This window comes from Gossypium raimondii, chromosome 5, assembly GCF_025698545.1.
Source record: "Gossypium raimondii isolate GPD5lz chromosome 5, ASM2569854v1, whole genome shotgun sequence".
Taxonomy (NCBI): Eukaryota; Viridiplantae; Streptophyta; class Magnoliopsida; order Malvales; family Malvaceae; genus Gossypium; species Gossypium raimondii.
In genome coordinates this window covers 17547200-17619288 of record NC_068569.1, presented here as the reverse complement: position 1 = coordinate 17619288, position 72089 = coordinate 17547200, and the positions used below count along the sequence as shown (strand labels likewise).

Genomic DNA, 72089 nt, shown 5'->3' with positions numbered 1-72089 from the left:
TTTTATTTTGTGGAAGCTCACTGTTAATTTTATTAAAGCTGCAAGCTTGACACATTTAGTTTTAAAATCTCTGAAAGGCATGTTTCTCTTTACTTTTTTAACATTATTACTTACCCTTAGATCTCACCCATATCCACGGGTTCTTTTTGCTCTCGAAGCGTCATCTAATTATTTGTGTTCGGTATCTTCTTATGTTTTGGTGGTTTTCATTTTAACGTGGTTCCGATTTGTATTTTGTTGGCTTTTAGTGTGTTGTGGATCTATAGTATTCTTTTGGGTTTAACATGCTTGCTTATTTTGCAATTGTGCTTGTCACCTTGCTCTTGTTTTAATTTATGTTACTTAGTTCTATTTTGTCCATTTGGTTTTTTGTCATGGAATTGGAAACTATTTCGAAAGAATTGGGGAAAAGAAGCCTAATCGATTGAATTTAAGAGGAAATTAGGGATTTGGTGGAATTAAGGGAAGGAGACTTTCAGTCAACGGACGAGAAGGAAAGGCCAACACCGGGCGATGTGTCTATTGACGGTGGGCCCGTTGAAAGGGTTGCAAACAAGAAGACCAATCCAAGGTGGACTCCGGAAATGGAATGCTGATGGTTAATGGGCCGAGATGACACAAGCCCAATGCTTAGATCCAACACTAGTCGTTTTATTTTCTATTATGCCAGCAGTGTGTAAAAACATAAGCCTCTTGTACAGTTTGTTACAACAGGTACGTCAATGTCTTTAACAACGATTCAAATTTTGAAATCAATTCAGCAATTTCTTCTCTATAATTTCTTCTTCTTCTCCTAAGTTTGTCCAGTAACTATGAATTCTAGTTAGCTACTTGCTGAATAGTATACTTCGACAATTCATCATTAAAGATTAATTAAACTAACAATTAGAAGGACTAAATTGTAAAACAATCAAAAGTACAAAATATCATTTCAAAAAGTTAAAAGTGGTCAGTTGACTTCTATGCTCCTAGTCACTCCTTGGATTAGGGGTCTAAATGGTTCAAACTCCTAATTAGTTTAATTTTACATTTTGTTCTCTATTTCACTAAATTAGGCGATTTAGTTTGGTTTATCTTTCGATCTCACTAAATTAAATTGGGACAATCGAATTGGTTCTCAACGTGTTCTCTTCTCTGTCTCACATATCTAATTGTTCACCTAGAGGCGCCAATTTTAGGTTTTGAAGTCTATTCGATTTAGTGTAACTTTTACAATTTAATTCCTAACCCAAAAACTAACCATGCAACGCTTCCATCATCTAACTACCAAAAAATTTATTTATTACCCATCATCAACACACATTAATCAAATATATGTTCAAATGATTCATTAAAGAAAGTATAAAAAGCAAGGTTAAGAAAATCTTAGGGACTCTTGATGGAGCTTTTATAGAAGATGACAACAGCAACAATGAAGAAGAAAGTATGACTAAAGCTAAGATTTTTACACTTTTAAGAGTTAACAAAGTTTAAATGTATTAAAGGTTTTAATAGAAATCAAAATACAAAATAATATTTTTGCATCTAAGTGTAAAGAAATAAAATCTATAGGAAAAACCCTAGAAAACTACCAAGCTGAGAAAGGTAAAGAACTAAAACCTAAAAATGTAGAAGAGAATAAAAACTAAGCTAGAATGATGATAAAAGATGGCTCTTTTAAGTTTGACAACAAAAGCATTTTTAATACAACCAAGATTCAAGGTTGTGGGTACTAAAGGGTGACGATTCAAAGTGATTGCTTGGAGGTGGTCAAGGTTCTCCAAGACACTTTATCGGCAGCATCGAGTTCTTCTTTGATCAGGTGTATCTAACAACTTCTGAATCATGTTGGGCACTGACGTTTACGACAAGTCTCAAAGGAGGATAACCAAACTGCTGACCATATAGCTAAAATGGCCTCAGGTGAGAAAGAGGGCTTATAGGTATTCGTTGATCCTCCTAGGGAGATGCTAGTAATCCTTTATCTGATAAAGCAAGTGGTGTTTTTTCTTAGTTTAATATAATGTAATTCAATTGTTTTGTTTCTTTTCACCAAAAAAGAAATTGAACACTAAATTTTGACAAAAATGCCCTTAAAGTGTATGGGTTTACTTGTGTTTGTGTTGGACATAAAACTACCCTTGTAATAGTTTTCATCCTGTCAAACATCGATGTCACGACACCTAAGATTTGGCGCAATACCCTCGACAGTGGCACAATCTTGGCTTCAGAGGGTCTTGATGTCACAACATTGAGTAGTTGGTGTCATGAAATCTTCAGCAGTGGCCCTAACTCCTTCACTTCAACAAGCAGCAATGATATTGCTACCTTGGAGACTTGGTGTCATGACACAGCACCCTTGGTCTCGCAATATCCTCAGCAGATTACTCCAGGTTGGTTCTCGTTGAAGTATTGCTTCCTTAAGGTGATGAAGGCTTAGTGTCTCAACATCCTAGCATCAATGCCGTAACACCGATGTCAAGTGCAATTCTCCTCAATGTTTGGTCGTAATCATCTTCCGACACAAACTCAAACTCAAACACACCATTAGATTTCCAATGGCACCATTTTATCAATTTGGATCTCAAAAGGACTAAAACTAAATAAAAACGATCATTAATACTAAAAAATAAAAATCAACGAAAAGCATAGAAAATACTCATAAATTGCTTGAGAACAAACTCATCAAGTGTTCTAGAGAGCCTAATTTGATGTATCAAATTACAACAAATCATCATTAATAATTTCTAAAACAAATAGCAAATAATATATGGTTACAAAAATCTTTTCTTATAAAAGTATTTTTTTTAGTTATTATAACATTGTCACATTTAAAAGGAACTTTCACTCCAACTTTTCCTAGTAATCCAACAAAAACCAATTTGGTTCTAACTTTAGAAATATGAAGCATCTCACTTAGGCTAAAGTCTTTCTAAACGTAAAGTTGAACAAAATATTGCCTTTTCTAAGCAGATTTGTAGTTTCCAAAGTATCTAAGATAGACAACATCTTCTCATTTTTCACTTGAGAGTAGGACGTAAAGGTATTTTAATTGCCACAAATGTGTCTAGTGGCACCACTGTCTAGTACCTACTCTTTCATATTAATCACGATATTGACACGAGAAATGAAAATAAAAAATTATATCATTTAGTTCAACTAAATTGACAATTGGCTTAACAATATTATCGTTTCTTCATTCTTCGTTTTTGCACAAAGTTATATAATGTCCCAATTTATCATCACAATTGGATACTGGAATAATGAGCATAGTTGATGAATAAAAATCAAACAGGTTCCGAAAAAGGAAAGGTGATGTACATGACTCTCTTAAGTATCGAGTTTTTCCTAGCTAGAACTGTTTCTAGACCTATACTTTCATGCTATCACACTTATTCCCAACAATCAATTTGAGATTGTGACCAATGCAAAAAATATATACTTGTCATAAATCATGTTTAACATAAATTCAAAGTATTTTTTAAAATAAATAAACTAAACTTAGATATTCATTCAAATTGGATAACATGGTATATAAGAAATTTTCATCATAGTTGCAATTTAATCCAATTTCAACAATTGAGTCAAATTATTAAACAAAGTTCATGTTAAACCCAATGTTCAATTTAATAATTTATTATTAAAAATTTAGTCTTTTTAAGTGGGTTTGATCCAACTCATATTAAAAGTAAAATTAATATTAACTAAGTTTTGCATTTTGTCGCAAGCTGGTCCTTACAAAAATGAGAGCTTTTAGGCACAATTTACAAGTACACCCTTTCAACTTAATTCTTATTAACCAATGAAGCATAATGACTTACAAAAAAGGGTCTCAAAATTTTCTTAAGGAATGTGGGATTTGATTCTTTTGAAATATCTCAAATTTTCCAACATTTTCTAAAAGCAGTTTAAGATTATTGAGAAGCTTATGTCGAGGCTGTGTAAAGGAACGGATAAGGGTTGTTCAAAGATTGTACTCAAGATTGTTATCAACTAAAATTTTGAATATAGATCTTTTGCCACTCTTCCATCTCAATGGATAACAGTATTATTGATCTAATGAAGATTTTAACACCGATCTTAAGAACCCAAATTCGTATGTGGTATGATCAGAGAATACCACACTTGTATTCTTCCTTAATGTAGTACGAATTTTAGACATTTTGGAGCCTCTTGATGATCTCAATTCACAGTGTTGTTGGAATTAGTTCTTGTTGATACTGGGAATCAGTAAAGAGGAAGGCTAGCGGCGGTGAAGAGAGCTTTTCCTTATATGTTCTCTTTCTATAGAATAAGAGCTTTTATATGAAAGGTTTGGGATACCACATGTAGGCATCTTACTTGTGTATGGATCACCTTCTTGTCCCCTAGTGAGGGTGGTGATGTAACCTTATAGGTTAGCAGTGTCATATCGTAGTTCGACTTGACAAGTGATCATCGTTTCATCATAATTGAAGGGCTCTATGAAAGATGTTGAGTGTCAACTAATCTTGCTTGATTTGTAGTAGTTCCATCGGACTATCTCTTGAGAGAAAAAGATGGTAACTTTTGCCTTGTATTGAAGTAGCTTACAGTTTGGGTAATTGAGTTATGAGGTTTAATTAAACAGCAAAACAAGCGTAGCATATTGGTGTATAAAATCACACACATGAGATATAAATTTAGTGGACACCAGCAATGAAGTCCACCAATTTGAAGACGTTCTTTTGTTTGCTTTGTGTTTTTGTCTTCTTTCGCAGCACGTTTTACTTAATTATGGGGTAAAGTGAGATGAGAGGATTTGAATCATTGTTTTTGTAACTGTAAAGCACTATTTGAGCAGCTAAATTCAACTTTATTATGAAAATGACAATACAAGAGTTGAATTTTTGGCTTAAGCCATTATGGGACCAAAAATCATGCAGTTAAATGCACTAAGATCAAATCATGGATTGGCAGTGATGGTGGCCTGCTTTCTTTATGATTTCTGCCCCTCGATAGTTGGAGATGTTTTGTGGCCCTAACTCTGTCAGGGTTGAACTTCACAATCCTTTTATATTTGAAGACAACCATAATTTATATATTTGTAATTTCATTATCATGTATGTATTTATTAAAAGGGAAATTATATTTTACCATTTCTTTTACTTTATTTTGATAAAAATATGTTTTCATTTGTCATTGATAAAGTTTTGAAGTTTTTCTTTTCAATAATATTTTTAAAATAAATTTTCAAGTAAAATAATTATTAATAACTTTCATACAGAGTTAATTGCATTAAACATCTTGGGACTATGACCTTTATTTTAAATTGGTCCTTAAATTTAAATTATTCTAATTATATCTTCAAACTATTGAGGTTATATCAATTAGGTCCTTCCGTTACTAAAATCATTAATTTAATTGTTAAATAACACACAGATCTTATCTCACATAATTTAAAATGAAAATTTTAAGAAAAATGAATCTTGCTAAACTGGATGTTTTAAAATCTTAGTTTTGAAGTTTTGGGACCAATTTAAAATGAAGGTTATAGTTTAAGAGACGTCTAGCACAATTAACTCTATTTTTGTAAAATAATTTTATAGATAATATTTTAAAATTATTTTACTATTTTAAATATAAAATATTTAATTTTTTAATCATAAAAATATAAAATTAAATCCATTCGAATTTAATTTCATATTTTATTTATAATAATTCAAACATCTCGATTCGAATCTAATAAAAAATATTCCCACTCAGCGGTAGCAAACCAAAAGGTCAAGTTTGCTAAAGGCAAGGGAACTATATATGGTGGAAAATGATACAAGCTTTGATAAGCAGCTTTGTCACACCACACCTTTCCATCAATATCTTTGCAATCATATTCAACAAAAAATGGAAAGGAAATTTCATAAATCAACATCCTTGTCCTTTTTTTTAGTAAATAAATGAAAGAGGCCACGGTTTTGTTACTTGAGGTAAAAGAAAAGGTTGCAAATCTACATCTAGCTAAGATTAATTGTTTGATTCAAATGAGTTATGTTTTGGGTTTATTGATGACAAATTAGGTTAAAATATGTCGCTAATTTATGCACTTAGATAAAGTTTTAGATTCAATCTCTATTTAAAAATATAGAATTTTTAAAAAAAAAATTAGCCCAACTATTAAAATACTTAATGTTTTCTATCAAAATTGTCATCATGGCATATCAATTATGTTTGCTTCATATGATGTAGCATATCATTGAAAGAAACTTGTTATATCATCTCCGCATAATACATCTGTGCCCTGCCTCCCTAGGATTCCTCCACCATACCATCAACTACTTTCACTAGTAAACCCCTTTAATCATGACAAGACAACTATCATATGCCTAAGCACTTTATGTTGTCATTTTGCTACTTTCATCAAGAGACAAGAAATGACTCGTTCATAATTGTGGTGTCTCTACGTAACACTTCCTTCCGTAGTTGGGGTGCCTCCACTAACACCCCGAGATACTCATATAAAAGCCCTATTGTCTAATTAAAGAGCGCAAGACTTTCTTCTCATATCCTACTCTCCCTTATCTCTTTTCTTTTCTCTTTGATATCCAACTTGAACGGTTCTCGCCCTTAAGGTTGAACCATTCTTTATCTTCACAGGCTTCTTTCTCCTTTGAAAACTCTGGAAATTTTTAACCAAAAAAAACACTAAAATGTTAAGGGTGTTAGCAAAACTAAGCATGTCAAGTTTAAATTTTTTTTATAAAATATACTAATAGTGTCAATTGTCATGCTAAGATTTTCAAATTGAATAAGCAAGAAAGACTTTTAACTTTTTAAGTCTAAGGGCTAAATCTCAAACTTTATTTAAGTACAATGATTGGTTGCATATTTAACCAATTTTATCAAGTGATATACAAAAATACAAGAGTTGTTACATTAAAATAATCAACTTAGTTTTGATTTGCTCATTGATAAACATCAAAATTTCAACCTAATCCACTTTGTTTATATCTTATTTTTTAGTCAATACCTAACATATATCCATGTTTGCTTTCTCTTATACAATAGATAAGATGTTCAAGTTTTCCCAATAAAGTACAAAAGTACAATTAAAAATTTATTTGTTGTAATAACTAATAAGGGAATAGGAAAATTGAAAACATTCTATCCAACAATCCAACTACTTCTAAACTTGTGTTTCAATAATTCTTTTTCTCAACTTGGAACTTTTAATTTGAAACCTTATACATAAAAAAAAAAAAAAAGTCTTTAAGAAGCTGTAAAAAAAACAATTAAGTCACTGTCTTAATTTTAAATTTAATTAAGCTCCTAATGTTAATTAAAATCATTGATTAAACCTCTCGTTAACAGTTTTCGTCATTAACCACGTTGGCCGTTAAAATAAATTAACAAATCAGCCAGATGGTGACACGTGACATTTTCTGGTTTAATCTAATATTTTTTGACTTATATGTCAAAAAACCCCTTAAGAAAATGTAAAAAATAATTAAGCCCTTGTATTAAATTTGCACCCCGTTAAACTCCTGTAGTTAACTAAAATAATCAATTTAGCCCCTCCATTAACGATTTTCATCATTGACAACGTTGACCATTAAAATAAATTGATAGTCCAATCAAATGATGATACGTTGCGACTTCTAGTTTAATCTAATATTTTCCCATAAAAATCATAAAAATATTAAAAATAAAAATTTAGATAAAGTATAAAAATAAAAATTATTTAAATTGATATAAACTTATTAAAATTATAAAAAATTTATAAAAACTTATATATATTATAAAAACAAAAATCTAATAAATTATAAAATTAATAAAACTTGTTTAAATATTTAAAATTAAAAAAACGTTTTAGAATTCTAAAAAATAATAAAAATTGTAAAAAAAATATAAAAATATTAAAATTGATATAAACTTTTAAAAATTAAAAAAAATCATAAAATCTTCAACTGGACCAGTTAGCTCAAAATCGGCAAGGGTACAAGTATAGGGAAAGCCATTAGATCGGTTGACCAAGAATCGGGTAGTTGAACCAATTTTTTTAAATATTTTTATCAAACCAAAATTTTATTATCCAACTATTAGCATACGTCAAAATGAAATATTTTAACCAAGATTTTCAAAACCGAATCGATGGTCAAATTGATCATGTCATTAGTTTGTCAGTTCAACTGATCTATCCAGTTCAATTAAATAAAACATTAAAAAATAGAAAAAAAAATTGGTTCAACTGGACGTTTATTTGATCAACTGGTTTAATGGCTTTCACTGAACCAATACCTTTGTCAATTTCAGTTTAATCGGTCCAACTGACTAATTCGATCCAGTTCAAGTTTTTATGATTTTTTAATATTTTTTATATGTTTATATAAATTTCAATACTTTTAATACTTTTTATAATAGTTATGATTTTTATAGAAGTTTAATATGTTTTTACAAAAGTTTAAATATTTTAATTTTATAATTTTTTATAATTTATTAGAATTTTATAATTTATAATATTTATAAATTTATATCAATTTTCATATATTTTTATATTTTATAGTTTTATAATTTTTTACTTTCTGGTTTTTAAATTTTTTATGGTTTTTCTTATTTTTATGATTTTTCAGTTTTATAATTTTATAATATTTTATGAAAAAAATATTAGATTAAACCGAAGTTACCACGTGTCATCATTTGATTGGTCTATTAATATATTTTAACAATCAACGTGGTTAATAAAAAAATCGCTAATGGAAGGACTTGATTATTTTAATTAACAGTGGTGAATTAATATAAAAGTTTAATTGATTTTTTTTTTTTTTTGTTTTGCATTTTCTTAATTTTTGTTTTTTACATATAAGCCTAGTTTTAAACTATTTGACATTTTACCCAGAGAAACATAGTGAAAGCCTGGCGTGTCTTTTTTATCCATAACACGTGGCACCCTTATTCGTATCACTCTCATTACATGAGAAGAAAGAGAAAAAAAAGTGAAATATATTTTGAAAATCTGAAAATAAAAGTTTTAAATTTTAAAAATATAATTTAAAAACTAAAATTAAAAATAATATTTTAAATATTAAATTTTCAAAAATATATAAGATATTAAGAAAATGCTGAAAAAATAAACTAAGAAATTATAGCTTTTAGAAACTATGAAATTTAAAATTTTAAGAATCTAGAAAAATAAAAATTGAAAATATTCTAAAATCTGAAAAAAAAACTAAAAAATTCGAAGAAAAACAAACGCATATTTGAGGTTTCTCATCCATCAATCCTGTTTCGACCAGGATTATATTTAAATAATATTCTCTCAATAATAATGAATCTAGAATTTGATCTTGGCTTAAATATTTGAGGAAAAGTTCCTTTCACCCCTTCCAACTATTTGTTGGTAAAAGTTCAAATTTTTAATAAACATAAAAATAAATAATTTTATAAAGTTAAAATTTTGGAGAAGGAAAATTTACAAATTTTAAAATTCAGATAGTTTTATATTATATATTTTAAAAATTAATTTTAATTTGACATTTTAAAATTTTAAAATAAAAATAGGTTTTTGAAAATTTTATTTGTTCATATTTTTAAAATATCTTATTTTGTGAGATTGTAAATTTATAAAACATGTAAAAATTCTATTTATTTTGAAAAGTTAAACTCAAATTCAATCTTTAATCTTTTAAGAATTTCCAGATTTTCTTAAAATTATTTACATTTTGTGATTTGCATATCTGTAAAAAAATATAATCTTTTTGCAGTGTTATTTAAATTTTCTAAAAAAAGTATTTCACATGCAACAAAAGTAGTAATATGTTAGCACTTTATCAGATTTATTTCATGTATCATACTTTCGTTAAGTTTAGAGTAATGTTTCTAACAACTTTTTGATTTAGTGGCAAGAATATCGTTAGAATTTGAGCTCAGTTCCTAACAATTCTACCTTACTTTTAATTATAAAAAGTATAGGATAATTTGTTAAATGGTTTAATATTAATGTACTTATCAATTGATATTTTTTTTGGTATTGGTTATGCCTATTTTGCGATTTATATTCGGGGTTTGTGACGGCTTCTTTTAAGAATATTGTCTCCAAAGTTTGAATACGCGTCTCCCCTTGAAAGTGGAATGTGCTTTGCCACTACAACCAACACTTATTGGCAAACTTTATTAATTAATATGCTCATACTTGTTATAATTCAAATGTTTTTTTTTGGAATAATTTCATTATAGATTTTGATCATATCTGTTCTTTTTGACACAATGCCTAAAACTACCGATAGCCCCTCCCCAACTTATAAATAGGAGGATAATGCGCTTCATGCACTCGAATCCATATCCTCATGCATCGGCAATATTATTTATGCCAATCAAATTAAGACTTAATCGGCTAATTCAAAAGTTAAATTACATATTTATCTAAATTTAAATATATTTTGCCCAGGCCCGAACCAGGATAACAAGCCAAAAAATAAAAATTATAGTCCATTACAAATGGCCCAACTGACCCAAAAAAAACAAGGCCCAGATGGCCCAAAATTAAAACAATTTCAGCAAAATCAGAAACCTAGAAACCCTAGTGCGCCGCATCTTGCTACCCATGTGCCTCCAGCGTACTCGTCGCCCGAGGTCTGCCACCGCCAGCCACCTTTGCACCAAAACGGCAAATCTTTGCCTCTGTTGACCGCAACACCTGCAAAATAGAAACCAAACACGCAAAGCAGGAGAAGAACAACAAAATAGTAATAAACATATATAAAAAATGTATTAAAAAAAAGGCTATAAAAAGCCATTCAAGTGACTGTAATGGGGGTTCGGCCCTTTTGAAAAGAAAAAAGGAAATAAAAAAGGTGACTCTTTTGGTGTCCGAATCTCTTCTCTTTTTATTTTATTTTATTTTGTTTATTTTTTATCTTCTACACTAAATAACAAACGAAAAACCAAAAAAACCTTACCTGCGCCGCGCCGGAGGAGAGAAGACGAGCGGTTTCCACTCGTTCTTCGGGTCTTCGACTCCTTTTTCGGGGATTTGGCCCTAGATCCGTACCCTAGGGACGCTAGGCTTCAAAAAGGGACCGAAAAGATCAGATTTTGGACCTCCGGCCGCCACACACGGTGGCTCCACGGCAGAGACTCGCCGGAAGCCTTGGCCGGGCCATCTCCAAAATCGGAGCCTGAGAAAAGGAAAAAAGAGAGAGTTTTCTCTCTGTTTTTCAACAAAATGATGAATAGTTTTATTTTTAGCCCTTTTTTTATATTTATATTAAACACAAAACGGCGCCGTTTTGGAGAGGGGATCCGCGCGTCGACCGACCCGACCCCGAGGATCCGCGTGTTTTTAGTTTTTGGGCTATTTGCGCGCGCAGTCCCCATGATTTTGTATCGTGTTACAATTTGATCCTTTTTCGTTATTTTCTCTTATTTTTAATTTAGCCCCTGCAATTTTATTTTTGTTTCGACTTGGCCCGTTTCAACGCTGCGTTTGGGTCCGTGGTTTATTTGTTGTTTCGGTCCTTCCATTTTACGCGTTGCAATAATATCCTTTTCGTTTTCCTTTATTTGAATTGGTCTTATATGTTTTATTTCATTTCGATTTAATCCTTTTTTAGTATCTGTTATTATTTAGTCAATTTTGTTAACTTTATTATTTTAATGTTATTATTATTATTATTATTATTATTATTATTATTATTATTATATTTTCATTAATAATTATTATGTAATATTAAATATATGTGCCATGTTATATTATCATTATTATATAAGTGTTTATACATTACATATATTTTATCTAATATATAAATATTTTTATATATATGCATATTTACGTACGTATACCTATATACCTTTTTTCCTCATGAATATATGTATACATACTTATATATGTATTTTACTTAATAATTTTAAAATACACATATGTACATACATTTTTATATGTTATAATTTTCATATAATTTTTTATTTTATGTTCATTTATGTATTTGTTTATATGTTCATTTTATGCTTTAGTTTATTTATTTATTTATTTATTTGCTATGGAATGTATGATTGATTTATTATTCTTTTGTTCGTTTTTTTATTTACATAATCATGTTTATTATTCCATCATGCACATAAATACCATATTTCAAAAAAGGAAAATATTTCAAAATAAGGCAATGTTTTGCGTCTGGGAATTCGAGAAAATATGTCCTAATGTGCTGGGTGTCGATTTTTCTCGTTCAACCAAATAGCTAAATATCCCTCCAAAAATTTCAAAATAAGGCAATGTTTTGCGTTTGGAAATTCGAGGAACGTGCCCTAAGGTGCTGGGTTTCGATGTCTCGTTTAACCAAATTGCCAAATATCCTCTTGAATTTTAATCCCTCCCATTCGAAGTTTCTTTTAAGGATCGTATTTTGAAATTCTTTAAAGTTTTCAGTTTTTCGACACTAAGACATTAAATAATCAACTAGGTACCAATTTTGGGCGTATCGAGGGTGCTAATCCTTCCTCGTGCGTAACCGACTCCCGAACCCGTTTTTCTGAATTTCGTGGACCAAACTTGTTGTTTTAATAAAATCAAATCGTTTATTAAAAACAACCACTTTTCGAGGTGATCCGATCACACCTCATAAAAAAGGATCGGTGGCGACTCCCATTTTCGTTTTCATTTTCCAAAACCCAAGTCGACCCCGTTTTCCATCCAAAAAATGGTGTCAACAGTAATGATACTAAAATATCTTATGAAATTTTTTTTGTTTTAAAATAAGAATCAAGGTTTTTTCAGTTTTTAATTATTAGGATTTTCTCTCCATAACTCTATTATGTTGGAATATTATGCAACTTGTAGCAGAGAACAATACATGAGATTTAACACTCAATTGGCTCCACTAGAAGTTGTGGCCAAAGAAAGAGCACAACATACAATGCCATCCTTCAATGTACCTTTCTAGAGATCATGGGAAAAGGAAATGTCCTAAAGAAATCAACAAATAAAAACAAATCTTGATTTGTAGTGCAAAAACACAACAATCGCTGAATCATTTCGAATAATTAAAAAAAAAAAACTATTGAAAAAATCGAAGAAATGATTCTAAGTTGAGCCAATAAATTTAGTTACATCCAATGTTTTTAAGGTTTAATGATATATTTGGTCACTAACTTTTACATGTTTTGTCAAAATGGTCCTAGTTGTGTTTTTGAGTTTTTTTTAGCCATCAACCTTTATTCTTTTTCAAATTGTTTTTTTTAAAACAGATTTGATGAAAGTACCGTTAAAAAGTTAATGGAATAATGTGGAATATTTTTAATGAGATGCAATTTATTGTTTAGATAAACCAATAAAATAATTACATGTGAAAATACTAAAATAAATGATTCATGAAGTTAAAAGTAACTCTTAATTTAAAGAAAATAAACATAATTATCTAAAAAATGTTTCAAAATACATGCACACATTCGGTGTTTTCGGTTTAATTTATTAATTATCTTTTGAAACCTCTCAGTCAACAAACATATGCATTCATTTTGAAACATTTTTAGATAATTACATTTATTTTCTTTAAATTAAGAGTTATTTTTTGACGGTACTTTCATCATTACAATTTGAAAATATTAGTTTTTATGTATTAGAATGAAAAATAATCGTTTCTCTTATTTTCTTTCCTCTCACTTTTCTTCATTATTAAGTACACTTAATTTTTGTTTTCTTTTCACTTTTTCATTCCCTCCTTTCATCCTTCCACTTTTTCACCCAACCAAACACACTCTTAGTATGACTCTCCCCCAATCACATTTCCTATGAAGGTACAATAAATTATTCAAAGGTGAAAAATACAAAGTACATAAAATATTCCTTACAACTAACAATTGTTAGGTGTAGTAGTAAGGCATATATTGCATTCTCAATGGAAAAACACGAGTTCGAACTTTAAACCAATATTATTGGGAAAGGTAACTAAAAACCCTAAGGTAATTATCACCTAAGATAATTATCACAATATACCCTTATTATTCTCAACTGCTTGCTTATTTGATTTATGAAGTACAAAAAGCTTTTCTTTTAATTTATCTGAATAATATCTAAATAAAAACGAAGTATATTTGTAATAAAAAATTGTCAATCATATACAATACAATATGTCTGAAGGTGCAGTAAAAGAAATGCCAACATTAGTTCCAACACATTATGCTACACCGCAGGTTGTGTACCAACAATCCCTCCCTTTTGTGGCAGCAAAACACGTAGTAACAATACTTGTATGCAAGGCACCATAATTTTATAATTCAAATAAGTAAATCATAACCAAGTGTCAAGCACATAAAATAAATCGCAAATCCCCCCTCAACATATCTACCTCTAACAAGCTCCATACAACAAGTAAAACTCCCCCTGTAACATGGGCAGCTGCAACACATATGATCCCTCACAAAAATCTAAAGGGAGCAACACATAGATACATTGCTTTAAATAATTTACCGATCCATCAACAAGAGCAGCAAACATCATGATGTTAGTTTCAAACTGTCATGATGAATGAACAATAAGAAGAGGTGAATTGGTGTTTAAAAAATTTAAAACAATAAGATTAAGAAAAATGACACAAAAGATTCAGAGTAGTTTGACTTAATTACCTGTGTTCGCTGCTTTAGCTTACTACACTAAGGATTTTCCATGTTCACTAATTTGAAACCTTTTAAGGACAAGATTTAACCTTTACAACACTATGTTTTCAATTAGATAAGATAGAGCCACTTACCCTTAAGACTTCTACTTAAAACCTCAAGTAATCTCTCACAACTTTGAAAAGTACAATGGAGAATGAATAAGCACGTCTAGAAGGTAGGTGTAGAATGATAAAACTATTGCAGTTACAAAACAACACTTGAAAGAATAAATAGTAGTTAAACCCACAAGTGTTTACAAGCGAAAATAAGAATAACAATGTGAAATGATTGAATTTTTGTCTTTATTTGAGTGTCATTGATCCATATTTATATATTTTTATTGATTTTGGGTCATTTGGAGTCGTTGAAGGGAATTTCTAACCATTGGGAGCATTAACTTTTCGTATTTAATGTAGTCTGTAAGTCTTTGTCTCGAGATATAGGAAAGATATTTGGAAACATTGAGGTAAAAATATAATTATTAGAGCATAATATCTCGAGACACAGCATGAATGGTACAATCCACTTGAAAAAATAGTAAAAGATATGACTGAAAAAAAAATTTATTTGATATATTGTTAGTGAAAATTTTTAGACATTACAAGTGGATTGAAGGTTTGACAAGTGTATTATAGCATATAGTAAAAAAATTAATTATATAAATAAATATGACATTTGTCACATCCACAACTTACTTGTAGAGTCTAAACAACTTGACAATAAGTTAAATAATAAAAATCAAACTGCCTTGTGAAATATTTACGAAAAATACAAGACAAGCACTGACAAGAAGTAAGAGTTTGATTAAAAGAAGGAAACACAAAATCATGTAAAATATTTAGCAAGGATAAAATACATGATTTAAGTGGTCCTCCATATTGTTATTATTATAGGATATTAGCTTTTAATAAGGAGACATTTTATAGTGCTAGGAGAAGCATCCATCAATTTCGGTTTTGAAGGTTTTTGCCTTCACTTTCCTTTATAATTGTGAATTGGATCAATGAATCAATATTTGTTCCTTTTTGTGCCAAACTCCTTTATGATGACAATTCAACTTTTATTACATGTGATTTTTCTAGAAATAACATCCCACTTAGGCTTTCTTTTTTTCTTTTTTTCTTTAAAATGATTTGAAGATCTAATGTCCAAATTTGTATATATAATTGTAAAAAGAAGATGGGTTTGCAGGGCTCTTTTAGAAAATATGTTACTGTTTAGTGAAATAATTTTTAATATTACTATTCGACTCTTAAAATTATTAAATATTATTTTTAATGAGGATTGCATAAAATGCTTACATTAAACTCGAGTTAATAAAAAACATGTGATGATTGAACCTTAATTCATTTGGCACTTATTGTAACAACTAGAAAAATGTTGGTTGAAGCATGCTCAAGAACTTTTTTTTTTTCTATTTAAGAATTTAAAGGGATTATGAGCATGAGCGAAGCTAAAATTATTGATAAGCGGGCGAATATTTATATAAAATATACATGCGGATCTACTTTGAATGACGTATTTTAAAATTTGGGTAATTTTATCACTAAAATTTTAAAAAATAAAATAAGTGAAATGCTCAATTTGTATTAGATATTATAATTATTTAAAATTATTTTACTTAATTAAAATTTAAATACTATTTAGATTTAGATATTGGAATTATTAAATTTTATTTTATCAAATTAATATTTAAATGCTACGTATTACTTTACCCAAACTAAACAAAAATTATTACTAAATTTATCATTAAAATTTATAAAATAAATCAAATTAAAAATTTTGAAAAACTTTGAGGGAAAACATAAATATATCCTGTTTTTAACATTAATTATAATTTATCCATGATTTTAATACATACATTATCATCATTTATGTGTGTAGTTTTTTATTAATTTATGAATTGATTATAAATTAAAATAATGTAAATGAATCTAGATTAAGCCTTGGAAATAAATAATAATAATTCAATATAAATTTATGTTCTAAAAATAAAAAAACTAAAATAATATTAATGAAATAGAATCGCAAATAATTAAAATATTGAACTCATGAGTCTTTGTGTTTGTATGATAATGGCCATCTCATTTTCTTAACAGAAATACAATAAAATAAATGATTAATTCATTTAAAATGTTAGAATAATACTCCTAATTAAATATTATATAATTATATTTTAATTTAATTGCAATTTTACCATCTCTATGTATAATTGATATTTTAAAAAATAATAGTAATGATTATCCCAACAGAAGATGATAAGATCTCCCCCACCGAGACTTAAACATATCAGAGATGTAGCTTTATTAATGAATAAAGGTTCAATAGCCAATGCTTATGTTTGTGTGAACTTCTTCTAACCCAAATGAAATTTGGCTTGAATGGCATTGATTCCACTTCCACCACTTTGATTACAACTTTTTCATGCATAGAAAAAAGCAAAGTCATTCATCAATTTCGTTGAAATTGGAGAATTTGCAACAAACCTTTTTTAAATATTGATTATTTATAATTATACTCTAAATATTAAACATAATTTAAGATTTACTAAAAATTAAATACAAGTATCAATATTCAAGATTTTATTAACAATTTTAAAAATGCATTTAATAATTTTTAAAACAAACTATTTATTCATAAATCTAGACAATTTTGAAAGAACATTCAAGATTAAAATTTTTAAATCAAATAAAATTTAAAAAACATATATATTATTGTAACTAATCCATTCAAATTTAATTTGATTTCGTCTATTCTAGTTCATGAATATCTTTATTTAAATAAAAAAATTCTAAATATTGTATTATTTTGAATCGAGAATGAAGTTAGTTTAAGTTCACATGATTATAATTTGATAACAGGAAAAAATGGAAAATGTTTTGAGCACAGAAGAAAAAGAGGAACTACTCTAGAGCACTAGGAAAGTGAATAAGTTCGAGATTATAAGGTCCATTGTGGGTGACGGTTCTAGTAGAAAGTTGGTCTCTTATAAGGACACACTGTTGGGAGAAACCATTGATAAACATGACTCGCAACTTTTAGAAGATGAAGAGGAATTTATTGAAATGGATTCTAAAGGGAATGAACCCATACCAAATAATGACATAGCTGATGAAGAAGGTGTAATTCATATCATTTGTTCCAAAGAGGAATGGAAACTCATCCGCAGTCGGTGGAGAAATACGCTAATTGTTAAAATGTTTGGGAAAACCACCGGGTACCAATACCTTATATTCAAGTTGAGACAATTATAGAAGCCTAAATGGGATCTAGAGTTGATTGATTTGGGCTATGATTTTTTCCTTGCTAAACTTGTGAATGATTAGGATTACAAACAAGTTATCAATGGATGTCTTTGGGTCATCGAATAAAGACTCCTTGCTATGCGAAAATGGGCTCCAAACTTTAGAGCCTCAGAGGTGTCGTTTGACTTTGTTGCAAAGTGGATGAGGGTACCTGAACTTCTCATTGAATACTATGATCCAAATATTCTCACAAAGATCGGTAGGAGTTTGGGGGGTCTATTGTGGATCGACAACTTTACCATGTCAAGTGAGAGGGGTAAGATCACTATATTATGCATGCAAGTTAATATGAACAAACCATTGAGAAAATCATTCATGATGGAAGGAAGGAAGCAATACATCACTTACGAGGGAATTGATGCGTTGTGTTTTCGATGTGGCTTGGTAGGTCACAAATTGGATACTTGTACACAAAAGCTTCAAACCTTAAAAGAGAAAAAAGTTGTCAAAGCTAAGTCAAAAAGTAAAAGAAAAATTCAATGCATACTGACACATGATGAAAAAAGCCACACTCTGCCCTAGGTTCGGACACTTAAAAGAATAATGAGAAATTGAGTTCAAAAAGAGAAAAAGACATCGACTAAAAAAGTCAATGTTAGTCATAAGAATTTGGGGAAAAAGAACTGACCCCTTGGTTTTGCTTCTACAACAAATCTTTCCTCTAATATGAAAATTTTGGCAAATGGTAAAAGTGAGCATAAATAGAAAGACATTGATGTTCATCTTTCTTGGAATTCGGACGCTACTATTTTGAAAAACCCTCTGTTTGAGACTAATAAAAATTTTCTTGCAGTAGAAAAGACCTTGTTGATTGGAAACGAGAAAAGCAACAGAGAGATTTTCAAAGAAAAATTATTGAAAAATCCTAAAGATAAGGAAGGGTCATCAGAGAAGGAGAGGTCGAATGATCCTTTGGAGGGAAAACGGTGGTTCAAGGGACATGTTTCGAGCAAGACAAAACGAGATGTCGAAGAGTCGACGGGGGAGAAAAGTGTGTAACACCCCATACTTGACCCGATCGTCTGGTTCAAACTATAATGTGTCACATTCGTTGCTGGAGCAACTATGATCAAATCACAATTCGATTGACAATATTAAACATTTAATTATAAGTAAAACAAGTATATAAATGATACATAATCATTTTTGGGTATTATACGAGCTTACAAAAGCTCTTTTGCTAACCCGAGTTAAAAAAATGACTAAATTGTAAAGATTTTAAAATTTTTTGTTGGCATCGCGACGTAGGAGGTTTCTCATTGCGACACAACTCTCTATCTTGCGCTTGTCATGACCTCAAATGAACGTCGTCATGACATGATTCTTTGGTTACACCTCATCGCAATGTTAAGAGTACATCGTTGTAATGTGACTCACTATTTCCGAAAATGATCAGTTTGAACCAAGTTTAAAATACCTATAATAACGTATAACATCACATTCACAACCAAAAAAACAATATTTCAACAGTATATGAGGCAAAACATACCAAATTGATACTTCAAAGTGACGTTAAGTAACTAAGTTCTAAATTTGACCATTTTCGATACAAAACCGACTTAAACCATATGTACAAGACATTTACAATCGAAATGGTACTTTACAAAATTTGTTGAGTTAGAAACAATAGTTTGCATGCTAACTTCGAGTCCTTGGGCTTCAAAAAATATCTGAATCTGTATACGGAGAAAAAAAATCGTACGCTGAGTAATAAATCTTAGTGGTATTTCCATGATTCAATTTAAATTAATATAAATTTCAAATCAAATGCATACAATCAATTCCAATTCAATACAAACTAATTCACATATAACTTATGTCATTCTTCAATACATATAACACTATACATATGCTACAAGATACATTATTTATGCCAAAAGAACCAACTAAATATACTACATCAATTAACACTAATTAACATATCATACCAATGTACTTAACATTCACATTACTTTTCACTCTATTACATTCAATCAAGTATGTATATCATTTTGGAACTAAATTCAAATCTACCATTATTATTCCATATCAGCCCTAAGAATTGTTCAAGTGGTTCGCATGATCTTTCACATGCTATCAATAAATATATATCGCAAATATGTACTTGTAATACAATTTTATAATGTCGAATTCATTTTCAAATATTAATTAACTAATTTAAAATGTATATTCCTCATTAACATGACTCGAATTTCAAGTCCAATACATGGAATAGACAACCTGGATTTTAATCTGGCACCATAGTGCCTCATCAGATATACCAAAAAAAAAGCTATTGGCACACATTGTGCATTATCGAGCAAGCCAAAGCAATTATACTGACACATAAGGTGTATCATTGGACAAACCAGAGTAATTATACTGACACACATAGTGCATCATCAGATAAATCGAAGCAATTATATTGACACATAAGGTGCATTCTTGGACAAATCGAAACAATTATATTAGCTCGCATAGTGCATCATTGGATAAACCGAAACAATTGGTTGATTTGGCAATTTGATCTAGTGGAAATTATATTAGAAGGACTCAAACACAATTAGTATTCAATGTGGCATTTGGTTGCTTTGGCGATTCGATCTAGTGACAAAATGATGAGTTGTGTAACACAAAATAAGATATTCATACTCTTGTTAATGTACAACCTTTTAACACAATTTGGTTACTTTAAGCTATTTATCGAAACCCTAAATTTAGATTTAGACGTTTGTTTTGGAAGAACTTGAAAATGGTTGCTCAAAATCATCATTTTCCATGGCTAATGGCGGGTGATTTTAATGAAGTTTTATCGAGTAACGGTAAGAAAGGTGGGCGATCGTTTCCTACCTCTATATCAAAGAGTTTCATGATTACCTTAACTATTGTGACATGATGGACTTAATTTTTAAAGGGCATCAATTCACTTGGTCAAATATCATATCTGCTAGTCAACTAATTCAAGAGCAGATTGACCTCGTCTTCGCTAACACAACTTAGAGATTACTATATAAGGATGTTACGACCCTCCATACTACTAGAACAAAATTAGACCATAGGTCGATTATGTTATATTTATTCCTTGAATCTTCAAGATCTAGTAGCAAACCTTTCAGATTTCAAAAAATGTGGCTTGACTATCCTGATTTTGATCATATTGTTAACTCAGTCTACAATTGTTCTAATGATCTGTTTCTTATAGTTATTCATGCTCTTGCTAATGCCTTTAATAGTTGGAACCGCTCTACTATTGGAAATGTGTTTAAGAAAAAAAAAGAGTTGATTGCAAGGTTAAGAGGGATTAAGAGGGCACTCAAGAGGGACCTCAATGATTTTCTCATAAATATCCACCGGATTCTTACCAACGAGTGCTAAGATGTTTTGAAGAAATAAAAGAACTTATGGGTGATGAAATCTCATGTGAATTAGATTATCGAAGGGGATAGAAACACAATTTTTCACCTTACAACCATGAAAAGAAGAAGCTATAATTGTCTTAAGGGTTATAAATAATAACTAAGGGAAGTGGGTTACTAGATGAATAACCCTTGAACCTATTGTTAAAGAATTCTTCAAGGACTTCTTCTCGAATTCTAGAGTTATGATATAAAGAATAGTCGACCCTATTCCCTTGCATTAGAGTTCTTTATCTGAAGAGGAAAATAGAGGTTTAACCTTCTTCTACTTGAGGAGGAAATCACGAAGACTATGTTCTATTTTAACCATTTTGAAGCTCTCGACCTTAATGGTTTTCATCCAATTTTGTTCCAAAAATGTTGGGATTCTATGAAATAGAGTGTGTGAGCTAATCATGGAGGCTTTCAAATCTGGTAAGGTCCCTCATCAGATCAATGACACACTAATAGCATTAATCCCTAAATCGAGTGCCCCCATCAGCATTCAACACTATCATCGTATAAGTATTTGCAGCACCTCTTATAAGACAATTACCAAGATCCTTGTCCAAAGGTTAAGACCGTTCATGGATAAGATGGTTTTTTCCATTCAAATAAGCTTTATTAAAGGTAGAAAAATGTCTGACAATGCGATTTTTGTTTAAGAGGTGGCAAATTGTTTCCAACGACTGAAAGGAAAAGTGGGTTCCATGATTGTTAAATTGGTTATGGAGAAGGTATATGATAGGCTGGAATGGGACTTTATCAAGAAGGTATTGATATCCTTTAATTTCCCTGAGAAATGGATTAAGCTGATTTTCAGTTGCGTTTCCACTTCTTTGATGATGGTCCTTGTTAATGAAGGTAAGTTGGAAAGATTTGAACCCTCTAGATGGACCAAACAAAGAGACCTTCTATCTTCGTATATTTTCATCCTCTGCATGCAATACCTTAATCTTCGTATTAACTATGCTATAGAAGCTAAAAAATGGAAATGAGTTAATACTTTAAGACAGGGTCCAAAAGTTACACATATTTTCTTTGTAGATGATGTAATTTTGTTTGCCAAACTGTGAAAAGTACCATAGATGCTATAAAATAAGTAATTGAGGACTTTTCCCAAGAATAGGGCCAAAAAGTAAGTCTCTTAAAATCTAAAATGTTGGTTTCGAAAAAACACAAATGAGAGATAATAGAAGAGAACCATTGATGGTATGGGCTTCAAAAAAACAAATGATTTAGAAAAGTACCTGGGTTTCCCAATTCTCAATTGTAGAATTAAACGAACTGATTACAACTTCATTGTTGAACATGTCAATAACAAGCTCGATACTTGGAAAAGCAATTGCCTATTGAGAATTGGTAGACTCATTTTAGCCCAATCTACTATTATAGCTATTCCAAGTTATTACATTCAATGTCGTGCCTTACCTACTAGTGCTTGTAATGCTCTTGATAAAGTTAGTAGGGACTTTTTGTGGGCTGACTCTGAAACAAAAAAAAAAGTCGATCTCCTTCAAGGGGAAAAGTGACACAACCAAAGGAAGTTAGTGGACTTGAGTTGCCTAACACTAAAAAATAAAGCAGGCTCATTTGATTAAACTGGATTGGTGGATCATTAAGGAACCCAATAATCTTTGGGCTCGTATGTTACTCTCTAAGTATCTTGATGGAAGAGACCCTTGTAAGCCTCCATGTAATATGTCATTAACGTGGAAGGCTCTTAGAAAAATTAGTCTCTTTTCTTGAGAAATGTCTGATATGACAAGTTGGTAATGGCAACAATATTAATGTTTGGACTAACAATTAGACAGGTGAGGGACCCCTTCGACAACTCTTTGATGGTCCCTTGAGTAAGGAGGATGAAAGGCTGACATTCAGGAAACTCAAACAAAGATGGGAAGAGAGTGGGTCCATAATTATCTCTATGGATCTTCCAAATGAATATATTGGAAAAATCATCAGTACACCTATCACTTGTTGCACGTGTAACAAGGATTCTATATGCTAGAATTTTTCCAATGATGTTGAGTTCTTAACCCTACAAACATTAAAAAGGTCTTAACCCTACAAACATTAAAAAAAAGGTGATTGGAAGTGCTTGGAAACTTAATGTCCCAACTAAATCGAGCTATTTTTTTAGGAGTGCATGCATGGTATTGTGTCTACTAGAAGTTTCTTAAGTAGGATAGGTATGTGTATTGTTGACACCATTTTTTGGATGGAAAACAGGGTCGACTTGGGTTTTGGAAAATGAAAACGAAAATGGGAGTCGCCACCGATCCTTTTTTATGAGGTGTGATCGGATCACCTCGAAAAGTGGTTGTTTTTAATAAACGATTTGATTTTATTAAAACAACAAGTTTGGTCCACGAAATTCAGAAAAACGGGTTCGGGAGTCGGTTACGCACGAGGAAGGATTAGCACCCTCGATACGCCCAAAATTGGTACCTAGTTGATTATTTAATGTCTTAGTGTCGAAAAACTGAAAACTTTAAAGAATTTCAAAATATAATCCTTAAAAGAAACTTCGAATGGGAGGGATTAAAATTCAAGAGGATATTTGGCAATTTGGTTAAACGAGACATCGAAACCCAGCACCTTAGGGCACGTTCCTCGAATTTCCAAACGTAAAACATTGCCTTATTTTGAAATTTTTGGAGGGATATTTAACTATTTGGTTGAACGAGAAAAATCGACACCCAACACATTAGGACATGTTTTCTCGAATTCCCAAACGCAAAACATTGCCTTATTTTGAAATATTTTCCTTTTTTGAAATATGGTATTTATGTGCATGATGGAATAATAAACATGATTATGTAAATAAAAAAACGAACAAAAGAATAATAAATCAATCATACATTCCATAGCAAATAAATAAATAAATAAACTAAAGCATAAAATGAACATATAAACAAATACATAAATGAACATAAAAATAAAAAAAATTATATGAAAATTATAACATATAAAAATGTAAGTACATATGTGTATTTTAAAATTATTAAGTAAAATACATATATAAGTATGTATACATATATTCATGAGGAAAAAGGTATATAGGTATACGTACGTAAATATGCATATATATAAAAATATTTATATATTAGATAAAATATATGTAATGTATAAACACTTATATAATAATGATAATATAACATGGCACATATATTTAATATTACATAATAATTATTAATGAAAATATTATAATAATAATAATAATAATAATAAATAATAACATTAAAATAATAAAGTTAACAAAAATTGACTAAATAATAACAGATACTAAAAAAAGGATTAAATCGAAATGAAATAAAACATATAAGACCAATTCGAAATAAAGGAAAACGAAAAGGATATTATTGCAACGTGCGTAAAAATGGAAGGACCGAAACAGCAAATAAACCACAGACCCAAAACGCAGCGTTGAAACGGGCCAAGTCGAAACAAAAATAAAATTGCAGGGGCTAAATTAAAAATAAGAGAAAATAACGAAAAAGGATCAAATTGTAACACGATACAAAATCATGGGGACTACACGCGCAAATAGCCCAAAAACTAAAAACACGCGGATCCTCGGGGTCGGGTCGGGTCGACGCGCGGATCCCCTCTCCAAAACGGCGCCGTTTTGTGTTTAATATAAATATAAAAAAAGGGCTAAAAATAAAACTGTTCATCATTTTGTTGAAAAACAAAGAGAAAACTCTCTCTTTTTTCCTTTTCTCAGTTCGATTTGGAGATGGCTTACCAAGGCTTCAATGAGTCTCCGCCGTAGAGCCACCGTGTGTGGCGGCCGGAGGTCCAAAATTCGATCTTTTCGGTCCCTTTTTAAAGCCTAGCGTCCCTAGGGTACGGATCTAGGGCCAAATCCTCGAAAAAGGAGTCGAAGACCCGAAGAACAAGTGGAAACCGCTCGTCTTCTCTTCTCCGGCGCGGCGCAGGTAAGGTTTTTTTGGTTTTTCGTTTGTTATTTAGTGTAGAAGATAAAAAATAAACAAAATAAAATAAAATAAAAAGAGAAGAGATTCGGACACCAAAAGAGTCACCTTTTTATTTCCTTTTTCTTTTCAAAAGGCCGAACCCCATTCTGATCACTTGAATGGCTTTTTATAGCCTTTTTTAATACATTTTTATATATGTTTATTACTATTTTGTTGTTCTTCTCCCGCTTGCGTGTTTGGTTTCTATTTTGCGGTGTTGTGGTCAACAGAGGCAAAGATTTGCCGTTTTGGTGCAAAGGTGGTGGCGGTGGCGGACCTCGCATTTGCAATCTGTTGGAGGCACATGGGTAGCAAAATGCGCGCACTAGGGTTTCTAGGTTTCTGATTTTGCTGAAATTATTTTAATTTTGGGCCATCTGGGCCTTGTTTTTTTTGGGTCAGTTGGGCCATTTGTAATGGACTATAATTTTTATTTTTTGGCTTGTTATCCTGGTTCGGGCCCGGGCAAAATATGTGCTTTACAGCTGCCCCTCTTTACTCGTTATCGTGTAACGAGAACAGAGCAAAGACTAAGAAAGACCAATTTTGCCCGGTCTCACCGAGTCTTGACTTCTTGGTGCTTCTCTTCTTCAAATAACTTTGTTCCAGTCCACTGTGTCTTGTTACTTCGATCCACTCCACTGCACTTCAGAGAGTTCTAACTTGTAGCTTCAATCTTCTTTGTAGCAACTTCAAGGGGACGATGTTTGTGTTTTTTCTGTCTACTCCGCTACTGCTTAGGGAGATAAGACTTGATGTGATCTGCTTCACTACTGCTTAGGGAGATAGGACTGGTAGCTTAAATCTGCTTCACTACTGTTTAGGAAGATAAGATTCGCCATTTTCGATCTGCCCCACTACTGCTTAGGGAGATAGGATCTACCATCTTTGACCTGCTCCACTGTAACCTCAGGGAGATAAGATCTGAAATTCTTCGGTTTACTCCACTGTAACCTCAGGGAGATAAGACTGATGCGATCTACTCTCTGTAATTTCGAGAGATGAGATCCTTTATTCTAATCCGCTCCATCTGTAACTCGGGAGATAGGATTACTAGCTCCAATCTGCTCCATCTGTAACCTCGGGAGATAAGATTTGAAATTCTTGATCTACTCCATCTGTAACCTCGTGGAGATAAAACTTGCATATTCAACCCGCCCCACTGTAACTTCGTGGAGATAAGGTTTGTGGCTTCGATCGCTCTTCAGTAATCTCGGGAGATAAGGTTTGTGGCTTCAATCGCTTCTTCAGTAATCTCGGGAGATAAGATCTGAAATTCTTCGGTCTACTCCACTGTAACCTCAGGGAGATAAGACTTGCATATTCAACCCGCCTCTACTGTAACTTCAGGGAGATAAGGTTTGTGGCTTCGATCTGCTCCTCTGTAATCTCAGGGAGATAAGATCTGAAATTCTTCGGTCTACTCCACTGTAACCTCAGGGAGATAAGACTTGCATATTCAACCTGCCCCACTGTAACTTCAGGGAGATAAGGTTTGTGGCTTCGATCTACTCCTCTGTAATCTCAGGGAGATAAGATCTGAAATTCTTCGGTCTACTTCACTGTAACCTCAGGGAGATAAGACTTGCATATTCAACCTGCCCCACTGTAACTTCAGGGAGATAAGGGTTTATGTGACCTGCTCTGCTGTAACTTCAGAGAGATAGGATCCTTTATTTTAATCCGCTCCACTATAACTTCAGGGAGATAGGATAGTGTCTTCGATCTGCTCCGCTGTAATCTCAGGGAAATAAGATCTCTGGTGTCAATCTGCTCCATTGTAACCTCAGGGAGATAAGATCTTTTATTTTAATCCGCTCCACTGTAACTTCAGAGAGATAGGATAGTGTCTTCGATCTGCTCCGCTGTAATCTCAGGGAGATAAGATCTCTGGCTTCAATCTACTCCACTGTAACCTCAGGGAGATAAGACTTGCATATTCTACCTGCCCCACTGTAACTTCAGGGAGATAAAGTTTGTGGCTTCGATCTGCTCCTCTGTAATCTCAGGGAGATAAGATTTGAAATTCTTCGGTCTACTCCACTGTAACCTCAGGGAGATAAGACTTGCATATTCAACCTGCCCCACTGTAACTTCAGGGAGATAAGGTTTGTGGCTTCGATCTGCTCCTCTGTAATCTCAGAGAGATAAGATCTGAAATTCTTCGGTCTACTCCACTGTAACCTCAGGGAGATAAGACTAGCATATTCAACCTGCCCCACTGTAACTTCAGGGAGATAAGGCTTTATGTGACCTGCTCTGCTGTAACTTCAGAGAGATAGGATCCTTTATTTTAATCCGCTCCACTATAACTTCAGGGAGATAGGATAGTGTCTTCGATCTGCTCCGCTGTAATCTCAGGGAGATAAGATCTCTGGCGTCAATCTGCTCCACTGCAACCTCAGGGAGATAAGATCTGAAATATTCACTGATATGTTCTCTGGGGAACATGACCTGTATAATGAACCTAATTATGCCTAATGATTAGGATGACATGATCAAAATGAATCAAATACTCCTAACCAGACATGTGTGAATGGTGTTTGCATGAATGCAGAATTTTATTTATTATTATTATTTTTTTAGAATGATCCCGCTTAGGTTTTCATTACTCGAAGTTTATTAAAGCTTTGCGACTGACGTGCTATAACACCTTCTCGCCGACTGGCTTTTCTGGAGAAACAATTAGCCAGGTTGCCCCCACTGTAAACCTCAAAGTTCAATCCATTGGGACGCACAATTTGTACCATCATCTCCCACTACAATCCAAGGGTAGAAATATGTGGCTTTTATCTCAATCCTATCTTATCACAAATCGAGGATACATGACCTAAATCGTTCTGGTTTCTTACACCATTCTCAGGGTGTCATACCAAAGACTTATGCGCAGATGAAGGGTCTCTTCTCCGAGGTAACCTCTTCCTACTGCCTGATGATTATTGCTTGCTTGTTCATTCCAGCTTTGCCGTTAAGCCGTCATCTTATCATTTTGTTCAATCAACGCATTTGACAACGAAATCTAAAGAGAAAGTCCAAATTTAGACTCTTCCTTCTCAAACTTCCAACCTTTACTTGGTGTGTTCTAAACAATCATCCTGTTTCAGGTTCCTGTGATATTTAGAAACTTTCCAGAGTAATATGCAAAACTTCCTTTGTGAAAGTTTTATTAGTCTATTAATCATTATTCCAATGCAATATGTTTGCAAAAAGGTCATAACAATGGATAAGAATAAAGTTGGTTCTGAGCATAGCTCGAAAGAACAAATTATCGAAAATAATAAAGAAGGATGACAAAGAAATTAATTGGGAATGTATATCTTGGAAAGGAAAAAAGTATTCCAAGAACAACAAATAATATGAGAATTGGGTGCACCGGATATCGCAGCTTGAACTTCTCTATACAAACTTTCTGAAGACCATTTTGAGTTGGACATGTGTTTAGGAGATCTACAGTGCTCTGTCGATGCGCCAAGATGTCGCCTATCCTTTTCAGCTGATTCAGGCATAGCAAGATCACCATATACCTAATTTGGTCAAGATTCGAGTTGCTTTGATTATGTCATGCCCCGCTTTAATCAATATTTGAGCCGCTCTTTTCGAGTTTTCAACTCAAATCACCTTTGGCTTAAGGTGCCCCTTGCGGGTTTTCCCTTTAGCCTCTCCATTTTTTATCTTTCATTTTTCATTTTCCTTTTTCCTTTTTAATTCTCATTTTTCATTTTTTTTCAGAGTGTCCTTTGCGGGTGTTCACCTTGGTCCTTTCTCCTTCTTTAAACGAAGTATTTATTGACTGGATCCGAGTTTATAGGACTAGCAATCTCACTCAGGATCAGTGCTCTTCTAAAAAATGTCTTCTTTACAACGTAGGGACATTCCTGGTTTGGCATTCATTTCCCCTTGGAATCTTTTTGGAGAGGAATGATCTTTTTCGACATCCAACCCTCTCGTGGAATTCTCTAAGATGACACTGTTCATTATGGGCTAGTATCATTTATTTCTGGTACATCCGACCCTGAAGAATAGCTTTTAACCCCTTTTTTAGGTTCAACTGATCGCATTACGATTGGATCCATTCTGCTTCATCCAATTCTAGCTCAACTAATACTCAAAGAGAAAGGATTTCGATAGGTAAAAGTACCTAAACCCCGCAAACCAACGAGAAATGTATTGCCCCGGTACAGATGTTCGACAAGCAGGGAAGGCAAATAGTAATTTCTCATGCCAATCCTTGTAAGTCTCAGTCATTTTCCTTCAATTTTCGATGTTCAACTCTAGGTAATTCAGTGACGAATCGTGGTGTCCACTTCTGAGTTAATTTGAGACCTCAGCGATCGTGCCATTGTTTAAGCTCAATGCATTCTCCAATACCCTCTTCTCTGAAATTCTGTATCGGTATACGATGACTTTGGCTCATGAAGTAGCCTCTCAAAATGAAGCAATGCCCATTAGAAGTCTTCGATAATGGTGATGTCCATGCCTCATTGTGCTCGAAATTTGAGTCGCCCTTTTCGGGTTTTCAACTCAAAACCTCATTTGGTCACAAAGCGCCCTTTGCGGGTTTCACTTTGGCCTCTCATTTTATTTTTCTTTTTCTTTTTCATTCTGATTTTTTTCATCTAGATTTCTCTTTTTCATTCTTCTTTCTTTTTCTCAGTTTCATTTTCATTTTGATTTTGATTTTGATTTTGATTTTTTTCCTTCTTTCTTCTTTTTGTTTTTTTGTTTTTTTATTTTTTTCATTTTCATTTTCATTTTGACTTTGATTTTGATTTTTCTTTTTTCTTCACTTTTTTGATCTGAGCCTTTTGGGATGCAACTTTGACAAAAACTTTGGATCTTCCTCTTAATCAGGAAACTCGACTTCAAATGGGCGGAGCTATGCTGATTCAACGAGAGAGGCATTGCCCTGGCAAAGAATTACATCGTCAGACCGCAAATTTCGACATCGTCTTTGTCATGCAGGTGTTTCATTATAGGAATCGAAGCATACCCTGGTATGATCATACAAAGACATCTTTGAATTCTAGAGGTAACTCAACAAGGTTTTGCTTCGTCTTTGCAGTCAGGTCAGTTCTAATCTTCACCAAGCTCTCAATTTCTAATGGTTCCTTGTGAAGTATGATCCGTCTATCCTCCTGCTCAACCCTCCTCAATAAGTCCGGAGACAAGCTACGATCTATGTCATTTCCAAAGCCATGAGATCCGTCTAAACACATGCCACACTCAAGAGGAAAATCTGAGTCTGTAGCAGCGTCATTCATGTAATTGATATCCGAAGACCCGTAATAAGTACCGAAGAATATACAAAAGAATGTATAAATTTACAAATGATTATTTATACAATATGATTATGAATGAATGAATAACAATTTAGAAGTAAATTCAAAAGAATGAAAGAATCTGGAATTGTTTGTAAAGAATGAAAATATTGGCTCAGTAATAATTGCAAAGATGTACTTCATTAAAATAACAACGTTCAGATATAAGCCTATTTCACAAAGGAATTTCTATCATTTCTAGGCTAAAAACAACAAAATGTTCTGAACATTACTCTAGAAAAGCTCTAAAAACTATAGGGATCTCTTCCACAAGCTAATTGCTTAAAACACTCTAGATTTAAAAGGACAGGTATCCAACAAGGTCCATTTTCATTTGCTTTTCGTCGATGTGAACACCTCCCACTCTTCTCCGTGCATTACATTGGCTCCATTATCAATTATGATTGGGTAACGGATTTTTCGCACTAGAGTCATCAAACTTGACAACACCCATGTTGATGAATTTTTCAACCAGTTTCTTGAAAGCAATGCAATTCTCTATGGAATGCCCCGTATTTCCCGCATGGTATTCGCATTGTGCATTCGCATCGTGCCATTTGGGGTACGGAGGCTGTGGGGGTTTTGAGTAGAAAGGGGAAACAATGTGCGCATCGAATAACTTTTGATATAGTTCCTTATACGTCATCGAGATTGGCGTAAACTGGAGGTTCTCCGTACCTTGTTTCACACAAAGTCCTTGCTTTAAAGGGCTCTGATGGCTGGTGGTCTCCGTCTTTGGCCTGCCCATAGTGATTGGTTTTGAGTGGCCCTTGTTATATCCGCCTGCGTTATCCTTTTTATTCCCTTTCTTTCCTTGGGGCATTTATAGTATCTGGGTACTCTACCCTCATCTGCTTTATTTCGGCTAGATTAGCAACATGATTAACTAAATCGTTCTTCAAATTGGATCCTAAGCCTGTCAGGCAATTCACTGGTGTCGATGTACCAGTCTGATAATATTGGGATCCGATAGTAAAGAGTGCCCCTTGTGGGCGCCCATCTGGCTGGACCTGGGCACTTGTCGGGTACAATCTAAGGAATAGACAAGATCCTCATTATTAACCCTAAAGTAAACCACCGGGTCTTGCACTTCTTTTGACTTTCCAGCTAGCAATCGGTTGAACTGGTTTATCATAGTTCTCCGTAATTCTAGCATCTGATCTCTCATCTCCTGTTGAAATTTAGTCAATTGCTCCTGCATCAGGATCTGTATTCGCTCTAATTTTTCCAACCTTTGTTCTATTTCTCTAGTCTTTGCTTGGATACCGTAAGGGTGTTTGGTTGGTTGGTTTTCCCGGTTAGCTGAAATAGATTTACTCGTTTAGACTCTTTCAATGGATTTTAATGCATGTAATGCAATGTAATGCAAATGCATGAAATGAATACCTAAAGAGACGTTGATTCTGATTCAACTACATTTAGGAAACTTTTCTAGAAAGTAAATTCCCTTACATAAAACGGATACATGTACGGCCTCACCCTCATATTCCAAGAAACAACATCGGTCTTTTTCTTCATCCGCATGTTTGAGGTAATCTCGCCAATAGATGCCATTGCTAGCTCATTCTCTAAGGGAGTGGAATGTTGAAGGCTCTTAGACAATTGCCTTGAATCCTCAGGTCATGAAGCAGGGTCACGAACTCTTCCATTGCCATTCTTGTGTTTCTCAGAATATATTCAGGAAGTCGTATTGTTTTCCACTTTATCAAGGAATCCGTATTCCATGACAAGCTTTCTAATTTAGTAATTGAACTTGAATCAATATCTCTTTCCTAAGATGCAAATGCAATGTAATGCAATCATAATCAAAACACAACAAGAAGGGTTAGAACAAAACATAAGCAAGCACGGAAAACAAAAAGTACTAATTAGGTAAATACTAGGGATTTGGAGTGGCTCTACCTAGGTTAAGTTCCTAAGTCCACTATATGAAGGTTGGTTCTAAAGATAAGGTACCCGAACTAGCAGATTCCTCGATCTTCACCCATTATAGGCTCATACAGACCGAGTTTGGTTCAGGGGAATACATTTCCCTATGGCTGCACGGAGACAAAAATCTCACGAAGACATAGGTACGGATGTATCCCGAAAGTGATTCACTATCCTGCACGGAGGTGAAAACCTCACAAAGGACTAGTATCTCACTCCCACTTAAAGGGTGTGACCAACGGTCATGCAATGCTATGTAGAAGGATACAAAAATTTAAACCAACACAGCAATTATAAAGCACAATGATGACAATTGTAATAAAGACGAATGAAATGCAATGAAAGGATCATATATTTAAACCAAGTTTTTGATTTTCGACAAAAAGACAAAAAGTAATCAACTCGTGGCTTGACTCTCTTATTTTAAAAAAAGTCCCTAGCGGAGTCGCCAAGCTGTTGACACCATTTTTTGGATGGAAAACGGGGTCGACTTAGGTTTTGGAAAATGAAAACGAAAATGGGAGTCGCCACCGATCCTTTTTTATGAGGTGTGATCGGATCACCTCGAAAAGTGGTTGTTTTTAATAAACGATTTGATTTTATTAAAACAACAAGTTTGGTCCACGAAATTCAGAAAAACGGGTTCAGGAGTAGGTTACGCACGAGGAAGGATTAGCACCCTCGATACGCCCAAAATTAGTACCTAGTTGATTATTTAATGTCTTAGTGTCGAAAAACTGAAAACTTTAAAGAATTTCAAAATACGATCCTTAAAAGAAACTTCGAATGGGAGGGATTAAAATTCAAGAGGATATTTGGCAATTTGGTTAAACGAGACATCGAAACCCAGCACCTTAGGGCACGTTCCTCGAATTTCCAAACGCAAAACATTGCCTTATTTTGAAATTTTTGAACGGATATTTAGCTATTTGGTTGAACGAGAAAAATCGACACCCAGCACATTAGGACATGTTTTCTCGAATTCCCAAACGCAAAACATTGCCTTATTTTGAAATATTTTCCTTTTTTGAAATATGGTATTTATGTGCATGATGGAATAATAAACATGATTATGTAAATAAAAAAACGAACAAAAGAATAATAAATCAATCATACATTCCATAGCAAATAAATAAATAAATAAACTAAAGCATAAAATAAACATATAAACAAATACATAAATGAACATAAAAATAAAAAAATTATATGAAAATTATAACATATAAAAATGTATGTACATATGTGTATTTTAAAATTATTAAGTAAAATACATATATAAGTATGTATACATATATTCATGAGGAAAAAGGTATATAGGTATACGTACGTAAATATGCATATATATAAAAATATTTATATATTAGATAAAATATATGTAATGTATAAACACTTATATAATAATGATAATATAACATGGCACATATATTTAATATTACATAATAATTATTAATGAAAATATAATAATAATAATAATAATAATAATAATAATAATAATAAATAATAACATTAAAATAATAAAGTTAACAAAATTGACTAAATAATAACAGATACTAAAAAAGGATGAAATCGAAATGAAATAAAACATATAAGACCAATTCAAATAAAGGAAAACGAAAAGGATATTATTGCAACGCAGCGAAAATGGAAGGACCGAAACAACAAATAAACCACGGACCCAAAACGCAGCGTTGAAACGGGCCAAGTCGAAACAAAATAAAATTGCAGGGCTAAATTAAAATAAGAGAAAATAACGAAAAAGGATCAAATTGTAACACGATACAAAATCATGGGGATCAGGCAAAATAGCCCAAAAACTAAAAACACGCGGATCCTCTGGGTCGGGTCAGTCGACGCTACGGATCCCTCTCCAAAACAAGCGTGTTTTGTGTTTAATATAAATATAAAAAAAGGGCTAAAATAAACTGTTCATCATTTTGTTGAAAAACAGAGAAAACTCTCTTTTTCCTTTTCTCAGTTCGATTTGAGATGGCCTTACCAAGGCTTCCATGAGTCTCCGCCAGTAGAGCCACCGTGTGTGGCCGGAGGTCCAAAATCGATCTTTTCGATCCCTTTTGAAGCCTAGCGTCCCTAGGGTACGGATCTAGGCCAAATCCTCAAAAGGAGTCGAAGACCAAGAACAGTGGAAACCGCCGTCTTCTCTCCTCCGTGCCCAGCAGTAAGGTTTTTTGGTTTTCGTTTGTTATTTAGTGTAGAAGATAAAAATAAACAAAATAAAATAAAATAAAAGAGAAGAGATTCGGACACCAAAAGAGTCACCTTTTTATTTCCTTTTTCTTTTCAAAAGGGTGAACCCCATTACTGACCACTTGAATGGCTTTTTATAGCCTTTTTTAATACATTTTTATATATGTTTATTACTATTTTGTTGTTCTTCTCCGCTTATGTGTTTGGTTTCTATTTTGCGTGTGTTGTTGTCAACAGAGGCAAAGATTTGTCGTTTGGTGCAAAGGTGGTGGCGGTGGCGGCACCTCTGGCGACAATCTGTTGGAGGCACATGGGTAGCAAGATGCGGCGCACTAGAGTTTCTAGGTTTCTGATTTTGCTGAAATTGTTTTAATTTTGGGCCATCTGGGCCTTGTTTTTTTTGGGTCAGTTGGGCCATTTGTAATGGACTATAATTTTTATTTTTTGGCTTGTTATCCTGGTTCGGGCCCGGGCAAAATATGGGCTTTACATGTTTTATTCAAGAGTGCCCTTTGTGTAGTCGATAGCTTGAAACCATTGATCATCATTTTAGGTCATGTCATATAAGCAATGAAATATGGCATATTTTATTCCGTAAGAGTCATTTACAATCTCAAGCGAACCTCCCTTGGATGCAATGGTTGAGGGAGAGCGCAAACATGAAGGAAATTTCATATTAATTATCGTGTCTTAATAAGTACCATATTTTTCTTTTCATTCGGGGAGTGTGGTTGTAAGGCCCAATTTTATGCCCAGGCCCGAATATTAAAACAAGATAAACAACAGTCTAATTACAAAGGAAAATAACAAGCCCAATGTAGCCCATGGCCCAAAACAAAAATTAAAAACCCAGCCCAGACAACATTAACATTTTCGGCAGAAAGATGCCCCCCAAACCCTAGCGCCGCATGCCTCGCGTGGCCTCCTCGTCACACACACGCCCACTGCACGCTCTGCCACCACTTGCCGCCACGGGCACTGCAAGGAGAAGAAGACACGCGGACTAAAAAGAAAACAACAAAAGAAGAGATAGACAAAAAAGAAACGACAGAGAATAGAACGGAAAGATTTTGTATTTTGGCTATAAAGGCCGAATGTTTTCTTGTATCTTTTTTTTCTTCGATTTCCCTGGTAAAAAACGCACATTAGAAATCAAAAACAAAAAAGTAGAAGTTCAAAAAGGTTAAGCCTTTACCGGTTTCTATTCATTTTCATTTTATTTTTTTTATCTTTTTCTTTTTACAACTTCATTTTAATAAGGAAAATAAATATAAAAAAAAAGGAAGAGGGAGTGCACCTGAATCGGCCCTTAGACCGGCCGGCGATGGTCCTTCGCCGTCGTCGGATTCGGGCTCGAGAGGGGGCCAAAGATCTTGTTTTCTCATCGATTCCCCTTTCCAAGGCTCGGACCTTTAAAGGTGCTTCAACGTGCGGATCGGGAGCCCCCTTTGCGCGACGCCGGCCACCGGCCGTGGCGGCGAATCGGAACGGCCGAGGAAGGGGAGTTGAGAGGATTTGAAATCCTCAGTTTTTTTTTAAAAAAAAGGGGAAATGGAGGCTGATGCTTTTTTAGGGCTTTATCTTTTTCTATTTATACAAGATTCTAAACTGCGTCGTTTAAGGGAGGAAAGTCTGCACATTATTGCCATAATGGGTATTTTTCACCTTTGGTCCCTCCATTTTCAAGCACATTCAATACAGCTTTTGTTTTACTCAAACAGGGAATATTATAATCGGTCCCCCATGTCCTCGGCGCCTTTTATTTCAGTCCCTTTACCACATATTTCATATATTTACAGTTTGGACCCCCGGATTTTGGTTTGATTTTAATTTTCATCCTTTAGTTCATTTAAGTTATTATTATTTTTTTGTTTTAAAAAAAAGAACAGGGGAGTTTCCTTTATTATTTATTTTAAGTTATATATATGTGTATATTTTATTTACCTAATATTTTTCTTATTATTTGTATTACTTGATTTAAATCATTATATACATACATGCATCTTTTGTAATACATATATACACGTACATATTTTTCTATAATTTATATATATATATACTCATATACATTTCTTACCATATCTTGTAATTTATATATATATATATATATGTACACATCCTTTATTTATTTTAAATATATATTTTTTATATTTCATGTTTTCTACATGCATATATATACTTATATATTTACATGTTTTAATTCACATACCTATACATGTATATACATACTTACATATATTTTTATATTTAATAATCTTACAATATGTATGCATACATGGATTTTCATATTTTCATAATTTTGTGTACATTCATGTATATATGTTTTTTTTTTACATCTATTCGTTATTTATTTATTTATTTACACTTTCATTATTATTTAGAAAGAATGATTCAATTTCATTTGTCTATGTATTTGTCACTTTGTATGTTATTGATTGGTCCTTTTATTATCTTATTTTCGTTGCTATTACTCGTGTTATTCTTACGCCATCATATTCATTATTGTTTTGTTATACATATTTTACCATACATCAAAAGGAAAATTTTTCTAAATAAGGCAATATTTCGCACTTGAAAAATCGAGAAAACGTGCCCTAACGTGCTGGGTTTCGATTTCTCGCTCAACCAAATGGCCAAATATCCTTTTAAACTTTCAAAATAATAAAGGCAATATTCGTATTTGGAAATTAGAAGTTGTGCCCTAACTACTGGGTTTCGATTTTCTCGCGTTAAACCTAAATAATCGAATATCCTTTTTGAAATAAATGAGGTTTAAATAAAAAATAAAAGGCAAGCTTACTCTCAAAAATACGAGGTGCCGTATCCTAACTTACTGGATGTGACATCTTGTTAATTCGAGATAAGAAGGCATTTTTCATTTTGATTTATTCGAGTAATTTTTAAAATAACACACATAAAGAAGGATCATATTTTTAAATTCTTTAAAGTTCTCAATTTTCGACACCAAGACATTAAGTAATCAACTAGGTAACAATTTTGGGCGATCAAGGGTGCTAATCCTTCCTCGTATGTGAATCGACTCTCGAACCCGCTTTTTCAATTTCAGAGACCAAAATCGTTATTTTAATAAAAATTAAATCGTTTATTAAAAACAACCACTTTTCGAAGTGACCCGATCACACCTCATAAAAAAAGGATTGGTGGCGACTCCCGTTTTCGTTTTTGTTTTCAAACCCAAGTTGACCCCGTTTTTATCCAAAAAATGGTGTCAACAGTGGTTACTTAGAAATTCTATAATTTTCGAAGGTAGAAATTATAGCAGTGAGGTGCCTAGGATGGTTCTTACTCGAGCTGGTGAGTTTTTTGAGTTGCAAGGAAAACTTAAACAGATACCCTTATCTAGCTTCATACATGTTTTTGGAAGCCACTCGAAAACGATTGGTCTAAATTAGATACAAATGAATCTTTAGTTGAAAAATCTGATAAAGGTGGTGCAAATGGGTGGTTGGTTCCTATGGATTTATTCCTAATGCGACTAGTGTAGGTGTTGAAGTATGGACACTTAAAAGATGGTTTGAATATGACTTTGTAATTAAAATTGAATAAGAGATTGATTCTCAAATTGTTATCAACTGTATGACTAATTTTGACATAAATATTTATTTTCCTGGAACTCTTATAGTTGATTGCAGGTTACTTGGACCAGTTCAACTTCAGCATATTTAGAGGGAGGGGAATTGCATTGCTGACATGTTGGCTAGATTAGGAAGTAATGTTTGGAGTGGTGAATTTAGTAAAAATTGTAACAACAATGATATTTTGTGTTTTTGCTCTTCCCTACCGGACTATATCATTCCCATTTTACATGATATGTTATTATTCTTCCCACAAATAATCCAAAAACTATGGTGTCTATCACCAAAAATTCGCCACGTCATAAGCCACCATTCCCTTGGAAAACACATACCCCAACGTGCGGAAATGGAGCACCGTCATCAGGCGTAGCGTGACCGTGGGATCAAAATAATTGAAGTCAAAGACAAATCAAAGGCGCCCACAGCCTAAGCCTAAAAGCAAGCGAAACATCTGATCCAGTCTCTTCCTTCCGTCCAAATACGCTTATTTATTGACGCGTTTTCCATCTCCAAACCCTCTTCTCTTCCTCTCCTCCTCCCACCCTTTTTTTTTCTTTATATATTAAAACGTTTTTTTGTTCATTCGCCCTTTCGCTGTTTTATTTGGTTTTTGTTTAATAGCTTAACTGACTCTCTGAAATATCGCGGATCTTTGGTTTTCTACACGCATTTTCGCTTTTAATTATAGCCTGATTTTACTCGGAAGATGAGGCTGGAGGAAGAGTTCTCTCATTGCGACAACTACGACGAAGAGGAGGAACCCAAAACGATGTCGCAATGTTCCATCGGAGCTTTACAACAACAACAACAGCAGCAAAAGTTTGTCGTTGTCGGTTATGCCCTTACCTCTAAGAAAATCAAGAGCTTTTTACAACCAAAGTTCGAAGGTTTAGCCAGGTGAATCTTGGGTCTTTTTTTTTGGGGGGGGTTCGGTTGATCGTTTTGGAATCTAATGTTTGTGATCCCAAAATTGAGAATATCGTCCCATTTGACGTCGTTGTCGTTTTGGTTGTGCGGAATGAAATAATTTATGTGAACGACATTACATCAAACACTTGAACTCCAATAAGCCAAAGTTTTTTGATATTTTTATTTTTTGTGACCCTCGTTTATTTTGGTGATTATAATTTGTCATTTCCTCAATTTATTTCGAATTAATAAGTGGAGATATTTATCATTACTTACTACATGGATCTGTGGCAAGTTTCTTTTCTTTTCAGTACCTGGACCATGATTTGCTTCTAATATTAAAATATGAGTTCTTTTTCCGTTTTGCTTTTTTAAATTTGTTCAAGTTGTGTACCCTGATAAGAGAAAAAGCTTGTCTTTTGAGGTTAGCATAAAGGGTCTGTTGCTGTTGCTGTTTTGTTCCTTTCTTTCATGTTAGTAACAGAGTAAAATGTTGAAAATGGTGCAGGAATAAGGGGATATTATTTGTTGCAATTGATCAAAATAGACCTCTCTCAGACCAGGGTCCTTTTGATATTGTATTGCACAAGGTTAGTAGATATTTCTCTGTATATGTTTTAACTGTCTTTCATTTACCTGTTCTTAAATTTTATTATGAAGCGATGCATACTCAACATGACCCATTTTTGTATCTGATGCAGTTGACAGGAAAAGAATGGCGCCAGATTCTTGAGGTTGGTCCAAATTCTAGAACCTATCATTTTTGTTTACTTTTTAAGTGATGGATGTTGTGGAATGATTTGAATGTGAATCCACTTCTGTTTGATATATTATGTTGTGGTTTTGATGTGTTGTACATGTGAGGAACCGAATAACCCAGAGACTGGTGTCAGAAAATTGTTGTTTAAATCTCATTAGTGGCTGACATAATTTGCAGACTTCTTGCTCTTTCCTTCCTCATGAAACCTGACTTGATAATTGAGGTCGAGGCCTTAAGATTCCAGCAAGTGAGGATGTTTCTACTTCCATGGCAATCTAGCTGATTTTTCAGGTTTTCCTTAGCATTACCTGTGAAACAAACTTTTTCTTTGTTTTGAATGGCTTCTTTTGTCCTGTGCATAACTATGACCCCTTTCTGTCCTGATTCAAACCTAGTAAGTGTAGGGTCGTGTGTACCTCTATGTTTGTTATATCATGCTTGAGGAAGTGGCTGGCATAAGGATTCACTTATTTGCAAAAATTCAGAAACCATGACAGCAAAAACTTATGACCTCAGCAAGATGAAAATTCTTACATTCAAATTTCCTAGTAGTTGTTCTTTGGAACTTGGATATTTCTTTTCTTTTCCTTTTTTTTTTTTTTTTAATTTTAAGATTAATACAAGTGTTAAAGGTGAACAATTCTTGAATTTTATAATTATAGATTTATATAGGCAACAGCTGCTTAAGTCATACTCCTTGGAATCTATTGCTAGAATATACGTTCATTACTCATGGGATACCAAGTTCTAATTTTTTTTTCCTCCTAATCTGTTTTAATCCAGTTCTTTAGCAATGTTGGCGTACGCACTAGTAAAAGTTCTAGCGCTTTGCTAACTCATTCATGTTAAATAAGTTCTATGATGCAATATATTTTAATTGTCTGCAAAAAATTTATACATTGAGATTGTTTTGAATGGCCTCTTTAAGTTTTATGTCATTTAATCTTAAAAGGTTTCCCTATTTTGTGGTGGTCTGTTGATTTGGTTATTTAATGGGGATCCTTCCTGGCCTGTGACTCTGATTTCGTAAATATCTTGTCCCTGTATGAGCTGTTTTCAAGTCTCAATGGTTCAGTTTCTGCATGAATTTATGTTGCAATGAGGATGGTTGGTTTTTCATTACAGTGCCCAATGAAAAAAAATTAGAAATATGCCTTGTGATATTGTGATTTTGTATAAATGTCTGAGTGGATGATATACATTAAAAAATATTCCGTCTTTTTTCAGAAGCTTTTCTTCTGAATAGAATGAATGGAATTCTTAGGTAGAAATTATAAATGGAGAAAATAAGAAAGAAGATTGTAAAGCCTTTTCTTACTGGCCAAAGGATTATGAAGTGTTTGATTTTGGACAATAATGGGCATTTCATTCATTAAAAGTTAATTTTGAAAAGGTTGCTCTCTCTAGGGTTATTTGTTTGCTACTTACACATTTGTGTTGAGACCAATCCATCTTACATTCTTTACCATATATCTACAGGATTATAGACAAACACATCCAGAAGTCACAGTTCTAGATCCTCCTGATGCCATACAACATTTACACAATCGCCAATCGATGCTACAATGCGTTGCAGACATGAATTTATCTACCTCCTATGGTAATTTGTGCCGTCCTATTTGTTGACATTAGAACCTAAGCCTTTTCCTCCTCTTTCCCGCAGCTTTTTGACTTTCGATGAAAGGTTATCAAATGAACTCTCATGCTGATGGAAGTTGATATTAATATTTTGCCATGCAGGAAGAGTTGGTGTTCCCAGGCAATTAGTCATTAAAAAGGATGCATCTTCTATTGCTGATGCTGTAGATAAAGCTGGGTTGATACTACCCCTTGGTATGCACATTTTGACCTGTGTTAGTACACGTAATAGCATCCTATAGGGGTATTTAAGTTGATAGACAGTCTTCTGTACTGTATGGGTTGTGTTTTAGGTTTAAGAATCTGTTTCCTGCTGTCTGTATGTTACCTGTAAGGTAAGCCAAAAAACGTATAAAAATGCTTTTCCCAATCTTGTGATTTATTTTTAGGGTTCATCTCATTTACTTATTCTGCTTTTAGTTTCCACTTCAATTCTTTCTAATCAAACTTAAACTTTTTTTCATCTGTTGCAGTTGCAAAACCATTGGTTGCTGATGGAAGTGCAAAGTCACATGAATTGTCACTTGCTTATGATCAGTACTCCCTCCAGAAACTAGAACCTCCACTTGTTCTTCAGGAGTTTGTTAACCATGGTATGCAACTGCAATTTTTCTAGACTTCATAATAGTGTTTCCAGCTTTGCTGAGCAATGCCTAACTGCTGTGCCGCTTTTTTTTCTAATATCTGTAGGAGGTGTTCTCTTTAAGGTTTATATTGTTGGAGAAGCCATTAAAGTGGTCAGGCGTTTCTCATTACCTGATGTAACTAAAAGAGAACTCTCTAAAGTTACGGGTGTTTTTCGGTTTCCACGGGTTTCCTGTGCTGCAGCTTCTGCAGATGATGCAGATTTGGACCCTAGTGTGGCTGGTATGTTTCCCCATTCAAGATTACCCTCTTCTTGTTTGCTGTTTTTGTGATTTTGCTTGTTGCCCTTCTTTAACATGAATGTTTGATCAACGTAGTTGTATTTGGAATTTGTTTGAATAAGGTTTCATGGTTGAACCAGAAAAGGTGGAACCTTATTTGATTGTGGCTTTTCAGTTAATTTCATGCAACATGTGGGTTTTGTAGGCCCTAAACGTTTTCTTTTATGCTATTGCAGAACTTCCCCCTCGCCCTTTACTTGAAAGACTGGCCAAAGAGCTTAGGTGGCGACTGGTAGCTTTCAAAATTTTGACCATTATTTCCTTCCGTACATATTATACCAATCTCTGGAATAATTTTGATATATTTATATGAAGTTTTTGTTACATGTAGGGTCTTCGGCTATTTAACCTAGACATTATCCGGGAGCATGGAACTAGAGATCATTTTTATGTGATTGACATAAATTACTTTCCTGGCAAGTGCCATTTTTAGACCTGGTTTAAAAGCCCCTTGCTATTATAGTTGTTCTTTGTTTGAATCACCTTGCAGGCAGCTGACTTGGAATTGTTGGTGAAAATATTGCAGGGTATGGGAAAATGCCGGGGTATGAACATATATTTACAGACTTCCTCTTGAGCCTTGTGCAGAGTCGATACAAGAAAAGATCTAGCTAGAAACTTAATGGAAGCCTAGGACACTCCAAAGCATCAGATGGTGTTGTTAATAATCATATGCAAGATATGATGTGTTCGCGGTTGTTCCATTACCCCTTTGTATAGCATCGAGCTGGTGGAGGGTGCATATCAAAGCACAAAAGAAGTCAAGCCTCCAAGTTAAGTAGTTTACATGGAGCTGGTAGAGGATTGTCCCCCCTACTACTACATAGGTGTTAAATGATGTAAACAGCTCTTTGGAAATCAGATTTGTGGTGGCTCAATTCTTTTCTTCTACTTTGTATTTACCCTTTTGCTGTTGCATGTAAACATGTTGATGGGTGGAGCTCTTTCTGCAACCAGCCAATAACATCATCTGATGTTTCGTCTTTTTATTAAATACACATTGTTTTGTTCTTTCCAATCTCTTTGTTTTTTATGACAGTAGAGTAGTCTGAAGTAGAACTTATATGTGCTTCATTTTTTATTCCCAATTCCCAAAACACTATAGATGTTAAATCAAAACTGATAACCCAAATTTTCAATCAAATTTCACAGATGGATGAATCTCAACTACTATCAAGACAAAGGGTATCCTCTTGGCAATGTCTTACTGTTAGCATTATCCTTATTGAAGAATAGAAAGAAGATAAGCTTGGAAACGTTGGTATAATTTTTTGGGTAAACTACAAAAATAGTTACTTTTGTTTGTCTCAAGTTACATTTTAGTCACTTATGTTTGAAATGTTACGTTTTAGTCACTTATGTTATTATTTTGTTATGAAGTGATCACTATTCCGTTAAGTTTCATTATCTCTCTAACGGTAATCCTACGTGACAGTCTAATTAGATTTTAATTAAATAAATTTAATTAATTAAAAATTTTAAACTCTAAATCTTAGTTAAAAAACCGTTTATTTTCCCCTTTATTTTAGTTTTCTTTTTCAGTTAACTAAGAAAGTTATTATCATCAGAATTTTTTATTTACTTATAAAAACAAAAGAGGATTCAATAGAGGGTCCAGGTATTTTTTTTTCACTGACAAATTTATGTTCTAAGACTTAAAATCAAGTGGTTGTCGACAACTTTATGTAATAAGATGAATTGCAATGACTGCAGCATGTGAAAAAATGATGTTCCAGTCAACATCTTAGAATGAAAAGCCAAAACAGTTTGTTTTAATGGCTGAATCAGCTTTTGTTTAACTTGGAGCTTTTTCCATTTTTATTTGACATGCGATTGTTTATTCAAAGAAAACTCAAAATTCCTATGTTTTGTTAATTTCCTACTTGATCTGGTCAGGTAAAAAAAGATAGAAATGGCAAGCCAGCTTGGAGTTCTTAATGCATTGGATGCAGCAAAGACACAATGGTATCATTTCACAGCAATTGTGATTGCTGGAATGGGTTTCTTCACTGACGCTTATGACCTTTTTAGCATCTCTCTTATCACAAAATTGCTCGGTCGTATTTACTACTTCGATGCACTTTCTAAAAAGCCTGAACTTTGCCTCCTTGTATTGCAACTGTTGTTAATGGTGTGGCCTTTTGCGGAACTTTTGCTGGACAATTTTTCTTTGGTTGGCTTGGTGATAAATTAGGCAGAAAACGAGTTTATGGACTCACCTTGATGCTTATGGTGATCTGTTCCATTGCCTCTGGACTTTCCTTTGGAAAGTCTTCAAATGGTGTAATGGCAACCCTTTGCTTCTTCAGGTTTTGGCTTGGTTTTTACATGCTGCAGTCATTGCAGTTCATCTTATCACATAAATTTGTCGAAAACCGCTTGATTTTAAGTCATAGGTCGGTGAAAAAGACATACTTGAACCCTCAATTGAATCCTTTTTTGTTTTTGTAGGTGAATAAAAAATTTTGATGATAATAACTTTATTATTAGTCAATTGAAAAAGAAAACTAAAAAAAAGAGAGAGATAACTATTTTTTAACTAAGATTTAGGGTTTAAAATTTTTAATTAATTAAATTTATTTAATTAAAAATCTATTCTCATCCCATTAAGAAATCCAAGTTAGCACTTAAAATCTAGCTGGACTGCCACATAGGATTACTAGGGAGATAACGAAACTTAACGGAAAAGTGATCACTTGGTAACAAAATAATAACATAAGTGACTAAAACATAACATTTCAAACATAAGTGACTATATTTGTAGTTTACCTAATTTTTTAGAAAAACTGAAATTAAATTAAAGGCAAATTCACCTCGAAATCTAAGACAGATTTAAATGCATAGATGTTCATCAGAGTACATTTTTCAGTTTAATTAAATCATATTTCAAAAAAACTGGAGAAGCAAATACGGTACAACCAACATAACGATGAACAGTGAAAAAAAAAACTACCCAGTTGAAGCAGGAGCCTGTAGAGCAGAGCCAGCGAGACCAACCTCAGCAACATCGGCGCCATCATTTTCTCCGACGCTTGAAACTAAGGCCCAATCAGGAGGCAGCGGAGGCAAAGGAGCGTAAACGGTGGGTTTCCTCCTTATGTCCCATGGCTGCGTCTTGCGTGGCCTGGTCTTCATATGATGCTTCGTTGCCTTCTTCTGCGGCCTCGACGAACATTCTATCGACAACCCACCGGTGGAAGCTGTCGAAGATGGAATATTACGCACCTTAATTGAAGGTAGAGAGATGGAATTGGGAACAAAGGTGATTTTGGGAGCTGAAGCAATGGAAACTAGCGGCATTCCCATGGTTTTCTTCTTCGGTTAGTTCACTTTCTTTTGCCTTCGGTTCTGTAGGTTTTAGGCACAAAAAAAAAAGAGTGAAACGAAATGGGCGTCTCCGAACCTTTGCTTTTGGATTACGTGCGTTATCCTTTTACGCACAGTATGTATGACATCACAATTCACATCGACTAAATCTCAATTTGCTTTGGGCTTCAATGTTAGCATTCGGCCTTTGGGTCAACCCAACCCATTCAGGCTAGCACCTTCACGTCACGAGTGTTTCACAGACCCACGTGCCAACAGTCACAGACTAGCATGCAAAATTCTTCCACCCTTCATGTCCGTGACTGTGAGTGCAAAATAGATTCTGATCCATCTTAACGGCTGCACCCCCCCCCTTCAATATTCCACATCAGATACCGTAGTCAGCTTCTTCCTTTGCAACTCAAATCATGTTTTAGTCTAAATCTCAGCCATTTTCCTCGCTGATCCCCAACCTGCCTCCTACCTCCCAATTCTCTCAAATGTTTAGCTTATTACACGATTTCCCATGCAACATGCATTCCTGTCTTCATTGCTAGCTATATATGCAAGACTGGTTTTTCTTAAAAAGGAAGGGCGAGTGCTAAAACCAGTAATAAAAAGCCATGGATCCTTGCCCTTTCGTACGACTTACCGTCGGCAATCTAGCGTTGAAAATTCCGGTGGCGTCTAAACCAGCGCGGTCCGTCGTTCATCCTTCTTTGTCGCCGTGTTTTTGTAAGATTAAGCTTAAGAATTTCCCTTTACAAACCGCCGTTGTTCCCTACTTTCCACGGGAGAATCAGTTTCCCGACAACCAGCAACAAACCCTCGCCGCAACTTTCCACCTCAGCAAAGCTGATATCGACAAACTTGCTCAGAAATCGATCTTTTCCGCCAAGCCTTGTCTCAAGATCGCTGTCTACACCGGCCGGAGAGGCAGTACCTGCGGTGTTAACTCAGGGTGTCTGTTAGGAAAAGTTTCGGTACCGTTGGATCTGGCGGGAACCGAATCCAAGGCTTGTGTTTTCCACAATGGCTGGATTTCAGTCGGGAAAGAAACTAAAAAAGATTCCTCTGCTCGGTTTCACTTGAATGTGAAAGCGGAACCCGACCCGAGATTTGTTTTCCAGTTCGACGGCGAACCGGAATGTAGCCCTCAAGTGTTTCAGATCCGAGGAAATATCCGGCAACCCGTTTTCACTTGCAAATTCAGTTTCAGAAACACCGGTGACCGGAATCAAGGATCCGGGTTAGTTATAATTAGTCATTTAATTCTCAGTATTTTCTATGAAGTTATTCAATTTGAATGCAAAACAGTAGGATAAAGCAACATTAAAGTTTGCAGGATTATGTCCTTCAATTCTTTTTCATTTTTTTAGTTACTTTTTACTGTTTAGTTAGTTGTGCAGTGTTTGTTCTTTGCTTGTGAAGTTAACTTTTCAGTTACAATCGGACAGTTCGTTACGGTCAGAGCCAAGTAGCTCTCGGAGATGGCTAAGCTCGTTTGGAAGTGAAAGGGAAAGGCTAGGAAAAGAACGTAAAGGTTGGTCCATAACGGTTCACGACTTATCCGGCTCACCTGTAGCCGCGGCTTCGATGGTTACTCCTTTCGTGGCTTCACCGGGATCGGGCCGAGTCAGTCGTTCTAATCCCGGCTCATGGCTTATTCTCCGTCCAGGAGGTGGTACCTGGAAACCCTGGGGCCGTCTCGAGGCTTGGCGAGAACGCGGCTCTTCTGACGGACTCGGTTACCGTTTTGAACTCATTCCTGATATGAGCGCGGCAGCCATTGTCCTGGCCGAGTCGACGCTGAGTTCAAGTAAAGGAGGGAAGTTTGTGATTGACTTAGGTGGCCGAAGCGGTTCCAACGGACGGGTGACGCCGAGGAGTGCGACGTCGCCGGCTTGTAGTCCGAGGAGTAGCGGTGATTTCAGGTACGGGCTATGGCCGTTTGCCGTGCATCAAGGATTCGTAATGTCGGCTGGCGTGGAAGGAGAAGGCAAGTGTAGTAAACCTCGCGTGGAGGTGAGTGTGCAGCACGTGAACTGCACGGAAGATGCAGCTGCTTACGTGGCATTAGCCGCTGCCGTTGATCTGAGCATTGATGCTTGCAGGCTCTTCTCTCAACGTCTAAGAAAAGAGCTCTGTAATCATCACCAGGAATTACTTGGTTGATTCAAGATTTTTCCCTCCCTTTTTTTTTTCAAAAAGAAAAAGTGTTTTTTTGTTTCCGCGAGAGGTATTTTTAGTTACCTTTTTACGGTTTTACCACTAACAAACAAATCCAAAACTCTGTAAGATAGAAAGAAAAAGGAAAGCAAGGGGGTGATTTCCATTTACCAGTTACCACGCTCTGTTTTTTTTTTTTTTTTTAACCGTGTGGGTTTGGCTTTTGTGAGATATGATTGTCGTGAAGCTGACTTGATGTGCTGTAACTAAATATGAAAATGTTATTTTATGTAGTGAAAATTGTCATCAAATGCTTATGAAAAGGAAAGGAAAGTAGAGGAGGGTTGGTTGTTGAGGAATGGAGAGAAGTCCTTGCACGTTACTATTGCTTGGTGGGTACTGAAGAATTGTTTTATGAATGATAGCTGTAATCCGCTTTCATTAGTAGCCAGCAATAAAGAAAAGAAGTTAGAAAAATGAAGCGTGCAAAGTGGGGGTAGGAATGAGAGTATTGGAGTATACTTTACAAACTCAACTCCAGTCTCTTTTAATTAATGAAGGGAAGAAAAAGATTAGGTTGGATTAGATTAGCTGACAAAATTTCAATATATGCAGCAAAGGAACGGTATTTTAATATACAAGGAAAGTGGGTGTAAAGGGAAAGTTGTAGGGCCTGGATTTGGTGGTGGCTTATACCCATTGCCCTTCACTTTAAAACAGGGGAGCCATGTGTCCGTCAGAGAGGCACGTGACCAGGATTTACAATTATATAAATAACTAGTCGTACTAATAAAATGACGCTGGATTGGCAGATTTTGCTCCACTGGAGTCGACAGACACTACATAATTAGGGGTCACGCTCACGTCTCCGTGCCTTGCTTCGCTTTTCCAAATCTCTGCTTCACTCCTCTTTTTTTCATTGTTTTGTAATTTTTAAATATATTTTAATTTTAATCTTTTTATTTTTCAAATTCCGATCCAATTATTTATATCATTGGTATTACATTCGGAAAAAAATAATTTAATTTAAATTAAAAAAATAAATATCTATCAAATTTTAAATCTACAAATAGCTTAAATACTTTAAATAAATATATTTTAATCTGAATAAGCTTTTAACCATGCGTTATTTCTGTTGAAAATTGCAAATCAATTAGAGCCACAAAATTAACGGTCAATCGCTCGGGCAATAAAACTTTTAGACAGAACTAAATTTACATTGGATGCTCCATCTGATGTCGTTTGATTTGACTTGATAGTTTCTTGGATACTAACTAGCATTGGATAAACTTCCCGGATTTCTACGCTATGTTTTTTAAAATAGTTCAATTATTATTTAAGGTTTGAATTTGATAATTTTTTTCAATTAAGTTTTAAACTTGATAATTATTTCAATATTGGGATTTGAATTTGATAAATTTTCTCACATTAGATTTTAAATCTTTTTTTGGTCCAAGTTAGACCTTGAACTTAGCAACTATATTCTCATTTTGGGGCCTAAACATAACAATTATTCTCACATTAAGGCTTGAACTTTAAGGCTTTCAAGGGCTAACTTGGATAAAAATAGTTCAAGTCCCAATGTGGAAACATTTGACAAGTTTAGGGCCTAACTTAGGGTGGTTTTGGATGGGCGGTGGGGTACGGTGCGCTGCGTTTAGCTTACTTTTTGTCCCACGCTACAATATCACTACAATATCTAATCTTACCGCCATTGTTGTTTTTACACTAACCGCAGGTAAACGCGTCGCCCCTCCAAACCCACCCTTAGACCAAAAAAAAAGTTCAAGTCCTAATGTAATAATAATTTCCAAATTCAAGGTCTAACTTGGACCAAAAAACAAGTTTAAGTCCTAATGAAAGAAAAATTGTCAAGTTTAAGCCCCAAAATATGATATAACCCTTTTTGCAGTTAGGTTCGACACAACCTTAGCTACAATTAAAGGTTTATTATTAAAAATAATATAATATTATATAAATTATTGAACATCATGTGAATTGTGTTTTAGATCAATTGATATTGTTATATTACAACAATCGTGATGACATAGTTTCAAGCGTGTTTATTATTATTATTTACTTACACTTTTTTACACTCTACTTAATAGTTTTATAAAAACCATTACACTATTTATTATTATTATACCCTTTCGTTGCTCGGACACGTGTCTGTATCAAATACATTGTTAACCTCTGCATTGACTACATATAAAGTAACGCCTAGACCACTTGTTCTTCCTAGAGGGAATCACCCACTCGCTCTTAAGTATGAACACTCTCCTAGTGTGAACATGCTCCTAATATAATAAGTAGTCCATTTAGGCACAATGGCATCATATTGATAAGGTCCCATGATATACCCCATGAATTTCCTTTACGCATTTAGCAAGATTGAATGTTTATTCGGCCACCTCACATCAATGAACAAGAGGACCTTCCCTATAAATATCATGAGGAACGATGAAGAATGGATCAATTTTTTAGCACCCTAAAATTACTCTGAACAATTGTCTTCTTGACCGGCCTATCCTCTTGTCCTTATTCCAACTCTTGGCCTCTTTAGGTGAACTGACCTCCGTTGCACCACCTTTATTTCCTCTAATGTATTGTGTAACATGAATTACAACATATATAATTTAATTACACAATTTCTTACTACCTACATAATATATAAATTAATTTACCCTACTGCACTATTTATTACATATGTTGTATTGTATTTTGTAATAAAATTAACAATGTATATTACTCGATTACACGGTTTCTTACAACCTTAATAATATTTTCTATAATAACAAAAAATTGTTCTTACACAAAATTATCACATTACACTATTTATTACATATCTTGTAATGTATTGTGTAATACAAATTACAACATATATTATTTGAATACATAATTTCTCACAATCTATATAATATTTTATGTACTAACACAAAACTCGTATTTTATGTTAGTAAAAAATTTACTGACGATAACTATCATAGTTATTGCAATGTATTACATAACACAAATTGCAATATATAAATCAAATTAAATTAGAATATTAATAAGAAAGACATTAACTACTCAAGTTGAGAAGCTATGTAAGAGTATGGCTATTGAAAGCAAGTTTGTGTATGAAATAGTTTTCCTCATTCTCAATACTATTTCAGATATAAATGGATGCATTACACTTTTGGAAGATGAAACTTAAAAAAAAGTATTTTTTTGCCACCAAAATATTCCTAGTCTTTGATAAAATGAAAGATGTTTCTAAATTTAAATCCAAATATTAAAACTTGGTAGTTTCGATGAAAGTATGAAGAACAAACTATTAATGTAACAGTCCAATTTTTAGTGGTATCAAAAACAATAATTTGGGATCACGAAATCCGACAAGTAAACTTGAAATTTTAATAAATTAATAATTATGGGTCAAGTGTGAATTTAGAAGAATTTTTGAATTAGTGAATTCTGTGATTTAGTGAATTTTGTGATTTAAAAAGAATTTAATTGGTAAATTGGGTCTAAAACGAGGTATCGAGACCTCGAATTTATAAGTCGAGTCATAAATATTTTTATAAATATGTATGGAGTGTCATTGAGTTAGTATAAAAGTTTCGTTAGAAAATTTTAACATTTGGATAGTCAATTAATTAAAAAGGATTAAATTGAAAATAGTACAAAATTTGTTAAATTGTGATTAAATAGTTTAAGTGACTAATAAGGAGGGATTTAAAAGGCAATTAGGCCAAAAGTATATGGGCTGGACGGTTTGGGCAAGAAAATAAGGAGAAATAAGGGCAAATTTGGAAATTTCACAAATTAAACATATAAAATAAAGACAAAATTGAAAAATCTAGAGATATCATCATTTTTATTCAGCCAAAACGCCATAGGAGAGAGTTTTAAAGCTTTTTTTCATATTTTTCATCATGTAAGTTCAATTCTTGCTTTTTCTTTGTAATTTTTCATGTTTTGTGACTTTTACAAGTAAGTCCAATTTTTGAATGCATTTGCTTTTGATTCTATGAATGATTTTGAAAGTTACCATTAGTGAGTACTGGAATTTTATGATGAATTATCATAGATTTGAAGCTTTAATTTTATTATATTATGATTTTATTAAGTGATTTTAGTAGAAAATGATTTTAGGACTTAATTGTGAAAAAAGCTAGGAATTGGGGTTTTGTACTGAAATTTTGAATATCAAAGGCTGCATAATAGCCTAACATTATTAGATCAAGTGTTAGTCGAGGAAAAATTAGTTCAATTAAAGTGTTAATTGAGTAGGGACTAGATTGTAAAAATTGTAAGTTTTGGGGTAAAAGTGTAATTTCAAAAATTGAAGGGCATAAATTGTGAAGTGAATTAGTATTGAGTTATATGCTAATGAATGGAAAATTTTATATTATAGATCGGGAATTTGAAGATAAATGCGGAAAAGAGAAAGCATCAAAATAGTCTCTGAACTTTTACAAATCCTACAAATTGGCCCAGGTAAGTTCATACGAATGAATTTTTATGATTAATTGTTAATGTGGGAATGATATATTGTGTAACACCCCTTACCCGAGACCGTTTCCAGAGTCGAGCACGAGGCATTACTTAGCTTATCTTACCAATTCGGAGCATAAAAACTAGGTTTGAAAATTTATTTCATTATTCGCAGCAAATCTGTCCAATCGCGCAGCAGTTACTAAATTAATTATAACTTGAGCTACAGAACTCGAAATTTAATTCCGTAAATTTTCCCTGAAACTAGACTCATATATCTACTCACCACAAAATTTTTAGAATTTTTGGTTCAGCCAATTAGTACAGTTTATTAGTTAAAGTCTCCCCTGTTTCACCACCTGACTGCCCTGACCTCTAGTCACTAAAAATAAGTTTTCTCACTGTAGGATTTTCATATGAAGTTCTTACTTGTTTCTACAGAAAATAGACTCAATGAGAAATCTATACATATAAACTATAACTCATAACCATTTTTGTACAATTTTTAATGATTTTCTAAACTCAAAACAGGGGATACCAAAAACTGTTCTGACCCTGTCTCACGAAAATTCACATATCTTAAAATATAAAATTCCTTTCGCTACACCGTTATTTTTCCATGAAAATAGACTCAACAATATTTAATTCCATATATTATTCACCCTCTAATTAATTTTATACTATCTTGGGTGATTTTTCAAAGTCACGTCACTGTTGCTGCCTGAATTCTGTTTCTTTGCAAAATTTCATCCTTTCATGATTTCCATACATAATTTATCACCTAGACTCTTATAACAACAAATACCTTCATACTTAACCATTTTAATAACCATACATCATCAAATACTTACACACCATTCTTTAGCAAAATCATAATCACAAACATTCAAAATAACTAAATCCCTATACATGCCATAACTCAAACGTGTTTCGATATAAAATACCGAGCAGTTGTGGTTGATAGTGTGGACGATCTCCGACTTCTTTAGGATCCTTGAAGTAGCTTTGTAATACTATAAGAGAAAGAGAAATAAAAGAAGTAAGCATAAATCTTAGTAAGTTTACTAGCAAATAAATAACAATATTTAACTTAAATAATTAAACTCAAATGTCTATATCTCTAGTTTACTCTTTAGTTAATCTCATACTAGTTCTCTTACTTGTTTACTTAGAATACTTGTGTGCATAACTTACTCAACTCTTGCTGCATCGTTGAACATCAATTGATAGTATAATAAGTTCTTAAGTCTTACAACTTACGAGCTTGCCATTTATGCTTTAAACCGAACTTTCATGAACATGATTCGTTTACAAGCCCGTTGAGCTACATTGGAATAATAAGGATACTCGGGTCTCTTCGATAATAACATGCCAAAGCCATGTCCAGACATGGTCTTACATGGGATGTTCTCATGTTGGTGCCCATGCCATGTCCCGACATGGTCTTATAGGGACATCTCATCTCGGTTATAACGCCATGTCCAGACATGGTCTTACATGGGACCTCTCGGTGCCCATGCCATGTCCCGCACATGGTCTTCTGAGGACCTCTCATGATCTTAAGGATGCCAATGCCATGTCCCGGACATGGTCTTACATGGGATCTCTTTACCCAAATGTCATGACATTCGTATCCGATACCATCCTTATGTATCAACGGACTTTTAATTTTAATTCTCTATCATTTCATGCTTAGATCATCATCAAATAAATTCATAAAATAAATTCATAGTTGCTGGAAAATAACAGCATTGATAATAAATATTGAAATATTGCATTTATTTACCGTAAACTTACCTCGGTACCAATTATAGCCAAATTCACCAACTTAGTCTTCAACTTTATTCTTCCCTTTGTCTAACCTCGAGTTTCAGTACTTCTTGATCTAAAATAGTAAATTTAACTTATTTAATAATCACATTCATCAAAACAGCCCTCGACTCTAACTTTTCAAAATTACAATTTTGCCCTAAACTTTACATAATTACATTTTTGCCCCAAGGCTCGGAAATTAAACTTCATCTCTTATTCTTATGCTGTATAACATTCTGAACATTTTTCCCTTCTATGGCAACATCAAATTCCCACTCTAACATGTACTTATGAACATTAGGTATTTTACCGATTATGTCGCTTTTCCTCGTTTTCACTTAAAATCGCTTAGCAAAAGTTGTTTAACATAATTTCTAGCTTCATATTCTATCATAAAACATCAAAATAAACACTTTTCACCTATGGGTATTTTTCCAAATATAAACCCTAGGTTAATTTATTGCTAGAATAAGCTAAATTAAGCTCTTGGACTCCAAAACGTAAAAACATTAAAAGCGGGACTTGGGATCACTTACTATGGAGCTTGGAAGCTTGAAAACACTAAATATGGCTTCCCCCCTTGCTGATTTCGTCCTAATGAAGAAGATGATGATTTTTGCCATCTTTTTCCCTTTTAATTCATTTTAATTACTAGATTACCAAATTGCCCCTAACTTAAAAATTTTCTATTTCACTTATCTCATGTCCATTTTTGTCTACCAAGTTACCAATGGTATAATTACCATATAAGGACCTCCAATTTAAAGTTTCATAACAATTGGACACCTCTAACATGTAGAACTCAACTTTTGCACTTTTTACAATTTAGTCCTTTTGACTAAATTGAGTGCCCAAACGTCGAAATTTTTGAACGAAATTTTCACGAAATCATTTTGTGAAATTGTAGACCATAAAAAATATAAGAAAAATAAAATTTTTCTCATCGGATTTGTGGTCCCGAAACCACTGTTCCGATAACCTCAAATTTGGGCCATTACATATTGTATCAATTCGTATATTGTTGTTGGATTATGATTATGGTAAAAATGAGAAAAAAAATGAGATTGTTATTTTAAATTAAGGGATACGCAGGATTGAGTACAGACGTTCTATAATCAGTGATGAATTGACGAATAAGCCCATGGTGAATCCATGGAAAATTGTGAAAAGTAGGTATGGTGTTTCAGTGAAGAAAGCCATATTGAGTTGTGAAAAGTAGGTATGGTGTTTCAGTGAAGAAAACCATACTGAGTTGTGAAAAGTAGGTATGGTGTTTTAGTGAAAGAAACCATACTGAGTTATAGCATTGTAAAATATTCAAGCAAATTGTGGCACCAGGCAAACGATGTGCTCAAATCCATAAGACAGTCCTTAATTTGACAAGTATTTGTAAGTGTAATTGAAGCTAAATGTTGGAATATAAGTTGATATTTGATATTGAGCTCAATTGAGTAATTTCATTGTTAGAGATTGTGGTTGGTAGGAAATGTTGTATTATACTTTGAAATTTTATGAATGCTATGGTATGTTATTTTATATGAATGTTGCCGAAACCATTTTTTATTTGAAAACGAATGAGGATCGACTTTCAAAAATGAAAATGGGAGTCGCCACCGATCCTTTATTGAGGTGTGATCGGCTCACCTTAAAAACGATTTTGGTCTGCGAAATTTGAGAAAGCAGGTTCGGGAGTCAGTTACGCACGAGGAAGGGTTAGCACCCTCGTAACGCCCAAAATTAGTATCGAATCGATTGTTTAATGTCTTAGTGTTAAAAGTTTGAAAAGATTTTAAAATACGATCCTTGTATTTAAAAACTTGTATAAATCAAATTATATGTTAAAACCCCCTTATTTAGGGAAAATAAAATGTCACACCCAATGCGTTAGGGCATGATATTTCATATCCTCAAGAATGAGCCTGTCCAAAAAAAAATCAAGCGATGAAATTTAAAAGGATATCCAATTGTTTAAGTCAGACAAAGAAATCGAGACCCAATACATTAGGGTACAATTTCTCAGAATCCCAAACATTGAATATTGCCTTCATTTTTTAGGAAAATCTTCATCTTGAGAAAACAATATGTCATACCCAATGCGTTAGGACACAACATGTTGAATTCTCGAAAATGATTTTTTATTTATGTGTTTTAAATAAAGAATATTCTCGATTATTTAGGTTTAACGAGGAAAATTGGAACCCAATACGTTAGGGCTCAATCCTCTCGAAGATCCCAAATACCGAATATTGCGTTATCTTGAAAGCCTTTGAACAAAATGGTTTTAATGCTTTAATGAAACCAAATATATTGTTTCCTTAAAAATGTGATGGAATGTTAATATACAGTATGAAACAAATACTTTAATATGAATTATATATGTATATATATAAAATAAAAATAAAAATAAAATAAAATAAAAAGTATGACATATATAAGTAAATTGTGAAAATATGTATATGTATGTATTAAAATACGTGTATATATATGTATATAAAAAATGCAAAAAGTATATTTATAATAATTTAAAAAAAGTACATATATATTTTATGGAGAATGTATGTATACTTGTATGGTAAAAATATAACATGTAAAAGATAAATATGTATGTGTATATGTATTATGAAATGTATACAAAATTATGAAAAAATAAAATATACATATATATAATATGTACATGTATATCTTTACAAAAGCTTAAAATATATACACATATATACTATAAAGAATATGCGTGTGTATATGTATAGAAATAATAATAATAATAATAATAATAATAATAATAATAATAATAATAATAATAATAATAATAATAATGCAATATAACAAGATTAATAATATTAAAATAAAAAAATAAAAAAAAACCTAAAATGAAAAATTAAGGATTAAATTGCTAATAAACAGAATTTAAAGGCTGAATTCAAAAATAGAAAACGCGAAAAGGGACCAAATCAAAACGCGCGCAACAGGAGGAGGACCCAAAGAGAAATTAATCCCAATCCCCAAAATGCAATGCTTTAATATGGATTAAAATGGAACAAAAATAAAATAAGAGATTAAATTTAAAAGAAATAAAATAAATAAAAGGATTGGATTGCAAAACGCTGGAAAGACGGAGGGATCGCGCGCGAAAATAACCCATTGGAAGCCAAGGCACCCGGATCTAGCAATATATGGGTTGGGTCATCGGGTCATCATGAAATGACGCCATTTTGGCGCTGTAAACCCCTGATCCAAACGGCGCCATTTAACAATATTATTTAAGTCAATATTTTTTAGAAAAAAATTTAAATTATTGCTTTTTAAAATAACAAAGAAATTCCTCTGCTAGGGTTTTAACCCTAGCGGCGCGCCGCCAGCAAACCTCCCTTCCCCGCTGAGAATCCGCCACGAAGGGCAGTCGGAATCAACGCGAGAGCCTCTCAACGCACTCAAGTATTCTCCTTCCTTTTCTTTTCCTTTTCGTTTTATGCACAAAACAGTAAATCAAAAGGAAAAAAATGGAAAAAAACCCAAAGAGAAAATCACCTCTCCAATTTACTATTGGATTCTCTGTGTTGTTTTTTAAACGTTTTTTGATACAATTTTCGTAACCCTTTCCCTCTCAATTTCTTGTCTTCTCTTAATCCGTGTAACCCCCCATTTACAAATGCCTCAATCGGTTTTATATCCGAATCCTAGAGAAGAATAATAAAAATCAAAATCTCTTTAATTTTTGCTATATTTCCTCCTATCTCTACTGTTCGTGGCTCGTGGTTTGCTGCAGGTACGTGGAAGACGTGCGTTGTGCGAGGCTGCTGTGCGTTCGTGCGTGGAGAGGCCTGATTCTTGTGTGTGGCGGCTGAGATGCTGCTAACTGCTAGGGTTTCTGATTTTGTTTTGTGTTTTAGGCTAGGTATTGGGCTACATGGGACTGGGCTGTATTTTATTTTTGGGTTTATTTGGTCTAATTTAGGCTTTATTGTTTTATTATTATTTTTTTATGTTTATTCATGTACGGGCCCGGGCAAAAATTGGGCATTACAAATGTTATTAAACTGAGATAATTGTGAAAATATAAATGTTTGAATAAAAGTTCTAATTTAGTGGAACATTGGATTGAGTACTTTCGTCCAGTGACTCATACACATTGACGGAAAAGACCATGGTTGGACCATGGCAATATGTGATATGTGATTTTTGTATAAGACCATATTCGAGATATGGCATCGGTGTGATATATGCTTCCATGTAAGACCATGACTGGGCTATGGCTTCGGTGTGTGATATGTGATTATGTGCAAGACCATAGTTATACTATGACATTTTAAAAAACGAAGTACTCAATTCCGTAACCGTTTCCTAAATTGATTAAGAAAAGGAAGAATTAGTGAAATTATATATTGTATAATTGTTATAAGATGTTCGGTAAGAATTATTTTCTATGCCTATGAACTTACTAAGCTTACATAAGCTTACTCCTGTGTGATTAATGTTCTTTGTAGATTGATGTGAAATCGGTGGATCGGATCAACACATCAGGGCACCTATCCAGATTACTTCGGTAAATTTTATTGTGCATCTTAAGGTTTATATGGCATGTATAGGATTTAATTGAAAAAAAGTGAAGGTGTTATAAACTTAGTTATCAACATTTTCCACTAAAACAATTTTTGGACAGCAGCATTGACATGATTTCGAAAAATCACCAAAAATGGTGGAAATTGAATTAGAAGCTGAGTGAGATATGAAATTAAAGCTGAATGAGTCTATTTTCACATGAAAGAAATAGAGTAAGAAAAAGAGTTGCATATTTTTAGATATTTGAATTTTAGTGAGACAGTCTCAGAATAGTTTTTGAAATCCCCTATTCTGACTTTAGAAAATCATTAAAAATTGTACAGAAATAATTGGAAGTTATAATTTACATGTATAGATTCCTTAGTGAGTCTATTTTCAATAAAACAAACTATAATGTTATCAGAATTCTGTACAATGAGATAATTAATTTTTAGTGAAGAGGGGTTAGAGCTGTCGAACAATGAAACAGGGGAGATTTTAAGGAATAAACTGTACTAATTGGCTAAACCAAAAATTCTGAAAATTTTATGTTAAGAACATATATGAGTCTAGTTTCAGAGAAAATTTATGGATCTAAATTTTGAGTTTCGTAACTTGAGTTATAATTAAATTAGTGACTGTTGCGCAGGCGGACAATTTTATTATGAATAGTGAAATGACTTGTTTTGATTTATTTTAGTATTCGAAAAATTATTAATATTCCCAATTTGGACCCGAACTGTTTCTATTGCATGATTTAGGGTCTCGAGATTCCTTTTTAGGGACATATTGAATGAACGTGAGTGAATTAATTTTAAAAGAAAATTTTTATGCTCCGAACTAGCAAGTTAAGTTAGATAATGCCTCGTGCTCGACTCCGGCAACGGTCTCGGATAAGGGGTGTTACAATTAATGCACATTTTTCATCTTTGCTAGCAATATCTTCATATAATTTTCAACATTTTCAACTACCACCTCCATCACAAAGTCCTTAGGGTTATTAATGTGATATGGTTATGCTCATTTTATCTTTGAAAGTTTTGTTATAGTATTTTGGATTTTATTTGTAAAACTAATTTATGATATTTAATGTATTTTTATATTTATATTTTAGACTTAATGCGTAACTCTACTATATGATACTTTTCCTATATGATGATGTGATATACTACTTTGTCGAAATATTTTTGTTAAAGCGTCTTTGTGTTGTATGAAATGTTATAAAATGTAGATTTATTATTTGTTTACCTTTTTAAGTTATGGATGATTTTAACGATATGTACATGTGATTTAATATAGATTATAATAATATAAAATTAAATGAAGAAAATCAACTAAGAATAGTCACATTTGTTACGCAAGCTGAGCAAAATAATTATCATGAAATGTAAGAAAAAGAAAATTTTCTCGATATCATGTACGGACAGAAATTTTAATTGTGAGAAGTTTTTCTTGAGTTTTGTAACACTTTTAAAAGTGTTTTCTAGTGGGAATGAAAATCGTGGCGAGAGCCTTATTATGCAAGTGGTGGTAATAGGTTGGGGCTGGGGACCAGCTCCCACAATTCCTCACCCGTCGATCGTCGTTACGCCTTATAGGAGTTAGGTCTCGTGGATACTAGTGTTTGGTTTCTATTCTGCCCTCAATTACATTGATTTATATTGGGGGAATTTTTAAGTTGGGTTTTAGAGTGATAATACATTTTAATGCACTCGAATTTACTTGATCTTGTATTGATAATAATACTCATACCAATCAAATTAAGATTAAATTGATAATTTAATCTAAATTTTAATTAATCTATAATCTAAAATAGTTTGATTTTAGAACAATTTAATTCAAACCACTCGAACTCAATCACGAATTGTTCCAAAATTAGAATGATTCATAACAAAAATAGATTAAACTCAAAATAATTTCAAAAAGAAAAAAAAATCAAAACTTAAGCTGAGAGTAAAGACTAAAGAGCGTGTTAAATGAGTTTGCTTTTGGATGAAGAGAAAGTGTTTTGGCTTCAAAAAGCAAGAGGGAATTGGATTATAAAGGGCGAAAGGAACACAAATTTCCTTCACCTAATGGCGAACAAGATAAGGATGAGAAATTCGATGAAGAAACAGAAATCGAGGAATGCTTCAATGATCACTTCAAAAACATTTTTAACAAGTCAGATAACGTTGAGTTCAATGAAATGAAGTAATTTCTTCAAGAGCTAGAAGTACCAGAAGTGCTTGATAATTTAAAACATCTATTATCCAGGCTGTTTGAGGAAAAAGAAGTCGAGGAGGCATTGTTTGAGATTGGCCCTCTTAAGGCTCTTGGGCTTGATGATAATCCAACTCTATTTTTTCAACAAAATTGGGAGATAGTGGGTCTTTTATTGACGGATGCTTGTTTGAACTTCTTAATACGAGAAAGATACTAAAAGAAACAAATAAGATGTACATAGTTCTTATCCCGAAAAGGAAGAACCCAGAGGAAGTGAATCATTACAAACCCATAAACTTATGCAATATCATGGTAAGACAGTTTAAACTCATTTTGAATTTCCTTATCTTACCTTTCCAAAATGCTTTTGTTGAAGGAAGGTAGATCGGCGATAATACCATTTTTTTGGGAAAAATGGATATTTAATCAATAAATCACAAACTTGAGGTTCAAATTAGTTTATATAATTTAATATAGTCATTTTTAATTCTTGTACTTTTTAAATTTTAAAATTTTAATTATGTCAAATGATGGTTGTTAAATTCATTAAGTTAAATTATACTATTTCAACAATTTTATGAGTAATATCATAAAATAGTACAGGAATTAAGATTGATCAAATTGGAGAATATAAAACTTAATTTAATACTTAAACTATAGTACAAAACTAATAGTAAAATTTTTAAAATTCTCAAGTTTATGTTTTCAAAAAGTAAAAAAGATATCCATATACAAATTTGACCTTATTTATTGCATACCGAAGTTTTAATGGAGGATAAAAATGGGAATATAGAGTCAAACTGAAGTGCTAAAGAAAAGTAAAATCTGCTCTTCGACTGGCAGCATTAGCACACAGAGAAGGGAAGGGAAGATAGAAAAACTAAGAAGGAGGCTTTGGGATGGTGGTTAATGCTGGTGGGTTCACTTCGATTAGCATCCGTTTGGTTCGGCTTCTTCGATATTTGGGCTCTTCGTCTTGCTGTTTTCTCCAACACCACTAGTATGCTTCCTCTCCGAAGTTTGTTCTTTGGTTGCTTAATTCTTTACCTTAATTATTATTTTTTATATTACAATGGTTCTCGATATATGGGGAAGATCACTTACTCTTTAAAAAACAAATCTTTGATTTTTAAACAGAGGAAATGAGCTTGTATTTCTGGTTATAGATACAATGTGTTGTTCTCGGTGTGAGTGCTAAGTGTGTTGCGTTAAGTCTCTTTAATGTTTGAGATCGAAGCTTCAATACCCAGATTAGAAAGTAGGGAAAAAAGAGTAATTTTGGATCCAAAGTTTAGACATTTTGAAGATTGTGATAGGAAACATGTTAGCTTTGTTGCCTTTCTGGGAGCAATGCTTTTGGAAAACTAGTTTTTACGATGTAATAATTTCTTTGTCTTCTAAAAGCCAGCAAGAAGCACACTGATCTTGGTTAATTGAATGATGCATTGAGTGATGGAGTATTCACTCCATGTTGAGAGATTTATAGAGATTGCTTTATATTATAAAAAGATTACTACAAATTAGCATGCTATTTAGCTTAAATTAGTGGAATATTTTTCCATGTTTAGTTCTAGTAATTAAGATTTGCTAGAGCTCATTGAAATGCTTCAAAATTAACTTTTTTTGTTTAAGTCAAATATCCCAATTTGTTCCCGCCTATTAGTCCGACGATGCATCTTACTTGAAGTTATATTTTGATACAATAATTTTTTGGATTTTGTTTTGGTTGATGAGAATGAAGGAGGGTAGAGGAGAATGCAAGATTCATATTTCTACCTAACCTAAAGTGCCAAAACCAAGAAAGATTCACACTGGTGGGTTTTAGATGTAATAGTTCAGCCAAAAAGTAGACAAAACCTAGCTGAAGTTGTCATGTGATAGTGGATAGTGGATACTACGTATTAATACCATGGTAGATGAGTTTGGTGATCAGACAGTTGATTTTGGGTCCATTGTCCAAGAAAGATATAGGATGTCTGAATTGGGATAAACAAGCACAAAACGATTTGGTGGAACTGAAATTCTACATGTATTCAATTGCATCTTTGAGTATTATAGTTCTTTAAGTGCATGTTATATCCCATTGCATAACTCAAATGTAGTATGTTGAGGACTAAGGGGTCATAGGTGGTTTCCCCCATGAAAACAACTTAATTAATGAGGATTGTGGATTTTGGTTCTAGTTGAAACAGATGCGAAGAAACTATTAAATCACAGGTTTTTGGAGGGAATGGGTTTGGCTTATGAGGCAACTGGCTTGAGTTGAGATCACAAGTCAAGAAAGATACAAAATTTGGATTTTGACTGTGTTATCACAAAAATTAACTACAACTCGAAAATGTCCCTGCTCCTTTCATGTATTCGGGTGCATGTTTATAGAATTGTCTTCGCACATGCTTTAGTGAAAGGGATCAAGAGGACGGGTTACCTAAGTTCTAGTTAATACAATGCACTCACTCGTATACGCTGCATGCATATCAGATATGGTTTGAGCATGATACTTTGTGCATGTAATCCAATGGAGATGCACCATTTTTAGGAATTTTGACTGCGCATTTCATGACGAAAAGTAAAAGTATCTGTTTCAAGCAAAATAAACAAGATTAGGAATGAACCCCTGCTTTTTTGCTATTAAGATGCTCTAAAATTCTTTTCCACTATTGAAACCTACATGGAAGTGGAGAGATTGGAACTTGTGATAATATTCCTTTGAGATAACAATATTTGTCAAGTCTGGAATTGATATGATTTTTTACATTTTGTTCCAGTGACTGAACTTTCTAATATCCCATTTTGTGTGTTAAATGGCAACTTGATTACTCTTGCAGTTTCAGTTTTCCTTCTGTACCTTTACATATACTTTCCACCTAAGACTGCAATATGTTTTCCGCTAATTGTTCATCTCCTGTTTGTTCTAATTGATATGCAGTGTCTGAAGTTCATGGGAGGATGTTTGGAGTTTGGACGCTTTTGACTTGTACTCTCTGTTTTCTTTGTGCATTTAACTTGGAAAATAAGCCGCTCTACTTGGTGACGTTTCTGTCATTCATCTATGCATTTGGTCACTTTTTGACTGAATACCTCTTCTATCAAACAATGGCCCTCTCAAATCTGACGACTGTAGGCATATTTGCAGGTATGTTGCTCATGAGTTGACATGCCATCATATTAAGCTTGTGTTGCTTGTCACTACTTATGCATGAAGCCTTAATTCAAGTTGCTGAAACCTTTTTTTGCTCAACTTTTTAGTTTTTTTACTGTTTTTATCAGAAGTTTGTTGATTGCATAACTGACCAAGAAAAACAATCAGATTAAAATTTGATAAACGATGATTGTTTAATCAGATTAAAATATTTCGGCATATTGGTTAAATTCATATAAAAGCCACTGTACTTTTGTGAAATGCTTATATAAGCCTCTAACCTTTAATTTGTATCCAATTAAGCTCCTAAATTACTATGTTTTTCTGATTAAGCACTTTAACTAAACCCTTAATTTTCCAGCGGTTTTAGTGGTTTTCATGTATAAAAAGGGGTTTCATTAAACAAAAAATAGTACTTTAAGGGCCCAATTGAGTAAAATCGTTGATAAGAGCTTATAGGGGTTCTTTGAGCATTTTAGTCATTTATTTCTTGTAAGTTTTTTGCTCACCAATCACCATGGTCTGGTTTTTTCCTTGGGACATTTATTATCATGCTACCATGTAAAAGTCCCTATGTTTGCCTGTAATAAGTTTGTCTTTTTACACCTCAAAATCAGGGACATCAATTATATGGATGCTATTACAGTGGAATTCACATCAACCGACACATGTCAAGCGTATCTGAAAATGAACTCCTTTGGTTTCAGTTTGTTTAATCTTATCTCAGGCATGGGGATTTATCAGTATCCATTTTACATTCTTGATGAGTACTAACTGATAACATCTGTTTGCAATTAGATTCTGGAGTTACTGTCTAATAGACTCGCAATGAATTGAGAACATATATAGTTTAAAAAAGAGACATGATTTTAAGCTTCTATAGCTTTCTTAACTGATGGTATTTGGAATCTGTAGTTTTCTGAACCCAGTTGTAGGTCCCAGGAGCTTACACTTAGTGGATGATACTGTGAAAAAGCTGCCAATAAAATAATGGGTGTTTGTAAGGCCTTCCTTTCCATGTCCTTGTGTTGGCAAAGCTTTACAATCTTTGCATTTTTTTGTTGCCTTAGTCAGATGATATTATGTACAGAAGCCATTTCCTTGCATCTTTGTTTGCCTTTCTTTACCATTTCCTTCACACTTCTCAAAACGTGGAAATTGAGCTGCCCTTGTATAGCTTGCTTTGCACAATGGCACTTGAGGCATCTTCATTCTATACCATTTCTTTCATGGTTTCATGCACAATGGCTAAAATGCTAAAAGAGTCCCTTTCCCTTTTGTTAGAACATGCTTTACCTTGAAACCTTTATACCTCTGGTTTCTGCTGGTTCATTGCTTTTGCATGGTGAACTCTTGAATTTATTTCCTTAAGTTATCCGAAGCAAAGAGCCCCACCCCAAGCTTAATCTGTCCAAGTAGGATCAAGAATGTTATAAACTGAAACAAAGCCTTTTATTCTCATAAACTTCAAAAGGTCACTGGTATTTGAGCTATTACATTCTTTTGATTCACAAAAATAACAATGTAGCTCCTAATAAAGTGATCAAGTTAGTGTCGTTTAAATTCTAACAGTCTAACCAGCTTTTTTTTTGTCCAAAAAACAACAGTTTAACTAAATTTGAAAGATCGAAGGTCCAAATAATCAGGAAAAAGGGACCAAAGTGAAAAAGAGAAGGTAAAAAGCTAGGGCGAATAAACTGTCTCCTATTCCTCTCTCCATTTAAGGTAAATAAAAGCATTCCATGCAAGCTTCGACACAAGAAGAGACTTGTTGATGCCTCAATATCCATGAATTCTAGTTTCAATCTCACTACCACAAAAAACACAGCTTCCTTCAATAGACAGTCCCATTGAAAGTAGTCTCTCCTTAGTAGGCAACATGTCAAGAATAGTCATCCAAGTAATAATGGAGTGTTCGGGTATATTCAAAGTATGGCACACTAGTTTATTCCATTTCACTTTCACTTTTCTCCTCCTAATGTGCTCCCGATTTTAAAAACAGATTTTGCTCCAACAGTAATATCCATTAACTTCATAAGTTCCCTCCAAATCCAACTTCCATTTACCGAAATTGAAGTCTGCCAAAAGGATACACACTTTAAAACATAAGCATGTAACCATGATATCCATTAGGATCCTCCACCGGAAAGAATCTCTCTAAGCTTCACTAAACAAGCTTGCTTTCATGTCATCAAGTCCTTCATCCCCAGACCATCCTCAGACATAGGATGGCAGATCAAACTCCAACTTACTCTTGTTCCCTTTGTTGGATCATAACCTGGAGCAATTTGATTGATTTTTTGAATAACTATTTTAGGGAAAAAGAATTGCGTGCACCAACAACTTTGAGCATTGAAAATCACCGATTAGAATCTTAGCTAATAGAATCAAAGGCTCCCTGTAAATAAAATTTGACAACACATTGAGGAGATAAAGTTGTCCTCCTATAGCCCTCTACAAGTTCTTGGGCCATTAAAATATTATCCTTTATGCTTCGTCCTTTCACAAAGGCACTTTAGCTTCTGGAGCTCACATCTAATGAGTGCTTTCTAAGCCTTTTAACCAAAATCCTAGTGATACATTTGTAAACAACAGAACAAAAAAAAATTAGCCGAAACTACCTCATATGACCAAGAATTTTCACCTTGGGTACCAATACAATAGTGGTTGTATTAAAAGCAGACATCAGCTTAGAATACTTGAAAAAATATAGCAGTCTTTAGTCACATTAGCTTTTACAATATGCCAGGCAACTTTGAAAAAATGGGCAGTGTACCCATCCGGCCCAGGAGCCTTATCACCATTTTGCTCAAACATAGCCTCATGGATCTCCTCAATAGCAATGACCTAGCAAGATCATAGAAAAATTCTTTGGCACTACTTCCTTTGAGAGAACAACCAGCAACATTCATATCAGGCGAGCCAATAAGTTGTGATTACCATTGGAGATACATGCTTAACCTTTTCTCTGTCTGACAAGTCTCATTATTTATCTCTTTAGCCTTAAGACCTTCGAAGTTGCCAAAGAAATTAACAACAAACAACATAAAAATAAAAAAACGTATTGATTAAAAAAATAAAAATAAAATAAAATCCAGACAGAAGCTCATAAGCCAGAATGCGAAAGTTGGAAGAAGAAATGATACCCTCTTGAAAAGGCATTGACAACAAAAAATGACTTTTGAGTAAGGAAAAAACAATAACCCTTTTGGTAACATGGAATTTTAGATTCGCTCATATCCAAGGGAATCTCTACTTTTCACAAGCAGCAGCCACAGACTGATATTTCTCGAGGAAAAATCATTATCCAAAGGGCCTGGTGGATGCCATGGAATATGTTAGCCATAAAAAAAAATGGAGGAGTGAAGTGAGTTGGTTCAAAGTTTATGCAATGAAAACAAAACAACGTGGGGATTGTGTTTTATTCATCTTTGAAGCAAAGGGAATGTCAGCCCCTCAGCCAACATTTGTTTGATTCATGTCTAATTTAGGGGTTTTTACTTCGTTTAGCAATTATCTGCCATGAATACTCTGTAACTTGTGGATGTTCTTTGATTCTATGAAAAACATGACTAAAATCATTTTCTTCCAAAGAAAAATGATATTAACACATGTCTTTTATACCAAAATTGAAGATCCCATCCTTAAGATTTTAATCTTCCTAAGAAGCATGCCACTTGGTTTTTCTCATCGACATGCCTGAAATGCATAACATTCAATTTGTTTTTATCTTGAGAGGTGGTAAATCAACCTTTATCGCCTTTACTTTTCATTTTTCAACTGAAACCATGAAATCTCATTTTTGCTAATCACTGGTGGCCACTGTCACATACCGCACAGCTCTACCAGAATCAGAAAAAAAGTGTAGAAACAGAAGAGAACTTTTAACAAAGTTCTTTTTATCTTTTACCTCTCAAGGTTTTACATTTACCATGCAAATCCATGCATAAACATAACCATCTTCATATTTGCTAAGAAACTTATCAAACTCATTTATTAAGCATCTGGGTTACTTTTTTATGACAAAAAATTTCTAATCACAACATCATGAAGTTTAATCTTAGGTATAGTCACCAGTCACCTTAGTAAGCAATAAAGTAGAAAGAGAAGGGCTGAGGAGACAGATCGCAGCTCTGCAAAAACCAATGAATCAAGAAGATGAAGCCTTCACTTCCTTTACTATTTCTAACTGCAATCTTTTTTTCAGGCCCATATTCAATGCTGCATTTAATGTCTTTTTTTCTCCCCTCTAATCTTTTTTACATGAAAGGAAACAGACAATTCACAAACAATCCACCAACTCTTTATTATTTACAAATAGGATTCTAACAGAGGCAGTTCAATTATTTATGTAAGATCAGTTTCAGAGAAAAAGCATGGCCCATACCTTGGAATGCATCTCTTTTATTATTACTATGTTGAAGCCCGTTTTCTCATCAGTACAAAGATATTTTTCTGTCTCCTTCATATACAATATCCGACAAAAAACTGTTTCGTTAACTTTAACACCACGTGAAGGTTATCCATTTAACTTTGTTAATCATGATTAAGATCATGAGTTACGTTGGGGTATTTTTATCACTTCGAGGTGGGGGTGTCTAAAATACAAGAGGAAGAACACGGTCTAAACCCCTCTAATCTTACATGTCTTGTAATATACGAAACCAGTAACTGTCTGCATCTTTATTATCTATTTTAAATGATCAATGTCGTCACTTGTCATCAAAAGTAACAAATATCTGATCTCATCTCATCACTCGTAAAAAAAAGGTAACTTTTAATATTAACAGTCTCGAATTAAGTGTATCTTAATCTGTTGATGTTTTTAACTGTAACTAAAGTAAACAAATAGTAGCGAAAGCTATGATCTTGCATTAGGAGAGGAACATGAAATAAACGGCAAAATAAAATTGTTACCGTCAACCTCAAACTCAAACAAAATGTAGCTTTACAATGTTGGGTTTTTTTTTACCTTCAAATCAAGGGTTACAAATCAGGTTCCCACACTTGCATTTCCAGCTCATGGGCTTGTAATTTGAGATGTCATCTCCTCTAGAGAAAGATATTGAGAACAATGCAGCTGAGAAATGGCGGTCTCTACGGTTTTTGAATAGTGTTGTGACAGGAACTTGAATTGCTTCACAGTTGGGCCAAGAACTGCACTTTCTCTCACACCTTGGCGGCCTTGACCCTATCAGACTTCTCATCATAAATGGCTTATCTTCTTCTTCAGTTTCTTTCTGTTCATGCAACATTTATTGAATTCTGTCAATTCTGATTGGATGTTAAGAAAATAAAGACAGAAAATAGAAATGGGATTTTGATTATTGATACCTGAGCTACTTCAAGCAACCTGGAAAGAGACCTTCCTGGAATTACATGAAAGCGAGTGTAAGATAGAGTTACTAAATGGGGTTTTCTTTCTTTTCCTTGTTTCTAAATTTGGAGAGTTTAAACGAGGAAAGAAGAAAGTTTACCTTCAGCAGCCATGAATGTAACTTGGGTCAAGCTTGAAACCAGGAGGAACAGCAAGACAACAAGGAGTCTATTTCTATGGCAGCAAACATAATTGGGAGAGCTGCTCATTTTGTTTTCTTCAAAGATGGAACGGGGAAAGGTCGAATCCTTAAAAGATGAGAGATATAGGGAGTTGTTATTATAGCAGTTAAAAAAGAGAGGCCAAAGCAGGGGAAATTAAATATGGTTGGCAGTGTAGAAGGTAACTGAATCTGAATGTTTTTGTTGTAAAGTTTTTTTTTTTCCAGTACTTGAATGCCACCTCCACAACTACAATGCATAAGAAACAAGAAAGTCTGATTTTACCTTGTAAAATCTCTGAATCAAGGGAAGGAACGTGGAAGGCAAAAAGAGAACTGCAAATGAAGCTAAAAGGCAAAATTGGGAGAGGACCTCAACCGAAAAGGGAAGGACCTCAGCCTCGTTTCATGAGCCAAAGAAACCAATGTACCTTACCAAATATATATACATATATCAATGTGAAAACAACTGTAGTAGCAGTAGCAGGGGAGGTAGAAAAGCAAAAAGAATGCACAGCAGAGTCAGCCAAAGGAAAAGACCGAAATTTAAAACAAAAACAGCAAAACTAAAAAGATCGCACAAAAACCAAATGATAGAGAGTTTTCTAATTTCTACCCCCAAAAAACAAAGAAGGGTTTATTTCATTTATGTAATGTCAAAACTGGGGAATGACCATGAGGTTATTCCAATGGCTTCCACCCACGTTTTTGTATCTTTCAAAGGGAGGGTCTTGGTTTTGAGGTATTTGCTGGTGAGTTTTGACTAGTTCCACTCCAACACGCCAAATCCAAATCCATACTCTCAATTCCCTGGTATTTGTGTTACTATTATTTTCCCAAGGAGGATACTATTTTTGGGTTTGGTATTTGTAAGGGAATAGATTATGGAGTTTGGCTTGAAAATATATTTTACCTGCAACTGCAAACAAACCTCACGCATGCTCTTGGGAATGATCCAATCACACACAACCACTCCTTAATCTGCTTTGCAAATCCTAACTGCTTCTCCGCTGCTCCTGCCTACAAGTTTTGTTTAATTTCCGTATCCAGAAATCATAATTGCCTCCGGTTAAGGATCTGCTTATCGATCCTGAATTACCACCACGGACTAATCTCTTTTGTAAACTTAATAATATTACTTTAAGCAAACACTTAAATATCCGGGGATTGTACTCACGAGAATCGAGAAGATTCTAATTGCGTTTTAAATTTCGTTGGTTCTTTTTACTTCTGGGTTCTGATACCTTCTCCATTATTGATAATCAGTGTTACACCAGCATTACGATTTAAAGCCATTATATATCTGCAGTAGAAAAATGGCTGCAACCTAAAATGCCAACACAAGGAACAGAGTGTGAGCTGGGCTGGGACCGGCAAGACGCCACACATTGATCTAAGATCACCTAACAACAATCCAACGGCAACTTACGTGGACCTCCTTGCTCTCAACCTTCTCGCTCTTTTGTCCATATATACAGCGTATACTGAAAGACCATTCATATATTTAGAAAATCACATTCGCACACATATCTAAACTTCTATTACTTGCCTTTGGATGTATTCATATGCTAAATAATAATTAAATTTGTATTTTTTAAAATATTTATAATCATATTTTGTGCATTATAAATTTAAAACTACATTGTTATTTATCCCTTCATTTTGTAGCTTGTGTGATTTTTTTTTCCATCTTTTAATTTCACACCTTTAACTTAAGCTCTTGAAATTAATCTATGAGCTACATTTTTTGCCAGAAAATATGTTCTTATCGGCTCTCGAAATCAAATGACACGACCAGTTGTTGACGAGTACTTCAATAGAAGTAAAGAATTCGGATAACATAGATCTTTGCAACCGCGTCTTCTTTGTGACTGAAACGAAGCAGATTTTGCAACAGCTGAACTGAGTAATATTTCCAGAATTAGGCGCAGGTTCATAGCAGGTAATCCGTCTTTACAACACAAGTTTTGGGATTTCATCTTCCGTTCTATGTTAATGTTAATGGCCGGTCCCCCCTTTTAAAACTGTAAAAGTAAATTAACCTTCCAAGTTCCACCCTCCAGGCAATATCCCTTCAGAACCCCGAATGCCATTGCATCCAAAAGCCATCGGGTGATTTACGTGTGGTAATAAACAAGTTGGCACCTTTTACAACACAAAATTGTCGATCATGTGTTGGACTACATCAGCTCCATCAGAATTAACCCAATAGTTTTTTACCTGAAGAATATGATGATAAAATAGAATGGAGGGTGAAAAGGATTGCAAGCATTAAGTACATCCACAAAAAATAATGCGTTTGTAAAGAGTAAACTGGCCTGAATGGCAAGATGTGCAAGAAGTCTTTGTCTGCTTCCTTTGAAGTAAACATCAACACGTT

The 72089-nt window shown here is 33.6% G+C and overlaps 6 protein-coding genes across 10 annotated transcripts in view; 3 read left to right on the top strand and 3 right to left on the bottom strand.

Annotated features, from left to right (window-relative positions):
- The first annotated feature begins 38802 nt into the window (after positions 1–38802).
- On the top strand, positions 38803–43541 carry LOC105769390 (inositol-tetrakisphosphate 1-kinase 3). Of its 4 annotated transcripts, none has more exons than XM_052631180.1 (11): positions 39163–39187; positions 39708–39789; positions 39901–39933; positions 40137–40250; positions 41439–41559; positions 41700–41792; positions 42071–42190; positions 42288–42464; positions 42700–42755; positions 42855–42939; positions 43050–43541. In XM_052631180.1, the coding sequence occupies exons 5-11, from the start codon at positions 41517–41519 to the stop codon at positions 43136–43138; spliced, it is 663 nt and encodes a 220-aa protein (XP_052487140.1). In that variant the 5' UTR covers positions 39163–39187; positions 39708–39789; positions 39901–39933; positions 40137–40250; positions 41439–41516; the 3' UTR covers positions 43139–43541. The 4 variants fall into 4 exon arrangements, with proteins under 4 accessions (XP_012445446.1, XP_052487140.1, XP_012445451.1 ...); XM_012589994.2 differs by lacking the exon at positions 39163–39187 and adding an exon at positions 39602–39623; XM_012589992.2 differs by lacking the exon at positions 40137–40250 and having other exon boundaries at positions 38803–39187.
- Positions 43542–45331: 1790 nt separating this feature from the next.
- LOC105769391 (50S ribosomal protein 6, chloroplastic) lies at positions 45332–45970 on the bottom strand. Its single transcript, XM_012589998.2, has one exon. It carries the CDS (start codon positions 45827–45829, stop codon positions 45473–45475), a length of 357 nt encoding a protein of 118 aa, XP_012445452.1. The 5' UTR covers positions 45830–45970; the 3' UTR covers positions 45332–45472.
- A 150-nt stretch (positions 45971–46120) lies between these two features.
- On the top strand, positions 46121–48175 carry LOC105769389 (uncharacterized). The gene is made up of 2 exons (XM_012589991.2): positions 46121–47078; positions 47287–48175. Exons 1-2 carry the CDS (start codon positions 46453–46455, stop codon positions 48002–48004), a joined length of 1344 nt encoding a protein of 447 aa, XP_012445445.1. The 5' UTR covers positions 46121–46452; the 3' UTR covers positions 48005–48175.
- Positions 48176–61803: 13628 nt separating this feature from the next.
- LOC105769410 (ergosterol biosynthetic protein 28) lies at positions 61804–65050 on the top strand. The gene is made up of 3 exons (XM_012590027.2): positions 61804–62030; positions 63960–64166; positions 64790–65050. Exons 1-3 carry the CDS (start codon positions 61940–61942, stop codon positions 64855–64857), a joined length of 366 nt encoding a protein of 121 aa, XP_012445481.1. The 5' UTR covers positions 61804–61939; the 3' UTR covers positions 64858–65050.
- A 3974-nt stretch (positions 65051–69024) lies between these two features.
- Positions 69025–71189, bottom strand: LOC105769409 (EPIDERMAL PATTERNING FACTOR-like protein 2). Its single transcript, XM_012590026.2, has 4 exons — positions 69996–71189; positions 69650–69797; positions 69507–69541; positions 69025–69412 (listed from the first exon to the last, which is right to left on the bottom strand). The coding sequence occupies exons 2-4, from the start codon at positions 69756–69758 to the stop codon at positions 69152–69154; spliced, it is 405 nt and encodes a 134-aa protein (XP_012445480.1). The 5' UTR covers positions 69759–69797; positions 69996–71189; the 3' UTR covers positions 69025–69151.
- Positions 71190–71400: 211 nt separating this feature from the next.
- LOC105769408 (putative lipase C4A8.10) overlaps positions 71401–72089 on the bottom strand; it is a 4446-nt gene continuing 3757 nt past the window's right edge. The window contains exons 9-10 of one of the 2 annotated variants that reach the window (XM_012590024.2): positions 72028–72089; positions 71401–71929 (exon numbers count right to left, since the gene is read on the bottom strand). The exon at positions 72028–72089 is cut by the window's right edge and continues 36 nt beyond it. In XM_012590024.2, coding sequence (XP_012445478.1) covers positions 71858–71929; positions 72028–72089 — 134 coding nt within the window. In that variant the 3' untranslated portion in view covers positions 71401–71857. The other variant, XM_052631179.1, reaches the window with a different exon arrangement.

Coding starts and splice junctions, on each gene's coding strand:
- LOC105769389 (XM_012589991.2), top strand. CDS start 46,453: ATGGATCCTTGCCCTTTCGTACGACTTACCGTCGGCAATCTAGCGTTG. Junction 47,079..47,286: donor GACCGGAATCAAGGATCCGG/GTTAGTTATAAT, acceptor ACAATCGGACAG/TTCGTTACGGTCAGAGCCAA.
- LOC105769391 (XM_012589998.2), bottom strand. CDS start 45,829: ATGGGAATGCCGCTAGTTTCCATTGCTTCAGCTCCCAAAATCACCTTT.
- LOC105769410 (XM_012590027.2), top strand. CDS start 61,940: ATGCTGGTGGGTTCACTTCGATTAGCATCCGTTTGGTTCGGCTTCTTC. Junction 62,031..63,959: donor TGTTTTCTCCAACACCACTA/GTATGCTTCCTC, acceptor ATTGATATGCAG/TGTCTGAAGTTCATGGGAGG. Junction 64,167..64,789: donor GACTGTAGGCATATTTGCAG/GTATGTTGCTCA, acceptor CCTCAAAATCAG/GGACATCAATTATATGGATG.
- LOC105769390 (XM_012589992.2), top strand. CDS start 38,997: ATGAGGCTGGAGGAAGAGTTCTCTCATTGCGACAACTACGACGAAGAG. Junction 39,188..39,707: donor AAGTTCGAAGGTTTAGCCAG/GTGAATCTTGGG, acceptor AAAATGGTGCAG/GAATAAGGGGATATTATTTG. Junction 42,191..42,287: donor TCAGGAGTTTGTTAACCATG/GTATGCAACTGC, acceptor TAATATCTGTAG/GAGGTGTTCTCTTTAAGGTT.
- LOC105769409 (XM_012590026.2), bottom strand. CDS start 69,758: ATGAGCAGCTCTCCCAATTATGTTTGCTGCCATAGAAATAGACTCCTT. Junction 69,542..69,649: donor TACATTCATGGCTGCTGAAG/GTAAACTTTCTT, acceptor ATGTAATTCCAG/GAAGGTCTCTTTCCAGGTTG. Junction 69,413..69,506: donor GGTTGCTTGAAGTAGCTCAG/GTATCAATAATC, acceptor TTGCATGAACAG/AAAGAAACTGAAGAAGAAGA.